Below are 68,188 nucleotides of genomic sequence, written 5' to 3'. Positions count from 1 at the left end.
CCACCCCCGGGGCCTTGCCACCGAGGAGTTTTTTTAACTACCTCAGTGACTTCGACCCCAGAGATTGGAGAATCCGCCTCAGAGTCTCCAGGCCCTGCTTCCTCAATGGAAGGCGTGTAGGTGAAATTGAGGAGGTCTTCGAAGTATTCCCCACCGACTCACGACGTCCCGAGTCAAGGTTCGCAGCATGCCATCCCCACTGTAAACAGTGTTCGCTCCCGGTTTGATTCAGGTCACTTCCAGTTTATTTGGGTCACTTCCAGTTTAATATAGGTCACTTCCGGTTTAGCTAAGTTTACTTCCGGTTTATTTGGGGGTCACTTCCGATTTAAAAAGGTCACTTTTGGTTTATTTGGGGTCACTTCCGGTTTGATATGGTGTCACTTTCGGTTTACCTAAGGTCACTTCCGGTTCATTTGGGGTCACGTCCTGTTTGATTTGGGGCACTTCCGGTTCATTCTGGGTTCATTGGGGGCACTTCAGGGTCAATCCAAGATGCCCGCCACACTGGAAGTGGGGGTCAAGGTGGTGAATATGGTAAGCATAAGGTGAACAAAGTGAATAAAGTCGGAATGGGTTGAATCAGTTGAAAAATGTAGAAATTAAAGTAGAAAAACAAAATTGTAGAGAATTTTTGGTAAGTGGGAAGTTGTGGAATAGGAAGGCAAAAGATGAACAGTTGAAAGTTGGAACGGGTTGAATCGGTTGAAAAATGTAGAAGTTAGAGCAAATCTTGAATCCCCATAGAGAATGAATGGGAATTAAAAGAAAAAAACAATTGCGCCAAAATGTTTTGAAATTTGGAACAAAAGGAAAAAAACGGCTTCAGGAGGATCACTTTTGGGGTTAAAATGTTGAAACGGGTTTAATCGGACAAAAATTGCAAAAGTTAGCGCAAATGTAGGTATTTAGGGCACTTAATGTTGAAATAAGGTCACTTCCTGTTTGATTTGGGTCACTTCCGGTCTATTTGGGTCACTTCCGGTTTGATTAGAGGCACGTCCGGTCAAGCTGAGGTCACTTCCGGTTTATTTGGAAGGCCTTTGCCTTCACACAATAATAATAAAGTAGAATAACAATAGTGTGAAGGCCTTGGCTGATGGAAAGCCTCCACCTTCTCAGGATCAGGCCAGATGCAGGACCCATCCATAAGGTCTCCAAGGAATCGCAGCTGGCCCTGTTTGATTTGGCACTTCTCCTTGTTAAGCTTCAAGCCAGCAGTCACTATGCGTTGCATCACGTTCTCCAAGTGGTCACCATGCTCCTCCTCTGTGCCCCCATACACCCGGATGTCATTCATTCGCAATGGTGAGGTGGAAACAGTGTGTAGAAAAATGAGAGACAAAAAGAAAAGGATCCACTGACTAAAAAGAGTGACATTTTATCGTGAAAACTGTTGGAGAGATGGATGACGAGGGTGGTACAGGAGGTGATGGCAGGCCAGTAAAGAAAAAACACAAACGCTCGACATGTTTTAAAATGTCTGGTTAAAACAGGAGAAATACGCTATGTCCCTGGTCATACATTTTATGATAGCTGCTCCCTGTGCCCAGCGAAAATTCTCCTCAAATATGAACGTAAAACCGCATTAGATAACGCCAAGCCTAAAAAACATCCAAATCTAACCCAGCCAAGAGCAGCAAACAGCAGACGCACAGGCAAGCACAGGCAAAGCACACACCACACTCTAAGCCAGGGGTCCCCAAACGTTTTCCAGTGAGGGCCACATAACTTTTCCCTTCTCTGATGGGGGGGCCGGGGTCAGTTTCTCACAAAAAAAGTGTGACAATCGCAGGTGTCCCTAAATGTAATCATTTATTGTTTTCCAGAAAACATGCTGACACTCCAGTGCACCACACATATCCGAATATTAATAACCCTTTGAGATCAAATAACCCTCTCTGTGTTCTTCACAGAATAAAATAACGCAGAAAATATAGTAACCCTAACCCTAACCCTTAACAGAAAGAAAGTTATGCTGTGCCATGCACAATCCTAGGTAAAAGTTCAACTTCACTTGTCAGAGCAGAATCTCAAATGTCTGTCAAAGTTCATGTGTTCTTTCCTTATAATCCAGTTTTGTAGGTTCCATAGGCTAGCCCAGTAAACACCACTGTAGGCTCTCTCTCATCAACTTCCCTCTGAAAACCACAAAGCAAGCAGGCTAAGAAACCGAACTAAGTGATACAGCACCTACACAGCACACTACATTTCCATGCCAGTATGGTTGTGGAGATGGATTTGATACCAATAGATTTTATTATGATTATATTTGTTCATACTCAGAATGACTACTTTAAGCCAGAAAAGTGAGCTTACATATGTACTGTATGTTCATCAGTGTGAACTGTGGGCCTGCATCTGGCTGGTGAGAAGTTGAATGTCCGGTTCCATTCTAGTCACAGCCAGTCTCAAACACTGATGCAAATGTTCATCTGTCAATCTTGATCTCGTTGGAGTTTTCAGGAGTTTCATGCATGAAAAGGTTTGTTTGCAGATATAAGTGCTGCCAAAAAGTGTGGACATCTTCATTGCGTGTTTTTTTATGTTAGGGTAGGTATCATTTGGGAGGGCGGCATAGAAGTCAATGAGACTGTTGGGCTTGAATGCGTCTTTCAGAACATGACAGTTCTGTAACTCGGCCAGCTCAAACTGATAAGAAGGCTGGGCTTCATCGATATTGGCAACAAAAGGGTTCTGAAAAAGACGATTTTTTTTTGTTTTGCATGAACATGTAGTTCACGGAATCGTACACCGAACTCCGCCTTCACCATTTCCAGTGCTTCTACACACTTTTCACCTGGGAACGCGACAGCTGGCTTCTCTGCAGAAAAGCTTTGGGTAGCAGGGAGATGGGTGAAGTTGTGCTTTTTCACTTGTTCCAAAACCAGCGCTAGTTTCTCCTCAAATGCTTTTATGTGGGAATACATGTCGCAAATGAGTTTCCCCTTTCCTTGTAGCTGCAAGTTAAGGCTGTTCAGCATTTCTGTCACGTCTGTTTAAACTGCGAGGTGCCATTTCCATGCTGGGTCAATCAGCTCTGGGACGGTTTTGCCTTTTGACTGAAGAACTGCGTTAATTTCAGGTAGCAGCTCGTAAAAACGCCTCAAAACTTTGCCGCGGCTCAACCATCTGATCTCTGTGTAGTACAGCACATCTCCATACGCAGACTCTAGTTCAGACAGGAATTGTTGGAACTGCCTGAGTTTAAGTCCATTTGCTCTGATGTAGTTTATGCACGATCCCATAAACTTCATGACAGAATCCCATTTAAACATTTTGCAGCACAGCCCTTGCTGGTGAATTAGGCAGTGTACTTGCAGCGGGGCGATGAGACCCCATTCTTCCATCTCCCGGTTCATGCATCCTATTAAACCCCGAGACGCGCCCACCATACTTGGGGCCCCGTCAGTCATGATGCTGGCAAGCTTTGCCCAGTCCAGATCCAACTGTTGCATGGTTTTACATACTTTGTTGAAAATATCCTCCCCAGTCGTAGTGCCTTTCAGGATTTGTAGGGCTGCCAGTTCCTCGCACATCTCAAAGTTTGCAGTAACTCCACGAATGAAAATAAGAAGCTCCGCGGTGTCCTGCACGTCCGTGCTCTCATCCAGTGCTAATGAAAAAAAAGTCAAAATCTTTAGTCCTCTGCTCCAGCTGGGCATACACATTACCCCCAATTTCTTCAACGTGTCTGGTAATTGTACTTGCCGACAGACTCAAAGTATTAAAGACATCTGTCTTCTCAAGACAGACCTCCTCCACGACAACATTCAAACATTTCTTGACAAACTCTCCCTCGATGAAAGGTTTACCGCAGCTTGCTATCAGCTGAACAACACGGAAGCTGGCCCGAACTGATGCTTGGTTCAGCTGAGTTTGCTGTACAAATGTAGTCTGCTGAGCTAACAGTCCAGTTGAGATTTTTTCTGCTCACATTTGGCCTTGCAAGCTAGCATACTTGTCTTTGTGACAGGATTCATAATGTCGGCACAGGTTGTATTCTTTGAATACCACCACTGTCTCTTGCCAGACGAGACAAGCAGCCTTTTCTTTGAATTGAACAAAACATAATTGTGTGTCCACTGTGGGTTAAATACTCTGCATTCGGAATCAATTTTTCTTTTACCCAACCTTTTTGTCATTATTCCGTTCTTTCAAGTTCTATGACTGGGGTATGGGTGGCCATAAGGGTAAAAACGTGCTGGGGCAAAATGAGGTCGTAGTGGCTGTTAGAGATTTGCTCACTCCAACTTATTTCGCAAGAACCACACGAGAGACAAGCAAGTTCTTTTAGACACCTGCAGGTGGAGAGCTCACATGTTGACGGAGTGAACTCTGAAGCTCTCCCAACTGCAAGGACATATTTATTAAGAGAAAGAGTGGGGGCAAGAGTAGACTGAATAGGAAGCCCTTGTGCTCTAGTCAAAACATATCAGGGGGTGTTTTACGACCTTGTATAGAATGGGATTTATTACCGGTTGCATTCCAACATAATCATACGATAAGGATACTCTGTAAAACCCTAACATTTCCCTCCTGTTTTATCATATGATTATGCCACCCCAAACAACAAAGACAAATAAAAAAAACATATATATATGTATATAATAAAGAAAGAAGAATAGTAAAAATATATATATAACAATGATAGCAACACTTTCCAGTGAAGATGAGGCATTACCTTAATACCCCAGATCAAACTTATTATGTAAGCGAAAAACCTGCCGGCCAGATGTTATTAGCAGGAAAATTCTTACACGGCCCCGTTGCCACAGGCGACCAGAATGTTAACAATAACAACAACAAAAAAATAAAATAAAAAGAAAAACACAGAAACAGTACATCATTGTATCCATCACTTGCGAAGCATTTTCGATGGTCAAATCATCAAGTTTCTGTAAAACATGCTCAACAGAACAGCATCTACGCAATCCATGTTTCATAATCATCATCACATCCGTCATCTCTAAGAAGTTGTATATGGACCTGGGCTACAGTAGAAGACACAAACCTCGTCACAGCAGACTTCAAACATGGGATAACGCAGGTTGTAAACAAGCACAACACCACCAGCACAACAAGCACAGGAGACAGCAATTTCAAAAGCAGTTGCCACCAGCTGCCAGAGAACAGCCATGAAAAGAAATCAAACTGATGTGGGACCTTGTCATTAGACATGGCCTGCTGTAAGTTCTTCAGTGAATTCATGGCGTCGTTGATGTGGGTGTCATTTTCTCCTGGTATGTATGTGCAACAGGAAGTCCCAATGATGTGGCACACACCACCTTGTGCTGCCGTCAACAAGTCCAGAACCATCCTGTTTTGCAAGACCATCAGTCTAATAGCCTGAATCTCTCTATTTTGTCCATCGTTGATTTGCAGTGAGAGATTCACAAAGGATTGAAAACGATAGTTCAGTGTCTCGATGAAGAGCGACAGTTTCCCAACCCCAATCTGAGGAAAGAGCGCGAGGACAACTTTGTCACCGACGGACCATATTTTATGGTCGTCTGGAACGTTTGCACCCCAGACAGGGTCATGAGGGTCAAAGGTTGCAACTGCCCTGCGTCGACGTCCAGAAGAGTTGTGTGCTTCTGTCAGCTGGTGATGTCGTATCCTGTAGGTGTGGTCCGTCACCCACACTGGTGCACACACTCCTGTCCAGTTGGCGGGCAGCATCGGATAAACCTTGTGACCACAAAGCCACCAGCCATTCTGTATGAAGTATGTTCCGTTCGATGGTGTAGCCATGTTGGTTGGAGAGCCCTCACCACCTGAAATGGCTCTCTTATCTTGACACTCATCGGTGATGTCCAAAGCTCCCATCCAGTCTCCTCCTGGAGAGCAGTCATCGTTAACGCAGACGTGGGTCACGTTACCTTGGATGTAACATGTGTAATTCACTCCAGCTGGTCTCTCTGTGTAGACCACTTGCGGTATTGTTCGTCCTTTAACAGTCACATTGAGATTTGTCCAGAATAGCTGATCACAGGCACCGTCTGCAAGTCCAGGGCGGTAAGGGTCGGCATCCTTGACTGTGACAGCACGGTGTTGATATCCAACTCCTGGATGCCGTGTCCCTGTAAAACAATGCTCGAGACTTTCTTGCTACGTTTCACACAATAATAATGATGAGTAAATCATCAGATACCTCTCGTGCATACACTCCAACAAACGTTAAGTAGATGTGAGATAACTTGCATGAAGTCTACTTAACCAAACATTGAGTAAATATGGGATAACTTAAAAACTGTCCCGGTCAACAACAATTCATAAATAGAAACTACAAGGTATAATAAAGAACTTCTCTTTAGCTAAACAAGGAACAAAGGTGTCCTGTTCATAACTAGTGAGGGCCTCTCACAGATAAGACAAGGAAGGGAGTATAAGAACTCCCTAAAACCTGGCAGATGTGTTGGCCTTGAGTGAAGGTATGAGACCTCCGGGTGAGGCTGGCCAGCGCTTCTACAAAACTAATTATCCTGACATTTCCCCACTGTTTATCACATCCATCCATCCATCCATTTTCTGAACCGCTTAGTCCCCACGGGGGTCGCGGGCGTGCTGGAGCCTATCCCAGCCGTCATCGGGCAGTAGGCGGGGGACACCCTGAACTGGTTGCCAGCCAATCGCAGGGCACACAGAGACAGACAACCAATCGTACTCACACTCACACCTAGGGACAATTTGGAGTCTTCAATCAGCCTACCAAGCATGTTTTTTTTGGAATGTGGGAGGAAACCGGAGGGCCCGGAGAAAACCCACGCGGCCCGGGGAGAACATGCAAACTCCACACAGGGAGGGCCGGAGGTGGAATCGAACCCGTACCCTCCTAACTGTGAGGCGGACGTGCTAACCAGTGCGCCACCGAGCCGCATGTTTATCACATATTTGCTCAAATTCACACATCACCGTAAACCACCCCTTTTCTCGACTCTCAGTCGTCGGATCACATTCATGAGGACAAATATGTTTACACCAAAGGATAAACGTTGCGATGTCATCATTCAGAATCCCACGGATCTGGGAAAAGTCTGGTAACACAGATGCAGGAATTTTGCCATCAACATCATCATGTTGCCGCTCAGACATTAGGTATATCTGAGCAATCTCGTCCTCCATGGGCGATATTACTGTAGTGACGAGACGATTAAACAGAGCACGAAGACACGGCATGCAACATCCATACAAGGTGAGCATAGCAGCAAACACTGCAACTGATGGTAAAATTGAGGACACAATGGCGTTATACTTCCCAAAAGCAGTCATCCACTTGTAGTGCTCTTTCATCCTCGTTTTGAGGAATCGCAGGCCTGCAATCCGTCAGGCTCCCATCAGGGGCGGTGTTGTTGGGGATGAAGGTGCAGCATTGTTCTCCAAACATTGCGCAGACGCCTCCTTTCTCAGACAACAACATATCATGAGCATTGTGGTTCTGGATCGACATTAGGGAAGGCGTGGCTAGCTGTTCATGCACTGCCTCGAGCCCCGCTTGTGTCCGTTTGCCCAATTTCTGCATGTTGTAATGGATGTAATTTATCCTGTCTACGTTCTTGTTCATCGTTCACCAGCAGCAAATGGAGGACTCCCATCCCGCTGCAATTTGGTCATTTAATTCTTATTAATCAGGAACTCCTCTAGGGACTCCAATTTCATCAATTTCGGTCAGATATATTTTGGTTTTTACCAGCTTTTTTCCCAGATCTTGGCATGTTGATGCATATACATTTTCGTGTGGCTACATTCTCTGAAAGCAATGGCTTCTTTTTTTTTTTTTTTTTTTCTTTTTTCTCTCAATGGATATTATACAGAATGCTCTGTCACACATTTCACAATCCAGTAGTCGTGACAGATTTCACACAATCTTTGGTCAATGGCAACGGCACAACATAAATAATCGGTCGCAAATCCGTACATATGACATATTCAATTTTTTTCTGTCTTTGCAGCTTGTTTTGCCATAAGCAATCAATTGTTTCCTTTTTCAGTTACTCTTATAGTTAGTTACCTGAAACAAATTATCCACATTCATTTTAGATATTCATCCCATTCTTTAACATCTACAGCGGTTGTTGACAAAGTACACATATAAACATTATACTTTCATGGCAGTCCAGAGCCGACACAGCAGATCATCCTGCAAAGGTCAAATTGATCTTTTAAATTGAAGGCATTCAGTGTTTTTGTTTTTGTTGAAACAAACTCTACCCAAAAAAAAAATGTTTTGTTTTGAAAATGTTTTCAATATGAATCAAATCCATATGTTGTATAAAGCTGACTGATCTGCCCCACTATCCCTCCTCTTGAGCCATGTGACACGCACCATGGCTCAATATTGCTGCCCATTTGCATAGGTTCTTTGGTAGGGTAGGTCATTTATAGATGCCATTCTCTAACCTTGCCCCTTTTTTCGTCCATAATTGAATGTCACTCTATGGACTTTGTCGCTGCACATCTTTAAAAATGTTTCAGTGATTTAATCTGCTTCTTGTGTGTATAAAATTTGAAGTGTCTTTTGCGCTGCAGCTTTGTGGTTCTGTCTGCAAGCTTGTTACCTCTTGACACCTTATCAGTCTCGTGTGTGTGTGTGTACTGCACACGTGCACATAGCTACTTTTTGTGGCAATTGGACTCACAACTAGCTTAGCAAGTAAATGGATGGCCTCCCCGAATGGGGAGCGACTCAGCTAGCAAATGATAAGACATTTTCACTTTCTTGTAGTTTCTTTAGTTACTTTTCAATCGTTTTCTCATTGTTTATCACAAGAATCTTAGAAATTTGAATGTGAATCAAAATGTATGTTTTATTTTACTCAATTGTATGATTTAGAGAATCCATATGTAGTAAAGTGTTGTATTACTACATATGATTTCATCATCATTTAATTTGACTTTCTTTCCAAAACGCTTCTTAATTTCTCAGTTCACACATCTTCTACATGTGTTACTGGTTCTCCATTTTTTTTTTCTAGTTAATTATCAATCCAAAAGCTACGTGTTTCTTTCTAACATTCAACCTGCTCAAAATCACTCTTTCATCAAAGTTGCTCTACTAATTTTCCATAGTAGTCGCCAACGACTTCAACCATTCAACCTTTCATTCAGGCAATCATTAATCAATGCTCATCATATGCATCTCACACAGTCTCCAAAAAGGAGTCTTCCTATCACATTGGTCCCAATTCATCCAAGCTCACCATTCATATATCATTTTCAACTCAGGTTTCCTGGTAGAACAATCCACCAATTCAAAAAAAAAAAACTTAACTAAAACAAACAATTGGCAAATTAATCTGAATTTTTTCTTTGTTTTTAAATTTGAAGAAATCAATCTCTCAGATTTAGCTTGCATTTAGAATTTTGTATAATCTTATAACACAACCAATCAATTATTCCTATTAAATGTAGCATTGCAAAATCTTAAATTCACAATTTAGCTTCTTCCAATTCCTGAAAGAATGTTTTTTGTTTCTTCGAATTTCTCATGTGGGCTCGACACTTAACATGCACTAGTGTGGATTAGTTTCTGCTCGCAAACAGACTTCTCTCTTTTCCTCTCATTTTTTTTTCTGTCAAATTGTTTCTGTTCTGCGGTGTAAATTGAATAGACAACAGTCTAGCAAATTTCTTTATACTAAAAGTTTAGCCAATCTTCATCAATATGGGACTTTAACTTTAACACATACGCACACACATGCACAGCTCTCGTGTGCGGAAGGTAGGTCTCAGCAACAATGATTCGTCACAGGCTGGCCATTTCCTGTGGTCGATCATGAGCTGGTCCCTCCCATGCACACAGCACATTCTAATTTTATTTATATATCTTCTAGAAGCAAGTCGTATTTCTTTACCACTTGATTTGCATATTTTAACTTTAGTGTAACACAATTTGATCTCTAGTCATTTGTAATTTGCCACCTCAAAAATATTATTATTATTATTATTATTATTATTATTATTATTATTATTATTATTATTAAACTCCTCTTGCCCCTCGCTTGAGCCGCGGCTTGAGCTGCGGCCTTGCACCTGCTCACAGGGGCCTTATTGTGTCCTGGTCTGACAAACACTTATGACCTCATCAGTTTTCACCTTTCTAGCTTTTGTCTCTTGAATTCGTTCTCATCACTTTGTGAAGATTTCAACCACACTCTAGCACTTCTACCACTTCTTCCACATTTCAAATTTCCTTGTATTCCATACATATTCTTTCACTTCAGCATGTATTGCATACAATTAAGAAATCTACTCGCCATGAACTTCTCATCTCAAAGAAGAGCAGAGCAAGAGATTTACCGTTCTTATTTCCCATCTTAATTTTAGTAGTTTAAGGTTTTACAATTTTTTTTCAAATTTTTTTCTTTGAGGATCCTCAATGCAGGTTTAAATTGACCTTTCAACAGATTACTAGCCTGTTTTATTGCCGTGGATCAACGCTAGAACTGCTTTTTAGTCAATTTATCCTACCAGTCACACAATCACACAAACTCCAGCGCTTTTTTAGGCCTCATGGCTCGGACAAACCAAAGCCGTATCTCATAGCTCGGACAAACCAAAGCCGTATCTCATAGCTCGAACAAACCAAAGCCGTATCTCATGGCTCGGACAAACCAAAGCCGTATCTCATAGCTCGGACAAACCAAAGCCGTATCTCATAGCTCGGACAAACCAAAGCCGTATCTCATGGCTCGGACAAACCAAAACCGTATCTCATGGCTCGGACAAACCAAAGCCGTATCTCATAGCTCGGACAAACCAAAGCCGTATCTCTCGTGCACACAACTTCAGGCCTTTAACTTACTTGTCCCCTTGGTTCGTTGCACTGCCGTGTCCCGTCAATCCACCTCTGTCAGACGAAGGCAGACCTAAGATGCTGGCCCAGCGAAGAATTCTCTTCCCAGGACTTTCTCCTCCAGGTCCTCCTAATGGACGCTGGCTTGTCGACAATGCAGCACGTCCTTCTTTGTCAGACAGATAGCGGGTATGAGGGGTCCCGGGTTTCGGCACCAAAATGTTAGAGATTTGCTCACTCCAACTTATTTCGCAAGAACCACACGAGAGACAAGCAAGTTCTTTTAGACACCTGCAGGTGGAGAGCTCACACGTTGACGGAGTGAACTCTGAAGCTCTCCTAACTGCAAGGACATATTTATTAAGAGAAAGAGTGGGGGCAAGAGTAGACTGAATAGGAAGCCCTTGTGCTCTAGTCAAAACATATCAGGGGGTGTATAGACCTTGTATAGAATGGGATTCATTACCGGTTGCATTCCAACATAATCATACGATAAGGATACTCTGTAAAACCCTAACAGTGGCATTTTTTTCCTTTCTCTGGTATTGTTTTTTTTTTTTTTTTTCCGTCTCTGGTATTGTTCAGGGGGTCTGGTATTGTTTAGCATTTTTTTTCCGTCTCTGTTATTGTTCAGTGGGCCGGGTCTAATGTGAAGGGGGGCCATATACGGCCCGCGGGCCGTAGTTTGCTGTACATTTTCATCATTTGGATAACAACTTGTAGAACAAGCAATTTTATTTTTAAACATTTTTAAAATAATATTATTGGATATGTAGAACAGCCAAATTAAATTGCAGCACATTCAAAAGCACAGACAGAATGCCATCATTTTTTATAAACAGGGGAAATTTTATAATTGGAAAATGGTTCATTTGAATCTTGCAGCCAACATTTGCTTTATTCTTCAACACCTAGGAAGTGAGTGTGAAACACCCATGACAGGGAAAAGTAAGAGTTTTTTTTGTCGGCATTAGTCATTTTAAAGAGGTCATAGCTGCAGTAATTTAAGTTAGTATTTTATTTCTATTTCTCTTTAATCTCAGAGTTTCTGAAGGTCATCATGGAGCCCCTTCTGGCAATCCATGGGCTGAAGAGCCTTAACTCTCATTCACAATGTGACGCGGAGAGTGGATGGCTGTCGATGATTGATCTGGAGACCTTTGACATGATGGTCAAGGAAATAAATGACAAACAGGATGCAAGAATGAATAACAGAATGATTAAGCTTGAAATTAGTTGAAATTTTGGATGTTGTGGTCTCCCCCCCTTCAGTCTTGATAGCTTACAAATGGAACCTGTAGGGTTCCGTTTGGTTTAATTGCTGTACTGTCAAAGTTACTGACTTTTCAGTTATTTTTTTTCAAGATTCAAGAGTTTGTATTTACCATGTTTGAGTGTGCCAAACAAGGAATTTGACTTCGGTAAATCACAGCCTCTGTTCAACATTTAGATGACTAACAACAACACTCAGGACATGTGAAAAAAGGCAGATATTCTCAAACATCCCCTGATCTTAAACTCCCAAGAGGGCAAGGAAAAACTCAAAACTCCAGCTAGGGGAAATGAGAAACCTTGAGAATAGACCACAGATGGGAGGGTCCCTCTTCTAGGATGACCAGGCTACAATGGATGCAGAGAGGACAGTGTAGACAATTCAAAAAAGGTGTGGAGAGCAGGATGTTATTGCACAGTAATGAGTAATTTTTGTTAGTGCCTTGATCCCCATAGCCTTTTTGTCTCGCCACCGCGCGACGCTTTTTGTTAGTGCCTTGATCCCCATAGCCTTTTTGTCTCGCCCCAGTGCGACGCTTTCGTTTGAACTTTTTGCCATGTGTTTTCCCTCGCAAGAGGCGTTTTGAGTTGTACTTTTGATCAGTGTGTGTGCTGGAATAAATCAGAGAAAGAAACGACTCTGCATCCGAGTCCTCCGCCTTGTTCCCAGCCTGACAGTACACACTGGCCAGACATGGACTCGGCAGAGTCGGAGCACCTGTGCGCCGCAGTGCGCTCCCATGCCTCACAGCTCGCCCAGCACCAGAGGCAAGTGGGCGACTTGGGTGAAGAAATCCGAGGACTCGCTAAGAGTCAAGAAGACTTCAGAGGAGCGGTCGCCACCCAAGTAGCAAAGCTGGGTCAGCAAATGCAGGACGTGCTCTCGCTCTTAAACGCGGGACCAGCAGCAACCTCCAGTACACCCGCTGCTTCCCCAGTTACTCCCCTTGCAATAGCTCCCATGACCGGCGGTGCCAGACTGGCTCCTCCAGAGCGCTACTCCGGTGAACCCGGCCTTAGCCGGGCCTTTATTACTGAATGCGAGATGCACTTTGAGAGGTCCCCAGCAGATTTCCCCACCGAGCGCTCCAAGGTGGCCTACATGGTATCATACCTGACGGGAAGGGCCCGCACGTGGGCCACCGCGGAATGGGCCAGGGATTCCATCTCCTGTCGCTCTCTCCCCACTTTTATCGAGGCTCTGCGAACGGTGTTCGACCCAATCTCCGCTGACCGAGAAAAGGCTCGCCAACTCTGTCAGATAGTCCAGGGACAAGAGACCGTCGGAGATTACGCCATCCGTTTCCGCACGCTGGCCGCGGAGTGCGGTTGGAACGCGACGGCACTGTATGACATCTTCCTCCGGGGCCTCTCTGGATCCATACAGGATCAGCTAATCCCCCTAGATCTTCCCACCGACCTCGACGCCCTCATCGCTCTGGCTATCCGCACAGACAACCGGCTGCAAGAGTGGAGGAAGCACCGAAGCAGGAACGCCCCCGCCTTCGTCCCAGTAGCCGATCCTTCCGTCCTAGACGCTAACCACTCCAGGCCGGACGGGGATCGGCAGCGCCAGGAGCCAGAACCGATGCAGTTGGGCAGAGCTAAGTTAACAGAGAAGTAGTTACGGCGACGCCGGGAAGGAAGATGCTACTACTGCGGTGAGCTCGGACACCTCCTCCTCTCTTGTCCGGTGAGGAGGACCCTGAAGGTAAGCGCCTTCTCTGCGGCTCTGTCCCCGGGGCGAGTGCTCCCCAAGGGCAGGATTACACAGCTGGGAAAAGAAATAGAACTTGAAGTGCTAATAGACTCAGGAGCGGATGAAAGCTTGATAGACTGGGCATTTGCTCGCCGATGGGGGGTAAAGACTGACCTGCTGAACACTCCCGTGAAAGCTAAGGCACTCAATGGACAGGCACTTTTTGAGGTAACCCACATAACAGAACCTGTCTCGCTGTCGATTGGGCCCCACCATGAGAATATACGGCTACATGTCGTGACCTCTCCAATGAACCCTCTCATTCTCGGGTATCCATGGCTTCAACGCCACAACCCCGCTATAGACTGGGGATCAGGGGAAATAACGGGATGGGGGCCCAACTGTCATGATTCCTGTATCAAGTCTAACCCGCGCGCTGTGCCTCCTGCTCTAGACGCGCAAACCCCAGACTTAACCGGGGTTCCTGCGTGTTACCACCAATGGGCCGAGGTATTCAGCAAGGCCAAGGCTACCTCCCTACCTCCCCACCGTCCGTATGATTGCGCCATTGAACTCCTGCCGGGTTCAACCATACCCAAGGGGAGGCTTTATTCTCTTTCGGGACCTGAAAAGCAAGCCTTGAACGAATATATAGACTCCTCCCTGCAAGCAGGACTGATTCGACCATCATCGTCGCCTGCGGGGGCGGGGTTCTTTTTCGTGGGCAAGAAGGACGGCACCCTACGTCCCTGTATTGACTATAGTCCCCTCAATCAGATCACAATCAAGAACTGGTATCCGCTCCCACTGATGTCGACCGTGTTCGACCAATTACAGCAAGCCCGGGTGTTCACAAAGTTAGATCTGCGCAACGCATACCATCTAGTGCGCATCCGGGAAGGGGACGAATGGAAGACAGGGTTCAACACCCATCGAGGACACTTTGAATACCTAGTCATGCCATTTGGCCTCACCAATGCTCCCGCTGTGTTTCAGGCCATGATAAATGATGTTTTGAGAGACTGTTTGGACCGTTTTGTGTACGTATATTTGGATGATATTTTGATTTATTCCCCGGATCTGAAGACCCATAGGTTTCACGTCGAGACGGTGCTGCGACGACTCCTTGCACACCAACTGTACGTAAAGGCCGAGAAAAGTGAATTCCACAAGAACACCGTATCTTTTCTCGGTTTCATCGTAGCCCCGGGCAAAGTTGAGATGGACCCGGCGAAAGTTAGCGCGGTAACGGAATGGCCTACCCCTGACTCACGCAGAAAGGTGCAGCAATTCCTGGGCTTTGCCAATTTTTATCGGCGGTTCATCAAGGGCTTCAGTGCCACGGCGGCTCCCTTGCACGCGCTAACGTCTCCTAAGGTTCCCTTCCGCTGGTCGGCGGAGGCGGAGGCGGCCTTCCAGGAGCTGAAGAACCACTTCAGCACCGCTCCCATCCTCACGCTTCCCGACCCGTCACGACAGTTTGTGGTGGAGGTGGACGCCTCCAATCGAGGAGTAGGGGCCATTCTATCACAGAGAGCCAAGAGCGACAACAAGCTCCATCCGTGCGCGTTCCTGTCTCGACGGCTAACGCCCGCCGGACAGAATTACGATGTGGGAGATCGCGAACTGTTGGCAGTAAAACTGGCATTGGAAGAATGGAGACATTGGTTGGAGGGAGCACAGCAACCTTTTTTGGTCTGGACAGACCATAAGAATTTAGAATACATAAAGTCAGCTAAGAGATTGAATTCCCGCCAAGCCCGCTGGTCACTTTTTTTCAATCGTTTTAACTTTTCTCTGTCTTACAGACCGGGAACCAAAAACACCAAGCCTGATGCCCTCTCCCGTGTCTACAACTCAGATCCAGAAATTAAGAAGCCCGAATCCATTCTGCCTCCTCATTGCCTGGTGAGAGCAGTGACCTGGCCAATCGAAGGCCGGGTACAGCGGGCCAATGGTAACAAGCCACCCCCTAGTGGTTGCCCTGAGAACAGACTTTTTGTCCCCAATCAATTACGATCCCAAGTCGTCCATTGGGCTCACACCTCCAGACTCTCCTGTCATCCGGGCATGCGCAGAACCCTGTTTGTCATCCAGCAGCGATTCTGGTGGCCCTCCATGAGGGCAGACGTCAAAGAATACGTTGCAGCCTGTCCCGTCTGCGCCCGGAATAAGAACTCCCACGGCGCCCGTATGGGGTTGCTGCATCCCCTACCCATTCCTTCGCGTCCGTGGGCAGAGATATCCATGGACTTCGTCACCGGGCTTCCGGCCTCACATGGGCGAACAACCATACTCACGGTGGTAGACAGATTCTCAAAGATGGCTCACTTTATCGCCTTGCCCAAGCTCCCGTCCGCTAAACGAACGGCCACAGTGATGATGGACCACATATTCCGGATTCATGGGTTCCCGAAAGACATTGTTTCTGATAGGGGGCCCCAATTCATATCCAGGTTTTGGAGGGAGTTTTGCAGGCTCATAGGGGCAACCGTGAGTCTCACGTCGGGCTATCATCCGGAGGCAAACGGGCAGACGGAACGCATCAACCAGCAGTTGGAGACAAGTCTCCGCTGCCTGGTCTCCCAGAACCCCTCCTCGTGGAGCAAGAACCTCACCTGGGTGGAGTATGCCCACAACTCCCTGCCCACCATGGCTACAGGTATGTCCCCATTCAAGTGTGTGTATGGCTACCAGCCCCCAGTCTTCCCTGACAGTGAGCCGGAGGTGACGGTGACCTCGGCCCACGCCTTGGTGCGCCGCTGTCGTCGCGTCTGGTCGGCGGCACGGGCCATGCTGGTCCGACAGGGGGACCGGGTCAAGCGGATGGCTGACCGGAGGAGACGTCCGGCGCCCGTGTACCAGCGAGGTCAACGTGTCTGGCTGTCCGCCAAGGATCTCCCCCACCAGGGGGACTCCAGGAAACTGGCGCCTCGCTTCGTGGGTCCGTTCCCCATCGCCAAGGTCGTGCACCCGGCCGCGGTGCGTCTCCGCTTGCCCAGGTCACTTGCAGTCCACCCCACCTTTCACGTCGGGAAGGTCAAGCCGGTTGTGGACACTCCATTGGTGCCAGATCCTGCGCCGCCCCCGCCTCCGCGGACTGTGGGAGGTGGGACGGCCTACACCATGAAAGAACTGTTGGACGTGCGCAGAAGAGGCCGGGGCTGGCAGTACCTGGTGGACTGGGAGGGTTATGGGCCGGAGGAGTGGCAATGGGTGCCGCCTAGTTATATTTTGGACCCGGGACTGTTTGAGGACTTTTATGCAGCTCACCCTGGGGCTCCTGGGCCGTCTGGGATCCGGCCCTAGGGGGGGGGGGTTATGTCATGCGGTCGCGTTTATTTTTCCGGTTTTCTGTCTCGTCGGTGTCGTAACTTTACTTCCTGTTTTATTTTGTCATCCCTTCCGTTTCAGTTCGTGTTTCCTTCCTCGGTGTTTGGTTGTCTTGTCTTCCCTGATCCCGATTGTGTGCACCTGTGTAGTTGAAACTAATTGTCAGCACCTGTGTCCCCGCCCTTTTGTGTGTATTTAGTCCGCGTCTTCCCCTTGTCTTGTGCCAGTGTGTCTTGCCTCGTCCCGACCACCAGCGATTCTTTGACGTCCGAGCTCTCAGTAAGATTCCTCCTTTTTGTCTCGCCACAGAGCGACGCTTTTTGTTAGTGCCTTGATCCCCATAGCCTTTTTGTCTCGCCCCAGTGCGACGCTTTTGTTTGAACTTTTTGCCACGTGTTTTCCCTCGCAAGAGGCGTTTTGAGTTGTACTTTTGATCAGTGTGTGTGCTGGAATAAATCAGAGAAAGAAACGACTCTGCATCCGAGTCCTCCGCCTTGTTCCCAGCCTGACACTGAGACTCTAAGAGTGGTGTGAGTTCATCAGAGCAACAGCCTGGGGGAAGAAGCTGTCTCTGTGTCTGCTGGTTTTGGCGTACAGAGCTCTATAACGCCGTCCGGAGGGGAGTAGTTCAAACAGACTGCAACCTGGGTGAGAAGGGTCTGTAGAGATGTTACTTGCACGTTTCCTGGTCCTGGACAGGTACAAGTCTTGGATAGATGGGAGGTTGATTCCATTTATCTTTTCTGCAGTCCTGATTGTCCGTTGCTTGGTTTACAAGAAAAAAAGTCCTCTATTCAATTTTGTCTACTCTCAATTCCAGCTCAGTGGCCAAGTAGTAGAGTGTCCGCCCTGAGACTGGAAGGTTGCGGGTTCAAACCCCGGCCAGGTCATACCAAAGACTATAAAAATGGGACCCATTGCCTCCCTGCTTGGCACTAGGCATTAAGGGTTAGAATTGGGGGGGTTAAATCACCAAATGATTCCCGAGCGCTGCACCGCTGCTGCTCACTGCTCCTTTCTCCCCCAGGAGATGGATCAAAATCACATGGGTATGGGTTAAATGAAGAGGAAAAATTTCACCACACCCAGATGTGTGTGTGACGATGATCATTGGGACTTTGACTTTGGGACTTTTCTGAGACACTGTTCATAATGCCTTGTATACAGATTACAAAGCAGTCTTGTGTTGGGAGGGGCTGATTTGAAGACCTGCATGTTTCCAAGACCATCGACAGGTATGATTAGTTTGACATCTGTACTGTAGATTAGAAAAGACAAGAGTGAAGGCTTACGATGTGGTGGCTGCTCGCAATGTTGACATTTTTTTTCCTGTTGTAGATTTTACACAAATGACAATATGCGTGGTGGTGAAACTCGTGCAAGGAGGGCGCACAAGAAGACTGCTCTGATAGCGCTGGTAAATAAAAATAACTTGTCTGTTCGTTCCTGTGCGATTGCTTTATGTTCGAAATGTGCAACTGACATGACATACATAAAGGAAAATCTATTTTACAGGTAGTTTTTTTTTTCATATTCATATTTCTTTTAAAAAATAATCCCATGGTCTACAATGGGTGGTGGCTGATGTCCATCGAGTTCATCTTTGTAGAAGCTGTTGGCGACACACACAGAGGCCACGAATGATGAAACAATGACCGCAATGGCTTTAAAATTAAAACAGGCTCCAGCGCTGAGTAGCAAAGGGGGCTATCAAAACCCCACAAGAGAGTGATGTTTATATTGTTTCCCCCTTGTGTTTCGCCGAGCTGGTTGTTTTGTTTATTTGATATGTCCTACATAAAATATGTATATATTCATATTGTAACTTCGTAGTTTTGTTCTATTAAAATAGCCCCTATTTTTTAATATTGTATGTATATTTTTACATTACATTGTTTGAATTTTTTTTCATTTTATTTAGGTTCAATTATTGTTTTGGTTAATTATAGTTAAGGTCTCCGCAATAAACGTCAAAAACCTTTCACATATAGACGTCTAATTGACGTCTAAAAACCGTCCGCGTATAGACGTCTAATAGACGTCTAATAGACGTCTATCCCGTAGATCACCAAATGATTACCGAGCGCGGCACCGCTGCTGCTCACTGCTCCCCTCTCCCCCAGGGGATGGATCAAAATCACACGGAGAGGGGTTAAATGCAGAGGACAAATTTCACCACACCCAGATGTGTGTGTGTGACGATCATTGGGACTTTAACTTTATTTTTTAATTTTTTTTACAGGCAAGAAGTCATTTATTAGATTGGCTTCAGCTGGTGCACTGGTGTCAGTGTGAGGGTACATTCAAGATCAGTAGCAGAAATTTTGCAACAGTTTCTCAGAGGCTTTTGGGTCTCTTTAATTGCGATTAACACCCTCAGCCAATGCGTGGTCTTTTTCCCGCGCATGAACCCCCGCGAGGCTTAGCGAGACCTTCGCAACATCGAATTGTGTACCGTACGTAGGCGCAAAACACGGAATTGGCAACATTACGTGACACCTTCAAAACAAATGAACACTAAACGCTTATTTTCCGGGCGAGCCACAATTGCTTCCAGTAGGTGGCGGTAATGCGCCACCGACGGAAAAAGAAGAAGCAGTTGCTGGCCGCAGATCAGCTGACACGAAACCTGCGTCGACTCGGACTGGCCGTCGTCCTGCCTTCCTTGGCCGCTTCTGTTCTTGTCGAAAGGCTACAAAATCGTCGTCGTCGTGTCGTGTCGTGTCGTGTCGTGTCGTGCGAGTGTTGAGCGCGAAGGATGCCGTCGCTGCTCTTCTGCGGCCCGAAGATGGCCGCGTGCGGCATCGTCATTAGCATCTGGGGCGTCATCATGTTGGTGAGAAAACAAAGCTGCACGCAACTTTATCTTCCTCTCGCGGTTCCTTTTTGTTTTGTCGCAGGCGCTTCTTCATTAGTGCCATTCGTTCGACTTCAGAGTGGAGACGAAGCGTTGGGCTTGTTCGGTGATCACGTGATCTCTTTCCTCGTCTTCACGTGATTTTTGCGAAAGGGAAGTGGTAGAAAGACGGCGCAAGTTTGAGAAAGGCCTCGGCATCAGTTCAACCATTTCATGATGGGGGATGATTGTGACAGCATCTAAGTCGTGCTTTTTCTTGTTCAAGTTTTTGTTCAGAATGAGTGCGAATGGAGCTTTTTTTTTTTTGACAATTTTGTCAAATGAGTAATTTCTCCAAATAGTTTGTGGTCATTGCAAACTGGAATCTGCTCTCAAATTCCTTGGACGGATAAATAATGGTGCAGTCAAATGGAACATTTAGTTCGAATTATGATGTGAGGAAAAGACACATTTCTGGAGGTCAAGCCAGTATTGGGTCATTTTTTGGCTGTGCTGTTTGTTGTTTCAGGCCATGCTGGGAATCTTTTTCAGCGCCAAGTCGGCCGTGCTCATCGAGGACGTCCCGTTTACCGAGGAGGACATCCGCAACGAGTCAGTGCCGCCTGCCCCTCCGCCTCCATTTGGATAAAGAAGTCCGCAATTTAGATGGACACAATGTGTAGGAAGACCGTTAGGCCTGGCAATAGGAAGTGACATCACTGCCTCTGTCTCCCTGCAGTAAACAGCCTCCTCAGAACATCTACGGTCTGTACAGCCAAGTAGGCATCAACTGCTTCATCGCCGCCGGCGTCTACGTGGCGGTGGGCGCCGTGTCTCTGTGCCAGATTCGACTCAACAAGCGGCAGGAGTACATGGTGACCTAAAAGGTCGAAGGAGGGCAGGGGGCGGGGCCGGCACCTGACGCTGCCCATCGGCTGGACGGAGATGAAGCAAGCTATGTAATTTATTTCTGTGTTCTTGTTGTCTCTGCTCTGTTGTCACTTTGTCAGTGAGTGTTCCTCTCCGCTAGTAGAAACCTCTGATAGGAAGTGTGGATGTCAAAATAAAAGTCGCATGGATGGAATTTTGTGTGGAAATCAAAATGTCATCTTTTGGCATCAAAGTTTTCAAACTTTGGACACTTTAGCATTTAAAATAGAGATGACTCAACCCCCCGCACTACAATAAACTGTACTGCGCTGCATGCTCAAGACATCTTGACCACTTAACCACCACATGGAGGTGACGTAGTCGGGGTGGATCGGGTTTTAGGAATACCATTTTACAAGCGCTCTCTTCTCGTTCTGCAAAACTCGACGGTCATGGCCATTGGCTACAAGGCGACCAATGAGCAGCGTTGGCTCAAGAAGCCCCGCCTTTTCCGATGAGTATCCAATGGCGTCCAGAGTTTGCCAATTGATCCCGACTGCCGCCTCCCTTTGTTTTAACGTTTCTTCCTGCTCGGGAATCGTATGGAGGTCTTTCGCCACGACAAATAAAGTTTCAGTCGGCGCGTTGTCGATGCAGGTATGTAACGTGCGTCTCCATGAAACGCCGCAATTAAGCGCCAGCCAGTTTGCAACGAGTCAGCCCGGCTAACGTCATCTAGGTAGCCAGCTAGCGGCGAGCTGCGTTAGCTCGTGTGTTTTTTTTGTTCATTGACCGAGACAGGTCGGCTAAGAGAAGAGCTGCAGACCGTTGGTCGACATGACGTCTGCTTCTGCGAAGGTAAATGAGCAATTGGGCAACAGGGGTCGTCAGTGGGCCGACGTACTGGAAGTGCCTTTCAAACGCAAACAAGTGTCTTGTCAAGGGTAAGACGGTCTTTTGGGAGCAATTTAAGATTTTGTCCTAAACCAGGAAGGTGACAAAAGCCTTCGAAATGGTCCATTTGCATCACGATTGTCAACAAAATGGCCCATTTGCGTCGTAATTATAATAAAACTCGTTCACACAAGTGCATCCCGATGTAGAAAAACTTGAGTTGACGTGACAAAAGTCAACAAAGTTGCATTCCTGTTGTAATTGCTCATAAAATGTTTCATTCACAACGTAGGTGTTAACGCATTACCATCATAAGTGTTCCTAAACAATGCTGCATTCACAAAATTGTCAACAAATGTTCCAAATTAACAATGCGCTCATTTTGCAACATTTGGCAAAATTCACACCAAAGTTGTTGACAAAAAGTTGCATTTGCATCACTATTGTTTACATAACGTTTCACGGGCAACACAATCTGTGATAAAGTTGCACAACGGTCAGTGAGATGTGGCTTTTCTCCTCCCCGTGCTTTCCAAATGATGCCTTTGTGTGATTGTTGTATAATTGTGGTGTAGGTAGGCGAGATCTTCTCGGCGGCGGGCGCCGCTTTCAGCAAACTGGGCGAGCTGACCATGCAGCTGCACCCGGTGTCCGACAGCAGCCCCGCAGGGTAAGCCTAGCTGCTGACGCTATGCTACATTAAGCTAAAATCAGTTGAATTAAATGCCGCCTGTGTTCAGGGCCAAATGGACAGAGACTGAGATCGAGATGCTGCGGGTGGCCGTGGGGCGATTTGGGGATGATCTCAACAGCATCAGCAGCGTGATTAAAGATCGCACCGTGTATGTGTGCTCAATGCCGTCGCAGTCGAGTCCGTTGGCCAGGCCGATGCAGATGCCTTCCAGACTTTATAGAAAAACATGCTTCCACACCTCTTTAATCTGTTGATGTCCTAAAAAAAAAAGTCAGTCAGGTACTACTTAGCCACATGGACTAATAATTGCTCAACTGTGATGGGATGCGGTGACTTATAAAGCTAAAATTAATGTTAGCATTTATTAACATGGTACGCCTGTGACAATGCACCAATGAGTCGATATTTGTATACCAAAAAATGCAGTGGAATCAACAGAAGAGATGCTCCTTTTTGTTTTCAAAAAAGGACATTTTGATGAGATGAATTTGTGTGCGACGGCAGCGCGCAGATCAAGAGCACGGTCAAGAGGAAGTTGTACGAGGACAGCAGGGTACCCCTCGCCGTCGATTCCCCCAAGAAGAGCGTAAAGAAGGCGGCCGCCCCCCCTACTCTGCCCACCGCTGTGCCCACATCCTCCCCGCAGGTCGTCGTGGCGACAGGAATGCAAAGTGCCACCTCCCTGGCCCCGCCAATCAAGAAGCAGAAAACGGCAGGTATGCCTCTCATCCCCCAAAATGCCTGACTTTTTTGTTTTTTCCCAACAAATTGCTGCATTTTGCAATTGTCCGAATCAGAAACTTGAAATTTGCAGAATTCATTTGTGTCCAAATCAAAATGTTGAGTTTGGGGCACAATTGTCAAGGAAATGCTGGCATTTGCTCCTTTTGGGCAAAGATTGCAAAAGCTCTCGCTGTTTTGCTAGCACTCAACCTTTTTCGCTGTCATCAGACGTGACGCTGAGCGCCCTCAACGACTCAGACGTCAACAGCGACTTGGTGGACATGGATGGACTCGGCAAGAAGCTCAATTTCGACCAAGGTAGGCTTCAGCCTACCCTTGAAATGCATCACAAAGAAACTTTGTCGAAGCCGAGTCCTGCTTGTACTGATGGAACAAAAGCTATTTGGTTGTTGTTTTTTCCATTGGCGTCATGGAAACAGAGCAGACTCGGCTTTGGTGGCTCAACGTGCATTTTTTGTGCTTCTCCCCAGAAAATCTCAACCTGGACTCCAGTCTCATCATCAACCCCGGAGACCTCCCGCTGCTCTCTCGCTGACCGACACCACCTGCAGGTTCTGAGCTGACCTTGAGTTCAAAGGAAGGAGGGAAAGTCCCTGAATCACAATGACAAAAATTTCAAGTCAGCATTTCTACCCGCTTTGCCCCTAGTATCTTCAAACCTGACCACCTTGGCGACTACCACGTAAGGCTCAAGTAGCTTTCCAAATTGTCACTTTCCACTCCGTCTGTTTTGACATAAGCGCACGCACAGCAATCCTTTCAGCAGACAATGAGCGACCGTCCGTTTGGGTAAAAGTGTCCATGTGAAAAACACAAAATGATCCAAACTTTGAGTTGCATAAAAATATTTCATTCCTCACAGACAACTTTCTTCTCTTTGTGCGTCGCCTTCATCAAGTCAGTTTCTATTTACACAAACTTGTCTTGCGTCCTCCGACCTTCGCGTGCGAACGCCAAACTTCGCTTCGAAGCCGGCCGCGAGCCAACTGAAATCCGGGGTGGGGGTGGGCTCCTGCTGGCTTTTGGCTCCAGCATCTTTGGCTTGAGAAACTCACAGGCGGAAGAGAGTCTAACTGCAACCCAACGTGAAAGGCGACAATGTTATTCTCGTAGCCCAACTTTACTTTGCTCTTAAAAACAATTACTTGTTTTTTGGGGTTGGTAGTGGGAGGTACACAAAAAAGTTATGTTTGGTGAATTGGTGAAAACAAGATCAGCCCATAAATGTTCCTGGTCCCATAAAGTTTGAGAACCGCTGCTGTACACAGTAACACTCGTGGGAAACCTCAAAATCAAAATGCCACCACTGCTGCTGCGACCAGGCCATTGTCAAGCAATCAAGTTGCAGCATACAAAAATTGGACCTCCTGGTCACGATTTGTGGTGGAAAGGGAAACTTGGGGTACTTTGGAAACATTCCAAACTGGAAAAATTCACAGAATTTGGAATCCGACTTAAGATGGCGACTGAGCCCGAAGACGCTCCCAAATTGGCTCAGTCCGCCCACCTAACTGGACCTTGTCGTCACCGCAGTGGGACTTGCGTGGCGGTGAGGGTGGACTCAACGTGGCGAGTGGGCGGTGAAATTGGGTGGGGATAACTGAGGACCTCCACTGGCGGCGGAGTCTGCAGCCGAGGCGCTGCGGGCAAAGACAAAGCGAGGAGCAATAGTAGTGAACATTCACTTGAAAGCCTGTTTATTGTGGGGGAGGGCATGTTCTAGATCAGGGGTAGGCAATTTGGGTCCTCGAGGGCCGGTGTCCTGCATGTTTTCTATGTCACCCTGTTGCAACACACCTGATTCAAATGATCAGGATTGTTATCCAGCTTCTGCAGACCTTGCCAATTATCTGACCATTTGAATCAGGTGTGTTGCAACAGGGTGATATAGAAAACATGCAGGACACCGGCCCTCGAGGACCGGAATTGCCTACCCCTGTTCTAGATCATGAAAATCCAATCGATAGAAATCCGCAAGGCGACAAAACATGTTTTGAAGAGTTTTATGTGCATTGTAAACACACTGAACTCATTTTAATCACTTGAATCGCCACCGTTGGCTTTTTGACATTAGCCTTTGGTTTTGGCTTGCAATGTCACCACTCGCAAAACCAAATTTACCTTTAGGTGTTAGCACCAACTCATAGCCTGCCGGAAGTAGCTTGCAATGTTACTTCCAGCATTTGGGCTAACAAACCATTAGCAAACATTAGCATCTAACATGGCAACGCACGAAAGCAAACAAAGCGAGGAATCGTCTTATGATTGGGTATCACCTGAGTGCATATCTGCTGTGGTGGGCGGGGTCTAACACTCCAGTCACAAAAAGTTTCTTGGGGGGACCGTCTGACTCTGCCCCTCCTGAGAGACGACATAGAGAGAGGACATTGACGACCCGCGTTGACATCAATGCAGTCCTACCTTGACTCAGGAGTGGCGTTGCGAGCAAATTCGTAACCCCGCCCGCTCGTATATCCAATCGATTGTCAAGCAATGTTTCCAAAGTAGAAGCAGCTGCTTACAAATTGGATCATTTTCCATCCATCCATTTTCTATACCGCTTGTCTCCACGGGGGTCGCGGGCATGCTGGAGCGTATCCCAGCAGTCATCGGGCAGTAGGCGGGTGACACCCTGAATCGGTTCAGCCAATCGCAGGGCACACAGAGACGAACAACTATGCACACTCGTACTCACACCTAGGGGCAATTTGGAGTGCTCAATCGGCCTACCATGCATGTTCTTGGGATCTGGGAAGAAACCGGAGTGCCCGGAGAAAACCCACGCGGGCACGGGGAGAACATGCTAACTCCACATAGGGAGGGGTCGGAGGTGGAATCGCACCTGCACCCTCCTATGAGGCGGATGTGCGCCCCTTTGATCATTTTGAAAAGTCAAAAGATAATTGGTCTGGTTTTACAAAGGATGACACATTGAGCATTGACCGTTCAGAGGCTCAAATTCTGAGAATTTGGACAATTTGACGTTACACAAGGTCTCAAAACGATGATCAAAATAGTTTTCAGGCGATGTGATAGCCAAATTAACTCCCTGACAAAAGTCTCAAAAACAGCTGGCGTTTTGGGTCTCTGTGTTTAAGGGGCGTAGCGTCAGGAGTGACATCACAAGCTGGAGTCAGTCGGCGTGGCCGCGCGTAGCAAAGAAACCCGAATGTCCACTTGTTTCAGGCAGGCGGCTAATTAAATTCAAGTCAACACAAATTTGCCAGTCAGACAGTCGCTCTCCCTCCCAAGTGGTCCATCTTGATGACGAAAACTACAATTTGCGGGTTAGAGCACTCCTGAATTAAGGTAGCATTATGTCAAAAAGTCACGGTGGACTGAAAACATCCAAACCTTTTCGTTTGAGCGGCGTTAAGGCGGGCCATCTGATGCTGGCTCCGCCCCCGGCTCTGCTGGACAAGTTGGGAGACAACACACAGAGAGGCAGCGAGTTACACAGTCAAGTGGAATAAAGAACGTTTGCAAATATCAAGGTAGGAAGAGAGCGAGAGAGGTCGGGAGCAGCTGAGTGAGCCATCGTAGGCTGACCTCCTAGTGGGACTTGGCGAGGAGTTTGGCGTCACGCCGCTTTCCTGCCAGCCGAACCACTGAAGATGACACAAACACAAACGTGAGCGCCGGCGTCGACACGCCGCACCGCCGTAAAGGCAAACGCCACCTCGGCCGGCGGCTGCTGTTGCCAGTGGCTGTCAGACGGAGCCGGAAACTGACGGGGAACTCTGGAAGGCAAACGGCAAGTGTGAACGTCAGTGGCCGCAAATGGGTGGAGCCGTCTGGGGGCATGGCCACCTGAGTCTGTGAGGTGGGGTCCCTTGGAGTAATGCCTCCATGTTGTCCTCCTGCGCACAAACGTCCTGTTAACTGGTGGCGGATGGACGCACACAAAATGAAAGCTTGCAGTCACGGAAGTCAAATAGTGCACAAGCCAGTCCGAGCAAATTTTGCTTTTTGGTTCTTCCACCATTCAGGATTCATGTCATTTCTCCTAATACCAAACTAACTTTTTTGAAGAGTGGTCAGAAATGTTGTGAGCTATAGCATTAAAGTGCCCATGAGCAAAGATGCATTTTCTACCATGAAGCCCCTGAATAGGTAAAAAAAATCCTAATAATCTGAAATGATTGGCCCAGCGCCAGTGTGCAATGGAAAAACTGACCTGTGACGAACAGCTACAGTTGACAGAAACTCGCCTTTGTCGCAGCGAGGACACAGGACAGGAAGCCGCCATCCGTTCACTGATGGACACAAACACTGGTATTGGCAACATGCAAAGTGACCTTAAGAGCTAATGTTGGAGTTAACGCCAGCTGCTACAAAGTAAAGAGACTGTTCACTTGTTATTGCTGAAATGACATCTTGAAGGAGTACCGAGACCCGCCTCAAGTCCACACGACTACATGTCTTTAAAAAAACAAAAACGGGAATGTTCGCGGACTCATCCTTTTCTGATTCATACAGCAATTTCTAATTTACATAGCAATGGGTTAATTACAGCCTGCAGTACCACTAACCTGACACTTGTAATCATGGGGGCGCTGATTGACCTGCGTAGACCCCCGGCAGCTGCGCCTGCGCACTGGTCTACTTCCATCCGCTCCATCGCGACAACAGAGGACGTCGATCAGAGCCGATCCGCGCAGCCTCCCAGGCGACCGAGGGCTCTACTCGAGCCCGCTAAAAGCCCGACCTGCAGGCCTCACTCACTGAGAGCCGCCGCTTGAGCGCCAGTACGAATGGGGACGCGGCCCTTCCTCTACCGCATCCCCCTCTCCTTTAAAAAAGATAGACCTCGACGACCCGGTTCCGATCCGACGACGATTCCGAGCCACAGTTAAAATCCGCAACGACGCCAGAAGAGTGTCGAATCCCGCAAAAAAAAGTTGTGTCGGGGCATGAGGTCCAAAAGTCAGCAGGACGGGTCCGACTTTGTTCTGCAGTCGGCACGCTTTTTTTTCAACTTCCGCAATGCGTGCGTGTTGTCTATGATCGCAACGGCAAAGAGAAGCTAAAGAGGACACCAGCAGCAGCCTTGACCTTTCACCCCTTTGCTACGTGGAACCTCATGTCACGTGTTTCAGTGCTTTCACGTTCAGCCATCAGCCAGTTAGCCAGCTCTGTGAGCTCCTCCTTTGCATGGCGCCTGTAAGAGTGTTGTGCGTTCACGGCTACCGGCAGAACGGCGCCTCGTTCCGGGAGAAGACTGGTGCACTGAGGAAGCTCCTCAAGAACAAGGCTGAATTGGTTTACGTGAACGCGCCGCACTTGCTGGTCCAAGGCGAAGGTGAGCTAAATCGAGGTAATCGCACTTCAAAGTTAGGCTGGGCGGTGTTACACATCAACTTGCTCCCAAGTTATCTTGCTCCCCGTCTCGCGTTACGACTGTTAGGGTAAAGCGAGTGGCGAAGTTTTGTTTTTCGCGACTGCAGATTCGTCACAAGCGACATGGAACTTGCCTGATTGCAAAACTGTTCAAATTCTTAATTAAAACGTTTAACGAAACGTCTCGTTTACATTTCCGACTGGCTGCAAGAAATAGCAAACACTAAAAAAAAAAAAAAAAAAAAATACAACAGTCATCAGCGGGAATTGAACCCGTGACGTAAAGAAATAAAGGACAGCTCACTTTGCACCGCCTTAACTGCTGTGCTATCGTATAGTCACTGCAACTGGAACAAATTATCTTCAATATTGCCAAAACTGATTACCCGACGAGGGTACGCGTTGATATGATGCCTTGTGTCTACCCGCCCATGTTAACTGGCTCCTCTATAAATGAAATGTGTAATATCTACGAAACCGAAGCAGCACAAACAAAAATTTTTGCTGCACAAACGAAGCACAAACGAACGGTACCATTTTGGGTCCATTTGGAGGAAAATGGGGGGCTGGGTGACGTCATTGCTATAAAATAAAAGTGTAATATCGACGAAACGGAAGCAGCACAAACGAAAAGTTTTGCTGCACAAACCAGCACAAACAAACGGTCCCATTTTGGGTTCATTTGGAGCAGATGGGTGAACTCTGGATGGCCTATAAAATAATCTTTTTTAACTAAAAAACCGAAGCAGCACAAACGAACATTTTTGCTGCACAAGCCAGCACAAATGAAGCACAAACAAAACAGACTATTTTCCTTAAATTTTGCGTGGGGTGGGGGGCCAGCTTCACGCAGGTCTCAGAAACAACTTGACATGGTCGCGTTCCCAGGCTTCACGCCCACCTCGCTGCAGGGCATCATGCATTTGTGACATGATCAACTTTCTAGACACATAACGAATGGGTCCAAGCACTAAAGCAGCGGTGTTATGTTGATCGGCTTTGCGTATTAATAGGAGTGTGGAGAGAACAGAATTTCACAAAAGGTTGACTGTCATGCGACGCGCGGTGGGATATACAAAAGTTTACCACTGAAAAGGTGGTACACTTGCACAGCCCCCTCAGCCAAGGAATATTTATTGTTCTGTTAAGTTTGACATCAGAGCAATCTTTGCACAATGTTGGCATTCAAAAGTCCTTAGAGCAGTGGTCACCAACACGGTGCCCGCCGGGCACCAGGTCGCCCGTGAGGACCGCAAGAGTCGCCCGCAGGACTGTTCTAAAATTAGCTCAAATAGCGGCACTTGTCAGTGAGCTGCATCTACACTGCTCAAAAAAATTAAAGGAACATTTTTTTATCAGGGTATGGCATGAATTTATTTAGACTTTTCTGATAAGGTTTTGGTCAGGTACGTGGCAGAGGGGGTTGTTAATCAGTTTCAGCTGCATTGGTGTTGATGGAATTAACAACAGGTGCACTAGAGGGGCTACAACGAGATGGTCCCCAAAACAGGACTGATTTTGCTGGTGGAGGCCATTTCAAGTTCCTCCCTCTTGATCTTTTTTAACTGTTTTTCCACGTGTTGTCTTTAGCTAGAGTCATTATCACGACTGGGAGCATGAGGCGATTTCTTCACCCTCCTGAAGTTGCACAGATTGTCCAGGATGGCACATGCTGTTGCAAGAAGATTAGAGGTGTCTCCCAGTACAATCTCCAGAGCATGGAGGAGATTCCAGGAGACAGGCAGTTACTCTAGGAGAGCTAGACAGGGCCGTAGACGGTCCTCGTTCCATCAGCAGGACCGATATCTGCTGCTTTGTGCAAGGAGGAACAGGTTGAGCACTGCCTAAGCGGCGTCCTGTAGTGTCTCCTGTGCTCATTGCTCAGCACCGTGGAGCTCGATTGGCATTTGCCATAGAACACCAGAATTGGCAAGTCCGCCACTGGCGCCCTGTGCTTTTCACAGATGAGAGCAGGTTTACCTTGAGCAGCTGTGATAGACGTGAAAGGGTCTGGAGAAACCAAGGAGAGCTCTATGCTGCCTGCAACATCATTCAGCATGACTGGTTTGGTGGTGGGTCAGTGATGGTCTGGGGAGCCATTTCCATGGAGGGACGAACAGACCTCTACAGGCTAGGGAACTGCAGTCTGACTGCCATTAGGTATCGGGATGAAATCCTTGCACCCATGGTCAGACCCTACGCTGGTGCAGTAGGTCCTAGGTTCCTCCTGATCCACAACAATGCCCGGCCTCATGTGGCAAGAGTATGCAGACAGTATCTGGAGGATGAAGGAATTGACACAATTGAATGGCCCTCACGATCACCTGATCTAAACCCGATAGAACACCTCTGGGACATAATGTTTTGGCCCATCATACACTGCCAGGTTGCTCCTCAGACTTTACAGGAGCTCACTGATGCCCTTAGACAGATCAACTCACAAGACACCATCCGTCGTCTCATTAGGAGCATGCCGCGACGTTGTCAAGCATGCATACAAGCTCGTGGCGGCCACAAAAGATATTGAAAAGAATTTTGAGTTGCAGAAATTGAATTTAGGCAAAAAGGACGAGCCTGCCATATCATTTTTTCACTTTGATTTTTGGGGTGTCTGTATACTGAGCCCTCTGTAGGCTGAAAACCTTTATTTCCATCAAAAGATGTGGCATCCTTTTGTTCCTGAGACATTAAACTGTCCATATCAGTATAGATACCCCCCCCAAAAAAGTTTCACCATTGAAATCTGATGTGTTTTCAAAGTGTTCCTTTAATTTTTTTGACCAGTGTATTTATTTAACACTCAAACCTCGGTTTTCGAACGTCCCGGTTCTTGAACAAATCGGAATTCGAACAAAAAATTCGAGATTTATTTGCTTCGGTTGTCGAACAAAATTCGGAGGTCGAACCTCGCGAGATGAGACGGGAGAACCCGAGAAAACCCGACCGCGCGGCCCGGATAACGACTGAGTCCGTTGTTATTGTATTTTCGTTACTTTGAGGTTTATATAACCCCTAATCATGCCTCCAAAGGAAACAAGTGGGAGCAGTAAAGCCATCCTAAAACACAAAGACGCTCCTAAAGCAATGGGACAGTGAGCTCCCGGCGCGCCGCGTTTGCGCGATCGGACCAAATTAAGCTCCCTGCGCACTGAGGTCCACTTAAATTTTGGAAAGTACATCAGGACTTTAAAAATATTTTCTAAATTTTAGCGACGGCTCTGTCACAATGATGCGACCAGCGCGATGCAGTTGCGCGTACGGCGGTGCGCTGCAGTTGCGTGATCGGACAAAATTAAGCTCCCTGCGCACTTAGGTCCACTTAAATTTTGGAAAGTACATAAGGACTTTTAACATATTTTCTAAATTTCAGCGACGGCTCTGTCACAATAATGCGACCAGAGCGGTGCGCGTTCGGCGGTGCGCTGCAGTTGCGCGATCAAACAAATATGCGCAAATGAAAAAATGCTTAAATAAGGCGGGGTTTTTTGTCTTGAAACGGATAAAAAAAATTTCCACTATTTGTAATGGGAAAACTAAATTCGGAATTCGACCGATTCGCTTTTCGAACCGCCTTCTGGAAGGGATTGTGGTCAAAAACCAAGGTTTGACTGTATTTTTGCTATTCTTGTTCAAATCACACATGTGAACTGGAAATGACAATAATAACACAAAGTGAAAGCCAAATTGAGCAAATTGGCTATTTCAGAAGTGTGTGTCAAACTGGTAGCCCTTTGCCTTAATCAGTTCCCAGGAACTACTCTTGGTTTAAAAGGTTGGTTTGACAGCTTCCTCGAGCGAGTCTAATTTATGTTCTATTGTGTTATTACGTTTGTGTTACACAAGTAAAATTCACCTATATTGACTTTACAGTTGTTTGCCTCTATTCATCACATTTTAACGGTCCTTACACTACTATTTCAAAATCCATGCATTGACATCATCCCTGACATGGTGGTGCAAACAAACTTGAACATTGGGCGCGCGTGTATTCAAATCAGGGTTGTGGACTCGGTCGGATTTTTGCACTGAGTCTGAGTCCGGCCTCTTGACGTCCGAGTCCGGCTGTCCATTTTTTCTGTTAATTCATGTGACTGCTTAGTCTTTATTCAAGGCTAATTTAGATCAAAATCTAAATAATGATATAAGCTGGGTGACATAATCGTCCTTGACATAGGTACATAATGTAAACATTAGCCTAAGTGCAACTCAACGTGGCCGCATTGATCGTAAGCAGGGCTGTGGACAGTATTCCTACGCGCATTCTCAGCAGCATGATGAAAATAAAATTGAACGTATTTTTTTTATTGTCGGACTCGGTGGACTTGGTCAAAATCAGCACCGAGTCCGATTCCGGCAAAAATGACCGAGTTCGACCGAGTCCGAGTCCCCGAGTCCGAGTCCACAGCCCTGATTCAAATGCCTCTGACTTTTGAATGTCAACAATAAATCATCCTTGGCTGGGGGTCTGTGCAAGTGTACCAGCTCAGTGAAGTAGTGGTAGAGTGTCCACCCTGAGCCTGGAAGGTTGTGGGTTCAAACCCCGGCCGGGTCATACCAAAGACTATAAAAATGGGACCCATTGCCTCCCTGCTTGGCACTCAGCATCATGGGTTGGAATTGGGGGGTTAGATCACTAAATGATTCCCGAGCGCGGCACCGCTGCTGCTCACTGCTCCTTTCTCCCCCAGGGGATGGATCAAAATCACACGAGGATGGGTTAAATGCAGAAGACAGATTTCACCACACCCAGATGTGTGTGTGACGATCATTGGGACTTTAACTTTTAACCACCTTAAACCTTTGTATATCCCACCGCTTACCCTCTGCACGTTGCATGACAGACAACCATTTGTGAAATTCTGTTCTCGCCACACTCCTATTAATAAACAAAGCTGATCAATATAACACCGCTGCTTTGGTGCTTGGACCCATTCGTTATGTGTCTAGAAAGTTGATCTTGTCATCAATGCATGATGCCCTGCTGCAAGGTTGGCGTGAAGCCTGGTAACGCGATCATGTCAAGTTGTTTCCGAGGAGCCACCCTGTCAGCCATAGACGTCTATTAGACGTCTGGTCTATGTATAGATCTAATTTAGACATCTAAAATAGGTCTCGGTATAGACTTAAAATAGACGTCTAAATTAAAAACATCAAATATGATCATATTTCAAAATTTTAAAGTCTGAACCAGCTGTAAGTTGTTTAAATAATGTACAGAAGTTGTTTGAATTTGTGTTTAACAAGCATATTGATCCATACATGTGAATTGGTTATTTCTGTAACCTGATATAGACGTCTATTTTAGGTTATTTCATAGACCTAAAATAGACGCCTAAATTACGTCTATATATAGACCTAAAATACATGTCTAAATTAGGTCTATATATAGACTTAAAATAGACGACAAATTTAAATCCATTAAATATGAAATATTCAACCATAAACCAGCTGTAGGTTGTATAAATAATGAACAGAGGTTGCATTGCTTTGTTTTAAACAACCATTGATCCGGGTGAAGTGTGGTTATTCCTGAAATCTGATCGTCGTCTGTATTAGGTCCATGTGTAGACCTAATTTAGACATCTATATTAGGTCTACACATAGACCTAATTTAGACGTCGTTTTTAGGTCTATAGAATAACCTAAAATAGACGTCTATTTTAGGTCTACACATAGACCTAAAATAGACAACAAAATTAAATATTCAAATATGAAATATTAAGCCCAAAACCATTCTGTAAGTTGTATACATAATGTACAGAAGTCGTGTTCCCTTGTTTTAAACAACCATTGGTCCATGTGAAGTGTGGTTATATCTGTGACCTGATTTTAGGTATATGGAATAACCTAGAATAGATGACAAAATTAAATCCATCAAATATGATCATATTAAACCCAAAACAAGTTGTGTTGCTTTGTTTTTAAACAACCATTGATCCGTGTAAAGTGTCATTGGGGCTATGGAATAACCCAGATATATACGACAAAATTAAATCCATCAAATATAAAATATTAAACCCAAAACCATTCTGTAAGTTGTATACATAATGTACAGAAGTTGTGATGCTTTATTTTAAACAACCATTGATCTGTGTGAAGTGTGGTTATGTCTGTGACCTGATTTTAGGCCTATGGAATAACCTAAAATAGATGACAAAATAAATGTACATATAATGTACAGAAGTTGTATTGCTTTGTTTAAAACAACCAATGGTCCGTGTGAAGTGTGGTGGTATTGCTTTGTTCAAAACGCTAGGGGCAGACACGTGCATAAATACCGTATTGGACCAAATATAAGATGACCCTGATTATAAGACGACCCCCTCTTTTTCAAGACTCAAGTTTGAAAAAAGGCTTTTTGACTCAAGTTTGAAAAAATACTTTTTGAACACCAAATTTAATTTTTATACAGAAAATGATTACATCTGAAACAAATGATTATAACAATATATTTGAGAGAAAAAGCATGTTATTTTGCCTCATTCAAATCATGCAAAAACTGTATATTACATCTTAATATCTGAACATTTAAATATGTAGACTAAACATTTGTAAATAAATGGCTTCTGGTTTTTGAAATGTAAATAAACCAATCTACTGTGATAAAACAACAAAATTGCAATAACTGCATTAACCATCAAAGTAAAGTCTAACTGTAACTGTAGTCTTGAAACAAATCTGAATAAGGAAAAACATTGCGATAAAATAATGCAAACTGCTACCGCTATTGTTGGGGAGCCTGAGGACTGTATAGGGGATTGGCTCGGATGGTTATGCTCTTTTCGCCCCTGGATGTCGGTCAGAACACAGGAGGGAAGTTTTGATTGCTTTACTGAATTATTGGCAAAAAAGTAACCAGCTCAGTGGCCTAGTGGTAGAATGTTCGCTCCATCAGGAGGGTAAGACACAAAAAAAAAATTCTCAAAGAGCAAGCTGTTCACAGAGTTCAGTTTCAAACCACATCCACAAAAAGTCTGTTGTAAGGGGGAAATGTGGCAGGAAACGCTGCACAACCAAGAGAGATGACCGCAGCCTTAACAGCATTGTGAAGAATAGTCGCTTCCAGAATTTGGGGTAGCTTCAAAGACAGTGGACTGAAGCTGGAGTCCAGGTATCAAAAGCCACAGTTCACAGATGTGTCCGGGAAATGGGCTACAATAGCCTTATTTCCATGGTCAAGCCACTTCTGAACTCAAGACAACGGAATATGCATCTGACTTGGGCTATGGAAAAGAAGCACTGGACAGTTTCAGAGTGGTCCAAAGTCCTCTTTTCAGGCGATAGCAAGTATTTTGTTTCATTTGAAAGTCAAGGCGCCAGAGTCTGGAGAAAGGCTGGAGAGAACCAAAATCCAAGTTGCTTGAAATCCAATGTGAAGTTCCCACAGTCAGCGATGGTTTGGGGAGCCATGTCAGCTGCTGGTGTTGGTCCACTGTGTTTCATCAAGTCCAGAGTAAATGCAGCTGTGTACCAAGAGATTTTAGAGCACTACATGCTTCCGTCTGCTGAAAAGCTCTATGGAAATGATGATTTCATTTTCCAGCATGATCTGGCACCTGCCCACAGTGCCAAAACCACCAGTAAATGGTGTACTGAATAGCATACCAGCTCTGCCGACTCACCGAACCCCTTGGGTTTGATCAAACCCAGGTTAAGAACCACTGTTGTAGAAGTAATCACAACTGCCTTGCGTTATCTTTGGAAATTGATCTGTTATTGGTGGTTTGAATATACTTATGTATGCTTAGCTACTGTCGACCCCTCCGCGAGTCGTCACCTTATCGTGGTGGAGGGGTTTGCGTGCCCCTATGATCCTAGGAGCCATGTTGTCGGGGGCTTCATGCCCCTGGTAAGGTCACCCATGGCAGACGGGTCCTAGGTGAGGGGTCAGACAATGCGCGGCTCACCCAAGCCCCTTATGATGAAAAACATAAATGGACTTTGTTTTCCCTCGCCCGGACGCGGGTCACCGGGGCCTCCCTCTGGAGCCAGGCCTGGAGGCGGGGCTCGAAGGCGAGCGTCTGGTGGCCGGGCCTTCGCCCATGGGGCCCGGCCGGGCATAGCCCGAAATGGAAACGTGGGTCCCCCTTCCCATGGGCTCACCACCTGTGGGAGGGGCCAAAGGGGTCGGGTGCAATGTGAGCTGGGCGGCAGCCAAAGGCAGGGACCTTGGCGGTCTGATCCCCGGCTGCAGAAGCTGGCTCTTGGGACATGGAATGTCACCTCTCTGGCTGGAAAGGAGCCCGAGCTGGTGTGCGAGGCAGAAAGATTCCGACTAGATATAGTCGGACTAGCCTCCACACACAGTTTGGGTTCCGGTACAAGCCCTCTCGAGAGGGGCTGGACTCTCTTCCACTCTGGAGTTGCCCACGGTGAGAGGCGTCGAGCAGGTGTGGGTATACTTATTGCCCCCCGGCTGGGCGCCTGCACATTGGGGTTCACCCCGGTGAACGAGAGGGTTGCCTCCGCCTTCGGGTGGGGGGACGGGTCCTGACTGTTGTTTGTGTCTATGCACCAAACGGCAGCTCAGAGTACCCACCCTTCTTGAGGTCCCTGGAGGAAGTGCTGGAGAGCGCTCCTTCTGGGGACTCCATCGTTCTACTGGGTGACTTCAATGCTCACGTGGGCAATGACAGTGAGACCTGGAAGGGCGTGATTGGGAGGAACGGCCCCCCTGATCTGAACCCGAGCGGTGTTCTATTGTTGGACTTCTGTGCTCGACACGGATTTTCAATAATGAACACCATGTTCAAACATAAGGGTGTCCATGTGTGCACTTGGCACCAGGACACCCTAGGCCGCAGTTCGATGATCGACTTTGTAGTCGTGTCATCGGATTTGCGGCCGCATGTTTTGGACACTTGGGTGAAGAGAGGGGCGGAGCTGTCAACTGATCACCACCTGGTGGTGGGTTGGCTCCGATGGTGGGGGAAGATGCCGGTCCGACCTGGCAGACCCAAACGCTCTGTAAGGGTCTGCTGGGAACGTCTGGCAGAATCTCCTGTCAGGAAGAGCTTCAACTCCCACCTCCGGCAGAGCTTTTCCCACGTCCCGGGGGAGGCGGGGGACATTGAGTCTGAGTGGACCATGTTCCGCGCCTCCATTGTTGAGGCGGCCGACCGGAGCTGTGGCCGTAAGGTCGTGGGTGCCTGTCGTGGCGGCAATCCCCGAACCCGCTGGTGGACACCGGCGGTAAGGGATGCCGTCAAGCTGAAGAAGGAGTCCTATCGGGCCGTTTTGACCTGCGGGACTCCGGAGGCAGCTGACAGGTACCGGATGGCCAAGCGGAACGCGGCTTCGGCGGTTGCTGAGGCAAAAACCCGGGCGTGGGAGGAGTTTGGTGAGGCCATGGAGAATGAATTTTGGACGGCTTCGAGGAAATTCTGGTCCACCATCCGGCGTCTCAGGAGGGGGAAGCAGTGCAACGGCAACACTGTTTACAGTGGGGATGGCGTGCTGCTGACCTCGACTCGGGACGTCGTGAGTCGGTGGGGAGAATACTTCGAAGACCTCCTCAATTTCACCTACACGCCTTCCATTGAGGAAGCAGGGCCTGGAGACTCTGAGGCGGATTCTCCAATCTCTGGGGTCGAAGTCACTGAGGTAGTTAAAAAACTCCTCGGTGGCAAGGCCCCGGGGGTGGATGAGATCCGCCCGGAGTTCTTAAAGGCTCTGGATGTTGTGGGGCTGTCAAGGCTGACACGCCTCTACAACGTTGCGTGGACATCGGGGACAGTGCCTCTGGATTGGCAGACTGGGGTGGTGGTTCCCCTCCTTAAGAAGGGGGACCGGAGGGTGTGTTCCAATTACAGGGGAATCACACTCCTCAGCCTCCCTGGTAAGGTCTATTCAGGGGTGCTGGAGAGGAGGGTCCGTCGGGAGGTCGAACCTCGGATTCAGGAGGAGCAGTGTGGCTTTCGTCCTGGCCGTGGAACAGTGGACCAGCTCTACACCCTCGGCAGGATCCTCGAGGGTGCATGGGAGTTCGCCCAACCAGTCCACATGTGTTTTGTGGACTTGGAGAAGGCGTTCGACCGTGTCCCTCGGGAGGTTCTGTGGAGGGTGCTTCGGGAGTACGGGGTGCCGAGCCAACTGATAAGGACGGTTCGGTCCCTGTATCACCGATGCCAGAGTCTGGTCTGCATTTCCGGCAGTAAGTCGGATTTGTTCCCAGTGAGGGTTGGACTCCGCCAAGGCTGCCCTTTGTCACCGATTCTGTTCATAATTTTTATGGACAGAATTTCTAGGCGCAGCCGAGGCGTTGAGGGGGTCCGGTTTGGGGACCTCAGCATCGCGTCTCTGCTTTTTGCAGATGACGTGGTGCTGTTGGCTTCTTCAGGCCGTGATCTCCAGCTCTCGCTGGAACGGTTCGCAGCCGAGTGTGAAGCGGTCGGGATGAGGGTCAGCACCTCCAAATCCGAGTCCATGGTCCTCGATCGGAAAAGGGTGGAATGCCTTCTCCGGATCGGGGATGAGATCCTGCCCCAAGTGAAGGAGTTCAAGTATCTTGGAGTCTTGTTCACGAGTGAGGGGAGGATGGAGCGTGAGATCGACAGGCGGATCGGTGCAGCGTCGGCAGTAATGCGGACCCTGTACCGGTCCGTTGTGGTGAAGAGAGAGCTGAGCCAAAAGGCAAAGCTCTCAATTTACCGGTCGATTTACGCTCCTACCCTCACCTATGGTCACGAGCTATGGGTCGTAACCGAAAGAACGAGATCTCGGATACAAGCGGCCGAAATGAGTTTTCTCCGCAGGATGTCCGGGCTCTCCCTTAGAGATAGGGTGAGAAGCGCGGTCATCCGGGAGAGACTCGGAGTAGAGTCGCTACTCCTCCACGTTGAGAGGAGCCAGATGAGGTGGCTCGGGCATCTTATCAGGATGCCTCCTGGACGCGTTCCGGGCATGTCCCACCGGTAGGAGACCCCGGGGACGACCCAGGACGCGCTGGAGAGACTATGTCTCTCAGCTGGCCTGGGAACGCCTTGGGATCCCCCGGGATGAGCTGGATGAAGTGGCTGGGGAGAGGGAAGTCTGGGAGTCCCTCCTAAAGCTGCTGCCCCCGCGACCCGACCCCGGATAAGCGGAAGAAGATGGATGGATGGATGGATGGATAGCTACTGTCGAGCATATGCAAAAAGCGTATGTCGTAATTGCAATCTTCAATATGGAACTTGCATTCATGACATGTCATTGCCTTGACTTTCACACTCCGGAAACCGGGGCGGATGTCAAAGTCCAAAATAAAACCCAGGTTTAGCCTGTACATTTTCATCAATTGGATGACAACTTGTAGAACAATCAATTTTATCAATACTATTTTAAAATAGCGTGATTGGATATGTACAACAGTCAAATTGGTTTGCACCACATTCAAAGGCACAGACAGAATGCCATCATTTTTTTTTTCAAAGTTTATCATTAGAGAATGGTTAATTTGAATCTTGCACCTAACATTTGCTTCATTCTTCAACAGCTAGGAAGTGAATGTGAAACGCCCATGACAGGGAAAAGTAAGAGTTTTTTTTTTGTAGGCATTAGTCATTTAAAAAGAGGCTATAGCTACCACCACTTTTAGACCATTTTTAGACAGGTTTTAGCTGAGCCGTCTGGGTAGCATATAGATGTCTATTAGACGTCAAAATGCTCGCAGGGCAGTTAACATGGGCGGGTTTACACAAGGCATCAGATCAATGCGTACCCTCGCCGGGTAATTTAGTTTTTGGTATATTGAAGATAATTTATTCCAATTGCAGTGAGTATACGATAGCATAGCAGTTAAGTCAGTGAAGTCACCGAGTGATCTCTCCTTTATTTCTCTACGTCACGGGTTCAAATCCCGCTGATGACTGTTCTATTTTTAATTTTTTTTTAGTGTTTACTATTTCTTGCAGCCAGTCGGAAATGTAAACGAGAAGTTTTGTTCAACGTTTTTATTGAGAATTTGAACAGTTTTGCAATCAAGCAAGTTCCATGTCACTTGTGACGAATCTGCAGTCGCAAAACACAAAACTGCGCAACTCGCTTTATCCTAACAGTCGTAACTCGAGACGGGAAGCAAGATAACGTGGGAGCAAGTTGACATGTATCACCGGCCGGCCCTACAATCCCCCCACCCCAGCATCTTTTTGTTGGAAGTCACTGTGAAATAATGATGACCCTGCATCGCGTTACGTTGCAGAATTGCTTCCTAATCATTCCGTTGGCAAAAAAAAACGCTGTTTTCCCCACACCACCTAGCACAGGGATCACCAACCTTTCTTAAACCGAGAGCAACTTCCTGGGTACTGATTAAGCCAAAGGGCTACCAGTTTGACACATTCTGAAATAGCCAATTTGCTCAATTTGGCTTTCACTATGTGTTATTATTGTCATTTCCAGTTCACATGTGTGATTTTAACAAGAATAGCAAAAATACGGTCAAACCTTGGTTTTTGACCACAATCCATTCCAGAAGGTGGTTCGAGAAGCGAATCGGTCGAATTCCGAATCTACTTTTCCCATTACAAATAATGGAAAAAACTTTAATCCGTTTCAAGACAAAAAAAAACACCTTTTTTTAAAGCATTTTTACATTTGTGCATATTTGCTCGATCGCGCAACTGCAGCGCACCGCCGAACGCGCAACAGTAGCGCGTCGCCGACCGTGCAACTGCACCGCGCTGGTCGCATTATTGTGACAGAGCCGTCGCTAAAATTTAGAAAATATTTTTAAAGGTCTGATGTACTTTCCAAAATTTAAGTGGACCTAAGTGCGCAGGGAGCTTAATTTGGTCCGATCGCGCAACCGCAGCGCGCCGGGCGCTCACTGTCGCATGGCTTTAAGAGCGTCTTTGTGTTTTAGGGTGGCTTTACTGCTCCCACTTGCTTTCTTTGGAGGTATGATTAGGGGTTATGTAAACCTCAAAGTAACGAAAATACAATAACAACAGAGTCAGTCAGTATCCGGGCCGTGCGGTCTGGTTTTCTCGGATCCTCCCGGCTCATCTCGCGAGGTTCGACTTCCGAATTTTGTTCGACAACCGAAGCAAAAAAATCTCGAATATTTTTGTTCGAATTCCGATTTGTTCGAGAACCGGGAAATTTGAAAACCGAGGTTTGACTGTAAAATAAATAGATGCAGCTCACTGACAAGTGCTGCTATTTGTGCTAATTTTAGAACCGTCCTGCGGGCGACTCATGCGGTCCTCACGGGCGACCTGGTGCCCGCGGGCACCGTGTTGGTGACCCCTGACCCAGTAAATACGAGACGCAAAAATGACAGAAAGCGCAGTTTATTCGGTGGCCACAGGTTGGCGCACTATGCTTCCCAGCCGAAAGACGTCAGTTCCGTGACTGAGCGCTTTACTACTTAGTAAATTAGTTTTTTCCTTAAACTGAATTGAAATCCTGTTAACAATTATCACCGTTATGAAGAAGGATAATGTTAGTGTTGTATGGTACAACAAAATGATAAGACAGTCAAAGAGACTGTCAAGAATTAATTGGTATTACTCATTCACCCATGATGAGTGAAAAGTTGTCAATGACTCGTTGCACCTCACGAGTCAACTTTAAAAATCTCAATATAGTGTTTGGGAAGTATCCTATCCCCGTCATTGTTTCAGCCCTGCAATCGACTTGTTGGCCAGTGTGTGAAATTGCCTTCAGCGTGTAAGAGGAGTACAGTGGTCCCTCTTCTAACAAACTTAATTAGTTCCGCAATCGGGTATGTAAGTAGAAACGTTTGTAAGTATAAGCAAGGTTTCCCATAGGAATCACTGTAAAAGCAAATAATGCACGCTGGACTATCCCAAAAGTCACACTTTTTGCCCTATGTGTAAAACGCACAGAAAACCAAAACAACAGTTTTATTAATGCTTGTTCAAACTTTTATTAAAAATAAAAAATAAATAAATGTCACTTTATTCTTGACCTCCTAACATTGCTTAGGGAAGGGGATATCTGTTATTTTCTACACTTGCTAAAAAAATACCCATGAGAAGAAACAGAAAAAGTCAGGCTAATAAATTATTGTATGCTTCCACATAGTCCAGGCAATGTGCACGCTCACGTACTCATCATTACTTTTTGGTTAAATTAATGAGTTTTCCGACTCTGTGAGTGGTCATTGAACGTATTTTGCTCAAAACGCGTGTGAGAAAGAAAGGAAAGAAAAACAACGGAGCAAGCTTCTAAAGATGGAAATTGACAAACAACAAAAAGTGTTCATGTTTTTTATTGAAAATAAGCTGGTACTGTCTGCTGCATGGCAACTGTTTCCGCCTTTCACTCCTGCAGCAGGGGATACCAACTTTGGCACAACACCAGCCATACTTTGTTGCAAGCTCGATGATACTCATGCATTTGCCAAGCTCCTTTATGATTTTGAGTCTCTGTCGATAGTCTTAGGAGACATACCCGACTACACTATTTGTTTTTACACTAACGCACAGAGACGAACAGGGAATGGTGGACCAAAAGAGACAAGGCAGGGGGGTCATTTCGGAAGTCGAAAACTGGTTCGTAAGTAGATGCAAAAAAATAGCGAGACTCCTGTTCGAATCTCGAAAAGGTTGTAATTATAGGCGTTCGTATGTAGAGGTACCACTGTATTCAATTCATCGTTTCGCCGATAGGCATCAATGTACGGTTGTTGGTCTGCAGTTGGGGACAATGTAATTGAGCATTTTTTGACGACACTATAGTCAGTAAAAGTCAGTGCACAGTGGTCTGAGAATGGTTTCTCAGCCTAATTGAAATTCCTGCTAACAAATCATTTGATATCCTTTTTAATTGTTGGTGTGATTTTTTTTCTCTCTCAAAACAACATGTCTACTTTCATGCTCAAGAGGGCGACGGCACCGACGGGAACCGGTACGCCCGAGGCTGGTGGTTCTCGGACCCTGTGGCCCGGACTTTCAGCGCCCAGCAGCCTTGTGAACGGGGCGCAGGCCTGGACGAGAGCGTGGCGGCGCTGAGACAGGCGGTGCAGCAGGACGGACCGTTCGATGGCGTGCTGGGCTTCAGCCAAGGCGCCGCTCTGGTAGCCATGCTGTGCGCGCTGCAGGAGTCCAACACCGAGCCGGACTTTGCCTTTCGCTTCGCCATCCTGGTGGCCGCCTTCCGCAGCGCCTGCGTGCAACACCTCGGGTAAGGCTGGCAAAACGTTTGCAGGCAGGGGCTGGTGAGGGTTGTGGCCTAAACAATGTCGCACTCTGTCTGCGCCCCTTCCTCAGGTTCTACTCCAGCCCGCTCCAGATGCCGTCAATGCACGTGTTCGGCCTGGAGGACGGTGTGATTCCCGCCGACATGAGCCGGGATCTCCTCTCCGTCTTCCGAGAGCCGTACGTGCTCGCGCACACCGGCGGACATTTTGTCCCGGCCGCCTCCACTCACAAGCAAAGTTACCAGAACTTTCTGGATCGCTTCCAGTGACGAGGGGCACACAATAAGTGCATTAAATGATTGGAACTCTCATTTCCTCTATGTCCTCTTTGACAGCACCAATGTCCAAAATGACAATGGGTCTGTTTGTGTGTATGTTCTGTCCCGGAACAATAAGCCTTTCCCGTGCTGTTAGTCATCACATGAGTTTATAAGGCGGAGCTTATGTTGCGCCTCGTCCCTCAGAGCTCACCACTGCCCTGCCTGATTGCTGCCTTAAGTCTGACCTGGGTTGGTTTTCTGGCTGTATACCTCCCCAAAAAGCAGAAGGAGCACAGCACGGCCTCACATCTCCAATGAAGCTTTTCAGACACGGCTTGTGTCTGAAAAAGCAAACGCGTTCAACAGCTACCTGTTGCATACTATTCATCATCATTGGTTTAAAGTCCGTTTTCCAGGCGCCGCTGGGTTGGACTGGGTTCTTGATATGGCTTTCTTCCACCGGGAACGGTCCATGGCCATCTCGTGGTTGATGCCGAGTGCCTTCATGTCGGCTGACACGGTCGTCTGCCAGGTCTTTTTAGGTCGGCCACTGGGTCTTGTTCTCTCTACGTTATACGACATAACTTTCTTCACCCAGTCGTTCTCGTCCTTCCTCACTACATGTCCGTACCATCGCAGTCTGCCTCTCCTCACCACATCCACTATGGCCTCCACTCCCATCTTCTTTCTCAGCTCTGCACTGGGTTTTTTCTCCCTCATTGACAGACCACACATCCATCTGATCATCCTCATTTCTGCTCTGTTTAGTTTTTCTTCATGTTCTGTTTTCAGGGCCCATGCCTCACTTCCGTACGTCATTCTACTTCTGACGCAGGCTGAGTACACTTGGCCTCTCATCTTCAGGGATGGGGCCTTAGATGTTAAGAAGGGCATTTGCTTAAAAAATGCAGAGGAACCCTGTAGGGTGGCAGCCTCCTTTTTGTGTGCCTGTGACAGCCCCACCAAAGGGGGCGCACAAGAGCACGTGGTGTGACATTCGTCGTCGTCTTCTTGTTCTACGCATACACCTTGTCAAGCTGACAAACGAAGGAGGACAGTCAGATACACGCTCCGGTACAGCTTGATAGCTTTTTGCACCAAAACGATTTGGCGTTTGTCTATCAAAGGTTTAATCGGGGTAAAGTCAAAGTCAGCTTTATTGTCAATTTCTCCACATGCCAAAGACACACAAAGAAACCGAAATTTCGTTCCCCCCTATCCCACGGTGACAAGACATGGCTCACAACAGACAAGTAAACAAGTATAACAAAAGCGTGCTGAATAAATAATGAATAAATAACACAACAATAAATAAATAAATAAGAGGAGCAGAAAAAAAAAAGAAGGAGCAAGTGCGCGTACAGCAGACATTCCCGAAAATAGCGCAACAGTGCCGCACGCTACGCAGAAGGGGGTAGCGAGTTCAGGGCCCTAACAGCCTGGAGAAAGAAGCTGTTGGCGAGTCTGGTGGTGCGGGAGCGCAGGCTCCTGTACCTCTTCCCAGAGGGCAGAAGGTCAAACAAAGAGTGAGCCGGGTGACTCACATCTCTGGCAATCGAGGTTGCCTTGCGGGCGAGATGGGAGGTGTAAATGTCCTTCAGGGAGGGGAGCGAAGCACCAATAATCTTACCAGCCGTATTCACTATGCGCTGCAGGCCCTTCAAGTTCTGTTCAGTGCAGTTACCACCCCAGACAGCGATGCAACTGGTGAGGACGCTCTCAATGGTGCCACGGTAGAATGTAGACAGGACTGCCTGAGGAGCACATGCACGCCTGAGCTTCCGCAGGAAGTACAGGCGGCGCTGAGCTTTCTTTGCCAGTGACGAGGTGTTTGCGGACCAGGAGAGGTCCTCACTGATGTGCACCCCCAGGAACTTGGTGCAGCTCACCCTCTCCACCACAGCACCGTCGATGATCAGCGGCAGGTGTGTTGTGTGACCCTTCCGGAAGTCAACAATGATTTCCTTGGTCTTATTGACGTTCACCAGGAGGTTGTTGTCCCTGCACCACATGGTCAGAAGGTCAACTTCCGACCTGTACCGAGTCTCGTCGCCCTTCGTGATGAGACCCACCAGAGTCGTGTCGTCAGCAAACTTCACTATGCGGTTGTCGCTGTAGGTCGCAGTGCAGTCATGCGTCAGCAGGGTGAAGAGCAATGGACTGAACTTGAACTTGAACTTGAACTGAGCACGCAGCCCTGGGGGGCCCCCGTGCTCAGCGTGATGCTGGCGGAGATTTTGTCGCCAACACGCACCACCTGAGGCCTCTGACAGAGGAAGTCCAGTAGCCAGTTGCAGGGGGAGGTACTGAGGCCCAGCTCGTCGAGTTTGCAGATGAGTCGCTGCGGCACAATGGTGTTGAAGGCAGAGCTGAAGTCTACAAACAGCAACCTCACATATGAGTCCTTTCCAATGTGTAAGAATACACATTGCTTGCTTTCATACCGGGATAAAATGCACATCAAACACATGACGCGCATTCGAACTTGTCCTGCTTTTTTTTCTTCAAATTCAGGTTTTCACCTCATTTTGGTATTTCCATCAACACAAAATTTTAGAAAGACTTTTTTGTTATGTTTATTTTTGCAGGAAAATATTAACATATCCCCTAGGATGTAAGAAGTAAATATGTTCAAATAATGAAATGAATCATAAATATAACTGTTTGTAAATGCTGCTGTGCATTGTTCGGTGCGTGAAAGCAGAAGAAAAAGGAATTAACGTAAAAAAACGTATCCCGCTGGCCACTAGGTAGCGCGAACCCACTTTTGAGGGTTGAAAAGACTTGAGATGCATTTTGCCTGGTTCGGCCGCTGATGCAGTTGCAGCCAGCAAGGGGATGGGAGTGCAGCAGACGCCAAAGGTTGCGTCTCCCCGACGATACCTGCCCCTAGCGACCATGGCTGTAGACTGTTACCATGCTTACCGTTCACTAGAGTAACAATCTGAAGCCACGGTCGCCACGGAGACAGTAGCAGAGGTGGCGCTGAACTGAGCTGGTCTGCATGGCAACTGTAGGCTGGCCGGCCTGCCGGCTCCGGGACTACTTGTTACAAAGATGAGTTTACCATTTCAAATATCCACATCTTAACACCATATATTGCCCACAAATCCCATCAAATATGTTCCACCTCGCCATGCTAGGCTAACAGAAGGATGTAAGCCGCTCCCAAAATGCGAAATGTTGTGGATGACGTGACGGAGGGCCAAATATGTCATGGCTGTTGTAACCTCGCAGGGGACCCCATTGCTTGACCGCAGTGTCAACAGAGGGTGGCAATATATTGAAAGGACAATGAGGAGTTGGAAGCCAGTCAAGTGGAGTTTTGCAAATGGATGGCGGCCCGTTCGATGCATTTGCTGGGCATCAGTAGCCATGACTGTAGACTGTTACTGTAGCGGGAGTTTGCATACACGCAGTAAGCAGTCTAAAGCCAAGGTGCTGATGCTCCGGCCATCTTAGCCAAAGTCCAAAGAGGAAAACTCAACCACATGACGCCATCGAGGACAAAAGCCATTTCTGCCTACAACTGGAGACTGGAAAACAAAACATACCAAGATAACTCATTAAGCACATTATTTCTCCCCTGAGATGTTGAATTGAAAGGGACCCGAAATGAAGATGCCTGAAGAGGTTCAGAGTCAGTTTGGATGGTGTTTTCACTTGATGGATGTGGAGGAATCTGCAGGCACAAGAGCATCAACGGAGAGATGATGCAACGTGTCACGATGGTACCTTTTCCACAAAAAAAAAAAAAAAAAACTCTTTAAATTGAGAACATTTGCTCTTAGATTTGCTCTGGATGAGAAAAAGTCATGTAATCGACATCACTGTTGTGGCTCGCTAAAGTGGTCTTTTTTTGGACAACGCTAATGCAAGTTTAGCATTACTTGATTTCTTTCAAAGAAAAAGAAAAAAATCTTGAAAAAGATGTCAATTTTTTCAATTACAATCCATTCCCAATTTTTTCAGATTTTACATATAAAATATTTAAAAGTACAAAGTTTTGAGCGGGCAATGACATTAAATCAAGATGAATCTCACCTTGTTATAATTTAAGTTTAATTCATGTATAGAATTTATTTCCGAACGTATTCTCGAGGGAACTTGTTGCTAATACTAATTGCAGTGCGTGAATCTCACCATGCGCGCTGTCCGTGGTTCTGAGCCGTGTGCATGTGTGTGCGCGTGTGTGTGCGTGCGCGCGCGTGTGTGAGAGAGAGAGAGAGAGAGAGAGAGAGAGAGAGAGACAGAGAGAGAGACAGAGAGAGAGAGAGAGAGAGAGAGACAGAGAGACAGAGAGAGAGAGAGACAGACAGACAGACAGACAGACAGACAGACAGACAGACAGACAGACAGACAGACAGAGAGAGAGAGAGAGAGAGAGAGAGAGAGAGAGAGCCGTCACGCGGGCCGTCAACCAATGGGCTTTGACCTGGCTCAGGCTCCTGACGTATCAGAGCGCGCCCGGCCGCTCGGTTTCCATGGCAGCAGCAACCGTTCGCGTTCCCGCGCAAACGAATTGTGAATGAGTGTCCATTCATCCCCCAACTTCTTGCACAAGTGAGCGTCCCCCCCCCCCCCATACCCGCTGCGCATTCCGCCCACGCGCACCGGAGGATCACACTGCGGTGTACGCGTGCGCGACGCCCACTTTTTCTTCGCCATGCTGTCGTTGCGCGCGCGCGCGCATGCGTGTAAGTAGGCTGTCATCTGCAACGTGCCCAAGAACGAAGCGCTGTCGACGTCACTGAACGACAACGTCACAGGGAGGAAACAACGGCTGGAAGTCCATATAAGGAAGAGGGGGCTCCCGGCCGCAAGGAAGCCATGAAAGTGACGCTCCAAATGACCGAAGTGGAAAAACACGCGCTGGGTGAAAAGAGCGCGCGCGCACACGCACGTGCATCCGTCTTGGAGTCAATACAATGTTATCAGCGGCATAATTCGAGTTGCTCGAGTGAGTCACGCTGCAGGAACTCTCACCTTCGTCTTCATCATCATCATGATCATCATCAAGAGCCACTCTACAAACCGCTCTGCACAAACCCAAGTTTTCCTCTCACCTGCCTCCGTGTGCCGCGCGTTTGACAGTCAACGACGGCCTCCTGCGTGCGTGCTAAGTGTCCAAGCGTGCACGTTTCTCTTCTTCTTCTTCTTTGGTTTCCCCCCCTTTTCTCTTGCGATCCGGTCGGTGTCCGTGGCCGGCGCTCGCTTCCCTCACAGAGCGGCTCTTCCATCCTCCGTGGGCCTTTTATAGAGATGCCCCAGTAACTCGTAAATGGGAGGGGGCCTGGTGTGTGTGTGTGTGTGTGTGTGTATGGGGGGGGCGCATTCATTCAAAGATTCACCTACACACATACGTGTGTGGGCACGTCACTGAGGCGCGTGTGTTGCTATTTATAAGGGGTGAGGGGATAGCAAACGGGAGCTTGGCTTCTTGCATGGAAAGCTCGTGCGCATCATCATATTCTTCTTCGACATCATTGTCGTTGCCGTGCTGTACCAAATAATTAAAGTTCATTTAATTGGCCCAAAAATGAATTGATGTACTTTTGTTTATCTATTTCTGCCAGTGAGCTATCGTAACGGGCAGAGCGATTTAAGGAGGAGTCCTGTAGAGGGCAGAAGCCGCGAAATTTTGTTTGAATGAAACGGAACAAAGAGAATTACACCTTGCGTCTGCCTCATGGCTTTGCTTACCTTAGCTTAGCTTAGCTTGATGCTAACAAGCGATGCAGACAAAATGCCGCCACTGCCGACTTTGTTTGTCTTCTATCGCCTCTTGGCGGCCAAGGCGCCCAAAGCAGAAGGAGCGTTGAATTGAAGCCAGAGCTCCCGAGAGCTCTATTTATTTATTTATGTATTTACTTTCCTTTGTTTTATATATAGATATATATATATGTGTGTATGGGGTTTTTTTTTGGGGGGGGGGGGGGGGGGGTTCAGTGGGCCAAAAGTGCCCTCCACCTGTCCCTCTTCCGAGCGGAACGACCCGGGCCCCAGCACCCCCGACCCTGTCGACAGCCGGTCCCGCGCTGGTGTTCACGCGGTTCCTGGTTTTGTCCACTTTTTCGGGGTTCATAAAGTTCTTTGCAAAAATTTAAAACAATTTTTCATGTCCTTTTTTTATTCTTCTTGTTTATCAGCAGCCGCCCACTTCCCCTGTTCCCCATGTTCTGACTCATGCTGAAAACCCAGTGAGACGCACGCACGCGCGCGCACGTTTGTGTTTTCTCTCCCTTTGATTGCCAAGCGAGCAAGCGTGCTGGCCGATAAGAGAACGAAACAGAAAGCAAGAGAGAGCAGACAAGATAAAAGAGAAGAGATTGATGCAAGAATGCGACGGTGGGATGAGCCGGACGAAGAACAAATGGAGGAGGAGGGAAAAGGTAGAAAAAGGAAAAAGGATGGAGGAGTGGTGGAAAAAGGAGTGACAGAAAGATTGAGAAGGAAAAACGTGAAGGGGGAAATGGAGGAATGGAAGACAGAAAAAGAGGGGTGAGGCTGGAGAGAGGGTTAAAGGAACGGAAACGTTGAAGTGAACGGGGCAGAAGATGAAAGGATGGATGGATGGATGGATGGATGGATGGATGGATGGATGGATGGATGGATGGATGGATGGATGGATGGATGGATGGATGGATGGATGGATGGATGGATGGATGGATGGATGGATGGATGGATGGATGGATGGATGGATGGATGGAAAATATCGAGATGAAAACCGAGGCAGTCATAAAAAAAGTTATATCGGAGCATTAAGAGTGCCAGTGAGAAGGGGAGGTGGAGGGGTGAGGTAAGAAAGATGAGGACAAAAGGAGGAGGATGTTGCTTGGTGAATCCCTGCCTGCCCCCGCTTCTTTCCTGCACGAGAGTTGCTCCTGCCCACACGCACCGTGCGGGACGTATCAAACCCACGGGCTCACACAGCGAGGCATCCGCATCCGCCCACTCACCCACAAACTCTGAGAAAGGATTTTCAATATGTAGTGCGCCACGCGTGAGAACTCCGTTTCCCATGCACGATGCCTCTTCAGGCGCACGTACGCTGGCATACACACGCTCGGGCTCTTATGGCAAAATCCTCCAACACATTCACACAGGTGTCGCGTCCCACTGACGCTAACAGGCTAGCAAATAGCATAACTGCTACAGTATGACCCCGACTTGCGCGTCTCTAAAGTGTCAACCTGTTTTTTGGCCTCTCCTATACTCCTGCGCAGAATAAAACAAAGAGAACCACGTCTTCTACATTTTAAATCTCCACCGAGCCTTTGAGTGTTTACGTGCTTAATGCACGCTGCAGCGCTCGAACCGGCTCAACTGTCTCGGCAACACACGCAAACAAATGTTAGAGCGGTCACGGTCGTATTTCGTTTGTCCTCTGCGGGGATCGACGAATATTTGTAGCCAACTGATGCAGTGTGACAAAGATTGGATGTCATGACGTCGACTTGGTTCCCTCAAGCGCAAGCATCAACTTTGTTCTCAGCGTGCGGTCACCGTCCGTCTTCTCTTCTCACTCGAGTGGCATCCTTCCTCGCTCTCACTCATCGGCGGAGGCGGCGGGGAGATTCGCCAGGGAAGGGGCGCCATTGGGCGGGCAGGTGAAAGCCCCCTTTGGCGGCCTGATGAGATTCACCACCCCCAAAAAAGTCGGCCCTCACTTTTCTCTCATTTGTATTCACACCAGCTCTTTTCCTCCTCCTGCTCACCCTCACCCCGCCTACCGTGTGTGCGCGCGTGTGCGTGTCATCCTGCATTGCTTCACCTGCATTTTGCTGCAGCACACACACAGGGGGAGACACACATCCACTACATCCGGCAAGGCACCCCCCCTTCTCACTCACACGTGCACACACGCGCACACGCACGCCACTTCCGGTTCCCCATCACATTTGCGCGCACATACACGCTGCAGATATGTAAGATCTCAAAAAGGGGCGCAGATGCGAAATAAGATGGCGAAAGGATTCCATGACCTAAATGGAAACGAAGGACATCATCGTCGTCTAAACCTACTCACCAAATCAACCCCTGACGACGACGCCTTGATATCACCATGGCAACAGCAAGTAACATCAAAGTCAAGCAGATTATGTTTTCTTAAAAGGCACACAGCAGAAAAGGCCACATGCAGTCAGTCATCAGTATTTAACTCTTGAAATATTATTTTAGGCAATAACATATTACTATAACGCAATCTTTGGGGATTATCACTCTTTCTGCTGTCTCAACACAGACCGCAACAAGCAATGCTCTTCACTTCCAGCCGGAGGCGTCACTATCTCGTTCTTAACAAATATCAATAAAACCGTCAATGGCTGTCGGAAAAACAAGCACATAATCAACAATTATTACAACTTCCTTTCATATTATGTTTTCAAATGACTTGTCGAAAAGGGAAACGGGTTGAAGAAATTTTGCTTTTCAATCGGTAACCGCGAAAAGCATCAGCAAGTGCGCGAGAGCAGATTACGTCACGTGCAGCCAAATTTGTCCTGGGGTGGCCGCCGTAGCCGCGCGATGTTTTTGTTTTGTTGGTCTGGAGGCCATCAAAGATGGCGGACAAGTTGGACCGAGTGCGAATTTCGGCGGCCGAACTTCGAATCAAAGGCGCCGCGGCGTCCAGTGGTACACTTCAGCAAGGTGCGGGCGAGGAAACAACACAACAACGCGGCGGGAAGCTTGAAAGCTTCCAACTTGGTCGTATGTCAACGGCACGTCGAGCTCTCGGACTTGTTTAACGTGCGCGCGCGCTTGGCTAATGTTTGTGCTAATGTGGCTAAATCTTCCCACCCGTGCAATCTTCTATCATCGCGCTTTGCTTTCCGTCGCCGACTCGTTGCTGCAACTGATAGCAGCACACACATAAGAGCGTGTGTGTGTGTGTGTGTGAGTGTGTGTGTGTGTGTGCGTGTGTGTGTGTGTGTGCGTGTGTGCGTGCGTGCGCGCGCGCGTGTGTGTGCGTGTGTGTGTGCGCGTGTGCGCGCGCGCGCGCGCTGGTTTTCAATTGTTTCCAAGTGCGCTCAAACGGCAAGTGTTAGCCTTGACGTCACGAGGGCAACAAAATCGAGAAACTTGTGCCAAGTCTGAGCTGGAGCGAAGCGCTTCGTGTTGTAACGGTGAACCTGCTCAGTGGCCTAATGGTAGAGTGTCCGCCGTCAGACTGGAAGGTTGTGGGTTCAAACCCAGGCCGGGTCATACCAAAGACTATAAAAATGGGATCCAGTGCCTCCCTGCTTGGCACTCAGCATTAAAGGCCTAGAGACGTCCCTTTTTTTTTTTTTCAATTAGAACGGAGTTTGATAGAATGTATAAAGAGAACGCATTTGCCGCATTGGAAATTAAAAATGGACACCGATTACTAAGAATAAAGCTAAAATTAAATGCCAGTTTATCGATCGGGTTCCGCACGCAGCCACACTGGTGGCGCCATTACTGTGACGTCACAAGTTGTACATCCGGATCAACATGGCAGATGATAGCGACAGCTCCGTTTCTAGCGGCAATATTAGCATCATTTTATCCGATTCAGAAACCTCTTTTGACGCAGAATATGATGAATCTAGTAGTTCACTTGGGCTGAGCTGAGCGCGTTTTCTGAATTGTGCCCCTCCCGTCACTCTGGTTAGGTTGGCATAGTAAAAAGTGCTCTTGGGGGCTTTAGAGTGCCGAGTTGATCTCGGCACATGAAGAAATGACCACCTGCAACGTTTGGTTTAGGTTTTATAAGCATTTTTAATTTTATTGCTTAAATCGCATTTTCTTGACGAGCTGAGCACGTTTTCTGAGATGTGTCAACCGTCACTCTGGTTAGGTTGGCATAGAAAAAAGTGCTCTTGGGGGCTTTAGAGTGCCGAGTTGACCACGACACATTTTCTCGACGAGCTGAGCACGTTTTCTGAATTGTGCCTCTCTCGTCACTGTGGTTAGGTTGGCATAGTAAAAAGTTCTCAGGGGGGCTTTAGCGTGCCGAGTTGACCACTGCGCATGAAGAAATGAACAGTGTTTGGTTTAGGTTTTAGTCGCATTTTTAATTTTATTGCTTAAATCGCATTTTTTCGACGAGCTGAGCACGTTTTCTGAATTGTGTCCCTCCCGTCACGCTTCGACATACTTTTCAAAGTCAAAGTCTCCTTTATTGTCAATTCCTCCGCATGTCAAGACACACAAAGAGATCGAAATTACGTTTCTCACTATCCCAGGGTGACAAGACAGAGTTCACAACGCACATACAAGTAAACAACACAGGAAAAATAAAACAAGAAGTCAACATCAATGAACAATAAGAGTGATAGCACGCTAGCCGCTCCCGATGCACAGCAGAGTCCGGAATGATGACAGTCAACCAGGCCACTGTGAACACGGGCACACAGCAGGCACGCACTGTCCGGTTCGTGGATCCTATTAGGCGAACGCAACCCATCTTGTCGTCCCGCGAACGAACGTACGCCAGGAGAATGGAAGGCACGGCTGGGCGAGCTGGGGTGGCCGCAAGCCTGGCCCAACGTCTCCGCGCTGGCCCCTCTTCTCTTTTTGTTTACATTCACTGAAGCTAAACGCGTACAACTTGAGACGTCACTTCCAGCTGGCGGCTGGATGCAGTCAAACTCGTCTGCGCAGCAAATTTAAATGATATTTTTCAGAGCAACAGCTTCCTTTTCGTTGTTTCGATCGTCAATTTATATTTATAAGCCCATAAGCTAACTAAAACCGATTTATACATATACCGGTGTCTCTGGGCCTTTAAGGGTTGGAATTGGGGGGTTAGATCACCAAATGATTCCCGAGCGCGGCACCGCTGGTGCTCACTGCTCCCCTCTCCCCCGGGGGATGGATCAAAATCATGGGGGATGGGTTAAATGCAGAGGACAAATTTCACCACACCCAGATGTGTGTGTGACGATCATTGGGACTTTAACTTTTTAACTTAACACTTTGTGATTTGGTTACATTCCGGCTTTGCGTGGCTTTAAGGCCCCTCACAGCAAATCATACGATGTGCTAAAGGTAGAAAATGAACCCTGCGAATTTACAAGTAGTTTACAAATTGTACAAGTAGTTAGCAAGTAGTTCCCTAAAAAAATTCCTAATTGCTTAAAAAATCCACAATATGGGATCAGAGCATGACATTTGTCCAAATAAAGCTCCTCAACTCATGTCAACAATGTTTCTTGGCAGAAAAATGTAACATGGTGGCAGAGCATTTAATTCTGCTTGTCACATCGCTGGAATAGATTGCTACCTCTCTTTGTTGTAAATCATTTTCAGACCAATGAAGTTTATCTGGACCTTTGCACCTGACTCTAATTGGCAAAAGTTTGTGTGTGTGTGCGTGTGTGTGTGTGCGTCTGTGTGCGGGCATGCATGCGTGCGCATGCGTTCATGGAGAGCAGAGGACGATCACGCGGCCAAGAAGCAACGGCGCCGTCCTGACTTGCAGCGCTACCAGCGAGGGCCGGGACAGGGATGTCAGCGCCGCGACAGCGAGGAGACCGAAAACACTGCAAGCGACCGCCGTGGATCCCTGCCGCCTGACTTGCGAGAATCCAAACCTAGGAACATCAAAAAGAACCTGCCCAAGCACGCTGACCACAGGATGCGAGGCGATGGCAGTAACGTTGCTACTGTGGAAAGCCAGGCTGCTCGTGACAAAGACGTGCCCGAAAGCCACCAAGAAAGTCCGGAGCCCGCCGGAGCCGCCAAGTCAAAGAAAGCCCGCAAACCCGACCGGGAATTTTACCAGCCCGGAAGCCGCCGGACCGTGGCGGGGAAAGACTGCGGCAGGGCGCGAGAGCTGGATAAGCCTCCGCCGAGAAACCACATAGCCAAACAAAGAGAGGCAAAGGGCAAGAATCAAGGTGAAAAGAGCACTGAGGAAAATGCAAAATCCATAGAGACAAACGGGAATGAAGGAAGCCAGGCGGTGGTGGAGGAACTGGTTAGCAAAGTGGAAAAACTCAACTTTGAGGGCAAAGCATCCCAGCAAGACGGTGACAGAGGCAAAAGGATCGATCAGAAAAGGCGGGAGGACGCCGAGAAGAGGGGCAATCGTCACAGAAGAGGCGGCGAGAAGAGCCGGAATGTTGTCTCGGGTCCCGCTGAGCGGGAGAAAGACAGAAGCCAGGGCCATGTGGCCAATCAACCAGCAGAAGCTCACCCAAACAAGGGACGAGAGAGCACCAGAAGAAGCCGCAACAGCAAGAACGGTGGCAGCAGAGAAGCTGACAGAGGCGCTCCGACGCAAAGGAACGGCGAACGCAAAGGACAGCCAGGCGAGAGCAGCAAATGGGAGGGCGCCGCATCCGCCTCTAAATGCTATTCTGAATTGGACATCCGCGGCCCGCGACGGCGCACCCATAGCAGCAGCTCGGCTAGTAGCGCCGCCGGCCCGGATGCCGCCAGCAGGCCCGACCGTCCCCGGAGAGAAACACGCGGCTTGCGCCGGCACGCCAGCTGGACTTCCTCGGCCGACTCTGCCGAATGGGGTGAGACCAGCGACGCGGCCAATTGCGGACGCTCGCACGCCACGGACGGAGCCGGAGACTCCCGTGGCAGCGCAAAGGGGGCCGAAGGCAGAGGGCGAGGAATCCCCAGGCTCTCCACAGAAAAGAAGCAGGCCGCCTCCGGGGACCGCCATAAGCACGGGCCGGCCCCTCGAGGCCGAGGCGGGGGTACGTACGTATGTACGCACGCACGTGTTTGTGTTGCGTGTGTGTGTGTGTGTGTTGGGAGGGGTCGTTAGCAATGATGAATCTTTGATTTTCTGACATGTTCAAGACCAAGGCTGTCACAAAGTCAGAATTTGTTTGCAAATTTTTCTGCTTTGCCAATTTCAAATAATTGCCTGTTTTGGAATCAAGGAATGATTGATTGGTTCATTCCCCAAAATTCATTGATCAATGAATATTTAGTTTAGCCTTCAATGGAAAAGTTGTTTTTATTTTATTTCACAGTAATGCGTTTTAGAGCCGTAGTTAGAACGCGGTGATACAGTAATCCCTCGTTTATCGCGGATAATTGGTTCCAAGACCACCCGCAATATGTGAAAATCCGTGAAGTAGTGTCACCCTCTCATTTTTAACATACATAAATTTTTTGTGTATCAATAAGTGCATATCAAACCATGTAAGTGCATATGTTATCATTAGAACATTAAATAATAGTTTCAAACACGTAAATACTTTTCATACATAGTATAAATGACGCACAGAAAATAATGTATAAATAATATAAATATGATATGCGCGTGCGTGTGTGTAACATATGTAGATGTAGCTAAAGTAAATATGTTTTTAGAACACTATTATTTTAGTTTTTTACAACAAGGCACAAGTGTACATACTGTAAATATGTTTTTAGAACTCTTATTATTAAAACAATTTTTTAATAACAAGGTACAATACTGTAAATATGTTTTTAGAACTCTTGTTATAACAACTTTTTTGTATATGAAGGTACAAGTGTATGTACTGCAATTGTGTGGACAATCCCTGCCTTCTGATGGCGAGTGGGCAACGTTTGTGCCATAATTCCTCAATTTAGAAGTTTTATTTTGAATTTGTGAAATTTTGATTTTTTTTTTTTTTTTTTTTTTTTTTTTAGTCTGGAAAAAAATCTGCGATGTACTGAAGCCCCGATAAACGAACCGCAATGTAGCGAGGCATTACTGTATTTCTCTCACTGTCAGAATCTGGTTGCAGAGCGTGCTTAGTTAACAAAAAAAGCAAACGAATTTGTGAATTGGCATGCGGCCGGTGTGTGCATCACGTGGAGAAGTGTGCTAACCCGAGCGCCAATCCAACAGGTATCCTGGTGCTGCCGTCCCGCGGTGACATGGCCAAGCCTCTGGAATCGGGCCGGCGGATGCTGTTTGGCAGCGCTCGAGGAGCCGTACCCAGGGCTCGAGGAGGTCGCGGCGGAGGCGCCAGGCGCCTCTGGGACCCCAACAATCCAGAGCAGAAACCGGCACTGGCTCCTGCTGGTCGCCAGTCACTCCCGCAGGCCGTCTACCCGCAGGCCGTCTACCCGCAGGCGGCGTACGTGCAGCTGCACTTTCTGGACACGGATGACGAAGTGGCGGGGAGCCCTCCGGTGGCACCCGCCGCAGCCTACTACAAGTTCCAGAAGTCGGACAACCCCTACTGCTGCCAGCCGGCCGCCACCAACCAACGCTGCCCCTTCCCCTACCAGGTGGCCAACGGAGCGTACGCGCCGGCTCACTTGTACCGAGGTTACGCCCAGGCTGACGGCACCTTGACGGTGGAGGAGGCGGAGCGGCGGGCCAGAGGCGAGCTGGGCCGCATGCTCCGGGCGGCAGACGCCCAGGAAGTTCAGCTCAGCAACCTGCTGTCCCGAGACAGACTCAGCCCCGACAGCCTGGAGCGCATGGCCCAGCTCAGGTTGGTGCCATCAACAAAAAACATTCCAATTCGGCACGATCGAGTACCCAGGCTTAACGTTGATTTCAGCGAGTCGCTAGTGCTCACTGGTCCAATCCAATCAATGGCAAATCATGCGGCGTGTTGAAAAGCTTGCAAACGGTCCATTCTGATGTGCTACCGGCGGTCAGGGCGGAGCTGCTGGCCGTGTACGAGCACGTCGTCCTGAGCGACATCGAGTTGGCCGACTCGCAGAGCGTTGACCAGGCGCTGTGGAAGAACGTCTTCTACCAGGTCATCGAGCGCTTTCGCCAGCTGCTAAAGGACGCCGCTGAGCCGCTGGCCATCCGTGAGGCGCTGCTCGCCCTGCTCAACGAGGTCAAGCGCAGAACGACGGCCCTCGCCGCAAGAGCATAGCCTCTTGATTCTGACCTGCCCGTGTGTCTGGTTTGCAGGGGGCACACTTTTTTGAGACTCTGCTCCAGAAGCTGCAGACGGTCTACCAGTTCAAACTGGAGGACTACATGGACGGCATGGCCGTCAGGACTCGGCCGCTGCGTAAAACGGTAGGCACATGCTTGGAAACGGTGCGCCTTGTCGAATATTCGAACGCCTGTCATGCTGTTCAAAGTTGACAAAAACTGACTTTTGTGCCCCCGCAGGTGAAGTACGCCTTGATCAGCGCTCAGCGCTGTTTCATCTGTCAAGGAGACATCGCTCGCTACCGAGAACAAGCCAGCGATTCGGCCAACTATGGAAAAGCTCGCAGGTACTGAGAGGTTTGTGCAAACGGGCCCTTGTTGTCACTCTTGAATTATTTCACATGGACACGTCTGATTGCAAGCCCTGTGACTTGTTTTGTTCTTAAACAACACAACCTCGCCACAGAGCCAGATGACTGTAGGCCATGTTTGGTCTTTGCACATACCGCATTTGGATTAATTCGTTTTTTTTTTTCAGGTACCCAATTAAAGTGGCAAATGCTTTGTGCTTATGTGTTTGGCGTCTCTGAATGCAATTGTTCCTAGCTGGTACCTGAAAGCGCAACAGATCGCCCCCAAAAATGGCCGCCCGTACAACCAGCTGGCCCTCCTGGCCGTCTACACTGTGAGTGACCCAACGAGCGTGGACCTTTTGCGGCGCTTGGCCAGCTTGGCGCACTGATCCCTGTGCGTTTGCCCCGCCCACAGAAGCGCAAGTTGGACGCCGTCTATTACTACATGCGCAGCCTGGCGGCGTCCAATCCCATCCTGACGGCCAGGGAGAGCCTGATGAGCCTGTTCGAGGAGGCCAAGCGCAAGACGGAGCAGCTGGAGCGTCGCAGGAGGCAGAACCAACAGGACGGCGGCTCCTTGGGGCCCACGGTCCAGGGTTGCGCCGGACTTGAGGATGGGGCACGCTCTGAGCTCTGGCTGCGCCCCGGCAGACACGGCGACTCGGATCAGGATGGAGAGCTCAGCGGCCTCAGCGCCAGCGACGTAAGCCACCAAATCTCCCGCCTTGCCATGCAGTGGTTTTAGTCGTACCGTCGCAGACACACGCGCCCCGGGCAACCCTAAACATCTGAGGCGCACGAGTACCCCGGAACTCAAGTCTAAACTACTCACAACACCCTTGTTACGCCAATTTGGTTACGTGACGTTTGCTAAAATCTTGTAACACTCGGTTTGACATGACGAGACATAGAAGTCAATAGAAGTCAAAACATCAAAGACTAAGTTTCCTTGGCGAAATGAGTTCAAACACACAATTTGATTCAAAAGCTCCCTCAGTAGCGGTGACTTGAAATACCAGACTGGATGAATGACCGTTTGTCCTGCTTCTTATCAGCTCAACAGAAGATTTATCCTGAGTTTCCTGCACGCGCACGGAAAGCTCTTCACCAAAGTGGGGTGAGTCTAACTTTGATCAAGTTATGTGAGTCCAGTGGCATTACACTTGAGTCAAACAACTAACATCTCAAAGCGACCGTTCCTCTTGCAGGATGGAGTCATTCCCCAGGGTGTCGCGGAGGGTTGTGCAGGAGTTCCGTGCGCTGCTCCAACACCGCCCGTTGCTCCTGGGCAGCTCGCAGCTGTTGCAGATCGTCACCATCAACATGTTCACCATTCACAACGCCCTCATTCGAGGTAATGCCACACGCAACAACACACACAAACACACACTGTATGACCCGCGTGTATGTCATCTGTGTCTCAGGCGGTGGTGAAGAAGAAGGGGGAGGAGGAGGAGAGTGTCGCTCGATGCTGCAGGAGCAGAGCACGGCGCTGGGCCTGGCCATGTTTGCACTGCTGGTGCAACGCTGCACACAGATGCTCACTGACACTCTGGCAGGTACCACCAGGACTTCACATTCCAGCAAAAATTGAAGATAGCAGCCAATTCAACTCATGCGAGCGGTCGTTTGGCCTATTGGGAACAAATGATTGACAAAGAGGCTTTTTGTTTTTTATTGCCACGCCCTCTTGAACTTTTCTCAAAGGGCACTCAAAACAAAGAAAATGACACATGTATTTGAAACAAGAAAATGAGCTCAATGCTAACAATGGAGAATCCCATTGCCACGCGAGCGGTTAGCATCTATGGTTTGACCAATATTTGAAGTTGGAACCATGCTTGTAGGCAGACAGTCGAACGTTGCTCACAGGCATGTATTCTTTATCCTTGTCACAAGGAGTGCCACAATGTCCATTAACATGTACAGTTCCGCTTTTCATTTCTCTCTGCGCTGTGACCGATGTTGCGCTCTCGACTCTCTGTGCATCTCAGCCTCCACGTCTGATGTTGAGCGGGAGGATAATGAGGACGAACTGGAGGCCCCACTGAGGGTCTCTGATTTCCCGGCAGACTTGCGGGAGCTCCTGCCCAGCATCAAGGTTTGGTCCGACTGGATGCTCGGACACCCGGACCAGTGGAACCCGCCGCCTCGCGGAATAGAGTGAGTGCCGCTTCTCTTCCCGGCCGCCGCTTGCTCCTAGCCGTCCGTTTTCCCCTCATGTCCCCCTTCCCGGTCGGGCAGCGACAGCCCAGATGTGTGGCAGTGCCTGGCGTGCCTTTGCAATGTGCTGGCGCGTGTGGATCACGGCGAGGTGCCGCTCTACAAAGTGGACACGGACGAGGTGGAGGGCGACGAGGAGCTGATGCTGCTGCAGCTGAAAGAGGACAGGCTCCTCGCCGGCTTCATCCCACTGCTGGCCGCACCGCAGGAGCCCTGCTACGTGGACCGGCGCACCGACACGGTACGCCCCCTGCAACCTCCGGCAAAGAACTGCCTTCGAATGCCCCTGGAGGCCTCTGGATGCCTTGTTTAGCCTTCATGCGTTCCTCGCCTTCAGGCCATAGCTGCCGACTGCAAGCGGGTGACGGTGCTCAAGTACTTCTTGGAGGCACTGTGCGGACAGGAAGAACCTCTGCTGGCCTTCAAGGGCGGCAAATACGTGTCCGTGGCACCAGCCCCTCCCTCTCCGGACGCCCGTGCCGGGCGAGACTCGCTATCGGACAAAGAGGTGACGAGACTGCGGTGTGAAATTAATAAGCCAAGGCAAAAAAAACAAAAGCCGAGTACACACGGGTGTCTGACGCCTCAAATGTTTCTTCTATTTATTTTTATTCAATGTTTTTTTGTTCCAAAAAACAACTAGGAAGGAAACTGGTCGCTGTTTTTGTTTATTGATTTTTTTCTTTTGGTCGTCGCAGGTTGACGATGTTATCGTGGAGTCTTCGCCGTCGGCGTCTGAAGGTGAAGCAGACTACGAGGACAATGCCGACCAGGAGGCGGTGGGCGGAGGCGGGGAGAGCGACATTAGGCAGCTAAAGGCGCGGCACCACGCCCTCACCAACAAACTGGTGCAGCAGCAGAAGCGCCGCGAGAAAATACAAGTAAACTCACACAACGCATTTTGAAATGGTCACAAACAGCACATTTAGAAGACAAAGTAGAACGAAAAAGATCATCAATCAATTCTTCTTTCAAATAAAGGTGACGTCTTTTTTTCAGGGCAAATTTAGCAAAAGTGGCTGGTAACAAATCTTGCAAATGATTAAAAAAGAAAAAAAAATCAATCAAATCTAACTACTTTTAAAAGCAACGACAGTGAGACCTCTACTTACGAAAGCCTATATACTTAGAAACCTTTCAAGATACGAACCATGTTTAGAAGCTTGGTTGCTTTTCTTTGCTTTTTTTCTTAGTTCTCATTCGCGATCTGCATGAGGTGCATTCAATGACCACTCTCACAGTCGGAAAACTCGTTAATTTAACCAAAAAGTAATAAGTAAAGATGAGTATGTGAGCGTGCGCATTGCAGGGATACAATACAATACATACATGTATACAATAATTTATTAGCCTAACTTGTCTTCTCGGGGGTATATTTTAGCAAGTGTAGAAAATAAGATTTCCCCTTCCCGAAGCAAAGTTAGGAGGTCAAGAATAAAGTGACATTTAGTTTTTGTTATAAATGTTTGAAAAAGCAAAAATAAAACTGTTGTTTTATTTTTCTGTGTGTTTTACACAGAGTAATAGGGCCAAAAGTGACTTTTGGGATAGTCCGGCAAGCATTGTTTGCTTTTACATTGATTCCTATGCGAAACGTTGCTTCTACTTACAAACGTTTCTACTTACAAACCCGATGGCGGAACCAATTATGTTCATAAGTGGAGATACCACTGTATTAGCAAATATATTTTTCTAAACGCAAAGTTAGCCATTACTGTTCAAAAAATCAAATCTTACAATCTGAACAAGTTGCACGGCCGATTTACCCGAAAGCCTCAAATGTCGTGGCTTGACTTGAACACGCATGGTGTCGTCATCTGCCAATTTGATTTTGGTGGGCAGGCGGTACTGCAGACCAGCGGGCGGCTGCAGCTGGAGGTGCGGCCCCTCTTCCTGGTACCCGACACTAACGGCTTCATTGACCACCTGGCGGCGCTCAAGAAGCTCCTCTGCTGCGGAAGCTACATTGTGGTCGTGCCACTCATTGGTAATTATTTTGTTTCAAGTCGACTTGTAATTCATCAGATGATGACATGACATGTTGATTGTTTTGATAATGAATTAGCGGTCAATTTGTCAGTCTCCCGATGCCCATGAGACGAGCAGAAGTACCCAAACAATTGTTGTTGTCAAGGGGGAGTGATATGCGTTGGCAAAAGGTCCCATTCGGCTTTATATCTGGCTTATGTTGCCTTTTCCAGCATTTTTCTGTTTTTTGCTGCGGCAGTGATCACGGAGCTGGACGGCCTGGCGAAAGGCCAGGAGGTTTTGGGAAGAGGAGGAGGGCACGTTGTGGTGGCGGCGCATGCGCATGGTGTGCAGGAGAAGGCTCGCCAAGCCGTGCTGTTCCTGGAGCAGGCCTTTGAGGCACGCGAGCCGCGATTGCGGGCGCTCACCAGCAGGGGGACCCAGCTGGAGTCCATCGCCTTCCGCAGCGAAGACACCTCAGGACAGCAGGTCAGAACACCACCTCCGCTTGCAACGTTCGGAGGAGCGTCCCACTTTTGGACTGCGAAAATTAGTCAGGGGCAGAAGAAAGGCGCAAGAAGGCCTTTTTGTGGCCTGAGTGATTAGAACCAACCAATTGCAATTGTTTGCTGTCGTCAGGGCAACAACGATGACGTCATCCTGTCATGCTGCCTCCACTACTGCCAGGACAAGGGCAAGGACTTCATGCCTGACCAGAGAAGTAAGGAAACCTTTTTCATTTGCGAGTAACTTTTGATTTCGGCTGCGGCCGAGTTACAAAGACGACCTCACAAGTCATGTTGACTAAAAAACATGTCTTCTTGGCCTTTTAGACGGGGTTACAGTGCGTCTTCATCGTGAGGTGGTTCTCCTCACTGATGACCGCAACCTGCGCGTCAAAGCCTTGACGCGCAACGTCCCCGTTCGAGACATCCTGGCCTTCCTCAACTGGGCCAAAGTGGGCTGAAGGCGCCAGTGGGATCACCTTTGGCGGGACGGTCGGGAAGGCTCACCCATATCATCCTCATCCTCCTCTTCCTCGGGATGACGTGTGTGCGAGTGTGTGCGTGAGGGGATGACGGGAGGTGAGTGCGGCCATTTGACAGCCGAACAACGTAACGGAGCAACTCGGGCGAACCGCGCCACAGTGGCCTCAAGGCAGAACTGCGCTCCATTCTGGCTTGCTAGCTAGCTAACTAGCGCATGTTAGCGGGTGTTTCCTGCCCTGAAGGAAGTACTGACTTCACTCAAACGACTTTGAAAAAGTGACGTTTGTGAATCTTTACCAAAATGCTAGTTTGGATTTCGGGCAAAGATTCTGCTTTGTGTGCATTTTTATGTTGGCTTGACACAAACGCCCACCTGCTTGTATGTTTCAAGGGGAAACACTCAAGAATGGCCTCCCACATTTTGGAAAAGACTGTTTTCTTTTGCCGCTATTCTCAGGTTACAATTTCCAAACAACCAAATTGACTCGTGATGCGTTTTATTCCAGGCAAATATTTGGTTTACGTTTCCTAAAAAAAAGATGACGTTTGTGTTTCTAATTTGCATCGTCATCTCGTGTGCCCGCCAGAGTGTGTCGCTTCTTGATTTGACTCTGTTTTTTGTAAACATTTGTGAAACACAAAATGCATTCCTGTCGTGTCATTAAAAACTTCAGGATGATGTTATTGTGAGTCGACTGTATTCAAGCAAAAAGAGCAAACCAAAAGAAAAAAAAACTGGGCGACCGTGCTGGATAAAAATAAGCCCCTCCATCAGTTGGTCACTGGGGTATGACCCCTGGGCGTCGAGGATTGGATGCACCTCGTCCACAGCAGCGGCAGTGAGAAGGGTCTGATTGCAGAACGCAGAAGTCTATCACTCCTCCCACAGCCTGCTAAACCACACTCCGACGCTGCTCACACAACGCCCCTATTCCTTTTTAGCAGGTAGTGGTCGTAATGGGAGCAAGTATTTTTGTGGAGTGTGGTCCGGTCTCGTTTATTGATTCTTTTGCTGCAAGCAAAATGACGGCTCGCGAGCAGACTAAGTGATGTACTGTGTTTTAAATGTATTTTATTTAATGAATGTAAGGCCATAAGACACTTCTAAAACTGCCACCAATAATTGAGGGTCAATTAGCAATACGATTATGTTTAAGTCAGTATGTAGCCCTAACGCAAAAATGTCCCCTGTCGCAAAAACTGCATTCTCTGAAAAGAATGCGCCAAGGGGTAAGTCAGTGACGTCGCACTATAGTAATTTTACATGGGACAATTATCTTGAATCTGTATGTGTGTACAATATGTTATAAGCATCCAACGTGACACAATTGAATATGAATAATAACAGTACTTGTTTTACTCGATGGTGAGATCAATTTTATTTAAGCACAGGTTATTTATATTGGTAGGTTTTGGGTTATATTGTTTATCTTTTCAGTAAGAGTAAAGGTTACTGGAATTTTGATAGAAGGACGTTTTACATATTTAAGACAAAAAGCAGAACAGTCACTCTGCAAAAGAGAATTTGTTTAAAAACAACAACACACTATTATTTAGTAATCAATTATAAAAAAACAAAAGTGAAAAACAAAAGTCACAACTCCCCAAGGTTTATTCTTTGTTCAAAATAAATTCAAGTTAAAATAATAGAGATAGTGTTGACTGTCAAAAAACCTATCACAATTGTTTAATTTTAGACATATTTGTTTTTACCATTCAAAAACAATAAAACATTAAATGAATTCAAGATAAAATGTGATAAAAGAACAACCAAGGAAAGGAAAATCAAATCACAATTTATATTGCAAAATATTGGTCCATACAATGACAAAAATAGGCAACAGTTTTGTAGAGAATGCTATAAAATGCACAATAGTTGGTTAAAGCGGTTGGTTAAATACACTGCTCAAAAAAATTAAAGGAACACTTTGAAAACACATCAGATTTCAATGGTGAAGTTTTTTTGGGGGGATATCTATACTGATATGGACAGTTTAATGTCTCAGGAACAAAAGGTTGCCACATCCTTTGATGGAAATAAACGTTTTCAGCCTACAGAGAGCTCAGTATATAGACACCCCAAAAATCAAAGTGAAAAAATGATGTGGTAGACTCGTCCATTTTGCCAAAATTCAATTTCTGCAACTCAAAATTCTTTTCAATATCTTGTGTGGCCCCCACGTGCTTGTATGCATACTTGACAATGTCGCGGCATGCTCCTAAAGAGACGACGGAGGGTGTCTTGTGGGATGTCCTCCCAGATCTGTCTAAGGGCATCAGTGAGCTCCTGTAAAGTCTGAGGAGCAACCTGGCGGCGTCTGATGGACCGAAACATTATGTCCCCGAGGTGTTCTATCGGGTTTAGATCAGGTGATCGTGAGGGCCATTCAATTGAGTCAATTCCTTCATCTTCCAGATACTGTCTGCATACTCTTGCCACATGAGGCATTGTCGTGGATCAGGAGGAACCCAGGACCTACTGCACCAGCGTAGGGTCTGACTATGGATGCAAGGATTTCATCCCAATACCTAATGGCAGTCAGACTGCCGTTTTCTAGCCTGTAGAGGTCTGTTCGTCCCTCCATGGAAATGCCTCCCCAGACCATCACTGACCCACCACCGAACCGGTCATGCTGAATGATGTTGCAGGCAGCATAGCGCTCTCCTTGGCTTCTCCAGACCCTTTCACGTCTATCAAAGGTGCTCAAGGTAAACCTGCTCTCATCTGTGAAAAGCACAGAGCACCAGTGGCGGACTTGCCAATTCTGGTGTTCTATGGCAAATGCCAATCGAGCTCCACGGTGCTGAGCAGTGAGCACAGGGCACACTATAGGACGTCGTGCCCTGAGGCCACCCTCGTGAAGTCTGTTTCTGACTGTTTGGGCAGAGACATTCACACCAGTAGCCTGCTAGAGGTCATTCTGTAGGGCTTGGGCAGTGCTCAACCTGTTCCTCCTTGCACAAAGCAGCAGATATCGGTCCTGCTGATGGGATGAGGACCGTCTACGGCCTTGTCCAGCTCTCCTAGAGTAACTGCCTGTCTCCTGGAATCTCCTCCATGCTCTGGAGATTGTACTGGGAGACCCATCAAATCTTCTTGCAACAGCACGCATGGATGTGCCATCCTGGAGGAGTTGGACAATCTGCGCAACTTCAGGAGGGTTAAGAAATCGCCTCATGCTCCCAGTCGTGATAATAACTCTAGCTAAAGCCAACACTTGTGGAAAACCAGTTAAAAAAGATCAAGAGGGAGGAACTTGAAATGGTCTCCACCTGCAAAACCAGTCCTGTTTTGGGGACCATCTCATTGTTGCCCCTCTAGTGCACCTGTTGTTAATTCCATCAACACCAATGCAGCTGAAACTGATTAACAACCCCCTCTGCCACGTACCTGACCAAAACCTTATCAGAAAAGTGTAATTGAATTCATGCCATACCCTGATAAAAAAAAAAAACTGTTCCTTTAATTTTTTTGAGCAGTGTAGTTGGTTAAAGCTTTACTGCATTTATCTGAAAAAACAGACCTTATTAACAGTAAATATGGGCATGCAAAGACCGTTTCTGTAAATGGGGAATGGAGCCCGCTTTACCTACCAATTGAAGAAAAAAAAAAAAAACTCAGTGATCGGTCCCTGGAGTATTGGATGAAATTTGATTATGCGCAAATTGAAAATTTAAAAGTTTTTGTGTGCTCTCAGGAACCACACCTTTCAGTGACTGAAGTCTACTACACAGGGAGAGTCCCATCTGTCAGACATGGACCAATCCTTACTTTTTCAAACGTGCAGTATCCATCCATCCGTCCGTCCGTCTGTCCGTCCGTCCGTCCGTCCGTCCATCCATCCATCCATCCATCCATCCATCCATCCATCCATTTATCCATCCATCCATCCATCCATCCATCCATCCATCCATCCATCCATCCATCCATCCATCCATCCATCCATCCATCCATCCATCCATC

The 68,188-nt window shown here is 47.6% G+C and overlaps 5 protein-coding genes and 1 long non-coding RNA gene across 18 annotated transcripts; 4 read left to right on the top strand and 2 right to left on the bottom strand.

Moving 5' to 3' along the window:
* The first annotated feature begins 19,620 nt into the window (after window positions 1–19,620).
* Window positions 19,621–21,019, top strand: LOC148385928 (ribonuclease kappa-B-like). 2 transcript variants are annotated; one of them, XM_088397934.1, is made up of 3 exons: window positions 19,621–19,935; window positions 20,465–20,547; window positions 20,675–21,019. In XM_088397934.1, exons 1-3 carry the CDS (start codon window positions 19,858–19,860, stop codon window positions 20,817–20,819), a joined length of 306 nt encoding a protein of 101 aa, XP_088254060.1. In that variant the 5' UTR covers window positions 19,621–19,857; the 3' UTR covers window positions 20,820–21,019. The 2 variants fall into 2 exon arrangements, with proteins under 2 accessions (XP_088254060.1, XP_088254061.1); XM_088397935.1 differs by lacking the exon at window positions 19,621–19,935 and adding an exon at window positions 19,984–20,390.
* Window positions 21,020–21,304: 285 nt separating this feature from the next.
* On the top strand, window positions 21,305–24,003 carry bacc1 (BPTF associated chromatin complex component 1). Of its 3 annotated transcripts, none has more exons than XM_088397926.1 (7): window positions 21,305–21,462; window positions 22,275–22,369; window positions 22,440–22,541; window positions 22,898–22,946; window positions 23,040–23,109; window positions 23,345–23,434; window positions 23,608–24,003. In XM_088397926.1, exons 1-7 carry the CDS (start codon window positions 21,331–21,333, stop codon window positions 23,670–23,672), a joined length of 603 nt encoding a protein of 200 aa, XP_088254052.1. In that variant the 5' UTR covers window positions 21,305–21,330; the 3' UTR covers window positions 23,673–24,003. The 3 variants fall into 3 exon arrangements, with proteins under 3 accessions (XP_088254052.1, XP_088254051.1, XP_088254053.1); XM_088397927.1 differs by adding an exon at window positions 21,607–21,663 and having other exon boundaries at window positions 21,309–21,462; window positions 22,898–23,109; XM_088397925.1 differs by having other exon boundaries at window positions 22,898–23,109.
* Window positions 23,972–28,541, bottom strand: LOC148385926 (uncharacterized). Of its 3 annotated transcripts, none has more exons than XM_088397930.1 (8): window positions 27,670–28,537; window positions 27,315–27,393; window positions 26,948–26,997; window positions 26,817–26,877; window positions 26,687–26,745; window positions 26,492–26,550; window positions 25,414–25,498; window positions 23,972–24,777 (listed from the first exon to the last, which is right to left on the bottom strand). In XM_088397930.1, exons 1-8 carry the CDS (start codon window positions 27,756–27,758, stop codon window positions 24,699–24,701), a joined length of 561 nt encoding a protein of 186 aa, XP_088254056.1. In that variant the 5' UTR covers window positions 27,759–28,537; the 3' UTR covers window positions 23,972–24,698. The 3 variants fall into 3 exon arrangements, with proteins under 3 accessions (XP_088254056.1, XP_088254058.1, XP_088254059.1); XM_088397932.1 differs by having other exon boundaries at window positions 26,492–26,547; window positions 27,670–28,535; XM_088397933.1 differs by lacking the exons at window positions 26,817–26,877; window positions 26,948–26,997 and having other exon boundaries at window positions 27,670–28,541.
* ovca2 (OVCA2 serine hydrolase domain containing) lies at window positions 27,752–43,933 on the top strand. 2 transcript variants are annotated; one of them, XM_088397928.1, is made up of 3 exons: window positions 27,752–28,454; window positions 43,306–43,606; window positions 43,693–43,933. In XM_088397928.1, exons 1-3 carry the CDS (start codon window positions 28,292–28,294, stop codon window positions 43,889–43,891), a joined length of 663 nt encoding a protein of 220 aa, XP_088254054.1. In that variant the 5' UTR covers window positions 27,752–28,291; the 3' UTR covers window positions 43,892–43,933. The 2 variants fall into 2 exon arrangements, with proteins under 2 accessions (XP_088254054.1, XP_088254055.1); XM_088397929.1 differs by having other exon boundaries at window positions 27,758–28,439.
* A 1,088-nt stretch (window positions 43,934–45,021) lies between these two features.
* Window positions 45,022–49,159, bottom strand: LOC148385924 (uncharacterized). 3 transcript variants are annotated; one of them, XR_015862955.1, is made up of 3 exons: window positions 48,949–49,126; window positions 45,955–47,617; window positions 45,022–45,883 (listed from the first exon to the last, which is right to left on the bottom strand). It is a non-coding gene; the product is annotated as an uncharacterized LOC148385924 (long non-coding RNA). The 3 variants fall into 3 exon arrangements; XR_015862954.1 differs by having other exon boundaries at window positions 45,955–47,564; XR_015862953.1 differs by having other exon boundaries at window positions 45,955–49,159.
* Window positions 49,160–51,806: 2,647 nt separating this feature from the next.
* smg6 (SMG6 nonsense mediated mRNA decay factor) lies at window positions 51,807–64,908 on the top strand. 5 transcript variants are annotated; one of them, XM_088398726.1, is made up of 19 exons: window positions 51,807–51,960; window positions 55,285–56,562; window positions 57,696–58,290; window positions 58,461–58,647; window positions 58,725–58,835; window positions 58,932–59,038; window positions 59,298–59,376; window positions 59,460–59,747; window positions 60,100–60,161; window positions 60,253–60,398; window positions 60,469–60,603; window positions 61,039–61,207; window positions 61,289–61,508; window positions 61,605–61,775; window positions 61,966–62,148; window positions 63,110–63,254; window positions 63,495–63,724; window positions 63,875–63,956; window positions 64,069–64,908. In XM_088398726.1, exons 1-19 carry the CDS (start codon window positions 51,948–51,950, stop codon window positions 64,200–64,202), a joined length of 4,335 nt encoding a protein of 1,444 aa, XP_088254852.1. In that variant the 5' UTR covers window positions 51,807–51,947; the 3' UTR covers window positions 64,203–64,908. The 5 variants fall into 5 exon arrangements, with proteins under 5 accessions (XP_088254852.1, XP_088254853.1, XP_088254851.1 ...); XM_088398725.1 differs by lacking the exon at window positions 51,807–51,960 and adding an exon at window positions 52,377–52,534; XM_088398723.1 differs by lacking the exon at window positions 51,807–51,960 and adding an exon at window positions 52,417–52,594.
* Window positions 64,909–68,188: the final 3,280 nt, after the last annotated feature.

Source organism: Syngnathus floridae, chromosome 15 (assembly GCF_059516105.1).
Source record: "Syngnathus floridae isolate MCC-2025c chromosome 15, RoL_Sflo_1.0, whole genome shotgun sequence".
Lineage (NCBI taxonomy): Eukaryota > Metazoa > Chordata > Actinopteri > Syngnathiformes > Syngnathidae > Syngnathus > Syngnathus floridae.
The sequence above is the reverse complement of the archived record's forward strand: the minus strand, read 5'-3'. Positions and strand labels throughout refer to the sequence as shown.

What these genes read in the sequence shown, in the direction of transcription:
- LOC148385928 (XM_088397934.1), top strand. Translation starts at nt 19,858, where the DNA reads ATGCCGTCGCTGCTCTTCTGCGGCCCGAAGATGGCCGCGTGCGGCATC. An exon ending in TCTGGGGCGTCATCATGTTG is followed by an intron (nt 19,936 to 20,464) that starts GTGAGAAAACAA and finishes TTGTTGTTTCAG; the next exon opens with GCCATGCTGGGAATCTTTTT. An exon ending in GAGGAGGACATCCGCAACGA is followed by an intron (nt 20,548 to 20,674) that starts GTCAGTGCCGCC and finishes GTCTCCCTGCAG; the next exon opens with TAAACAGCCTCCTCAGAACA.
- bacc1 (XM_088397925.1), top strand. Translation starts at nt 21,331, where the DNA reads ATGGCGTCCAGAGTTTGCCAATTGATCCCGACTGCCGCCTCCCTTTGT. An exon ending in GTGATTAAAGATCGCACCGT is followed by an intron (nt 22,542 to 22,897) that starts GTATGTGTGCTC and finishes GTGCGACGGCAG; the next exon opens with CGCGCAGATCAAGAGCACGG. An exon ending in CAAGAAGCAGAAAACGGCAG is followed by an intron (nt 23,110 to 23,344) that starts GTATGCCTCTCA and finishes CGCTGTCATCAG; the next exon opens with ACGTGACGCTGAGCGCCCTC.
- LOC148385926 (XM_088397930.1), bottom strand. Translation starts at nt 27,758, where the DNA reads ATGGAGCGGATGGAAGTAGACCAGTGCGCAGGCGCAGCTGCCGGGGGT. An exon ending in CCCATGATTACAAGTGTCAG is followed by an intron (nt 27,394 to 27,669) that starts GTTAGTGGTACT and finishes TGTGTCCATCAG; the next exon opens with TGAACGGATGGCGGCTTCCT. An exon ending in AACGCCGCTCAAACGAAAAG is followed by an intron (nt 25,499 to 26,491) that starts GTTTGGATGTTT and finishes GTCGTCTCTCAG; the next exon opens with GAGGGGCAGAGTCAGACGGT.
- ovca2 (XM_088397928.1), top strand. Translation starts at nt 28,292, where the DNA reads ATGGCGCCTGTAAGAGTGTTGTGCGTTCACGGCTACCGGCAGAACGGC. An exon ending in CGAAGGTGAGCTAAATCGAG is followed by an intron (nt 28,455 to 43,305) that starts GTAATCGCACTT and finishes TTCATGCTCAAG; the next exon opens with AGGGCGACGGCACCGACGGG. An exon ending in GCCTGCGTGCAACACCTCGG is followed by an intron (nt 43,607 to 43,692) that starts GTAAGGCTGGCA and finishes CCCCTTCCTCAG; the next exon opens with GTTCTACTCCAGCCCGCTCC.
- smg6 (XM_088398723.1), top strand. Translation starts at nt 52,447, where the DNA reads ATGGCGGACAAGTTGGACCGAGTGCGAATTTCGGCGGCCGAACTTCGA. An exon ending in GAGCGCATGGCCCAGCTCAG is followed by an intron (nt 58,291 to 58,460) that starts GTTGGTGCCATC and finishes ACCGGCGGTCAG; the next exon opens with GGCGGAGCTGCTGGCCGTGT. An exon ending in CTCGGCCGCTGCGTAAAACG is followed by an intron (nt 58,836 to 58,931) that starts GTAGGCACATGC and finishes GTGCCCCCGCAG; the next exon opens with GTGAAGTACGCCTTGATCAG.